This window comes from Dufourea novaeangliae, unplaced genomic scaffold (assembly GCF_001272555.1).
Source record: "Dufourea novaeangliae isolate 0120121106 unplaced genomic scaffold, ASM127255v1 scaffold146, whole genome shotgun sequence".
Lineage (NCBI taxonomy): Eukaryota > Metazoa > Arthropoda > Insecta > Hymenoptera > Halictidae > Dufourea > Dufourea novaeangliae.
Genome location: NW_015374023.1, coordinates 148,655 through 212,933, shown reverse-complemented (window position 1 = coordinate 212,933; position 64,279 = coordinate 148,655). Strand labels below are relative to the sequence as shown.

At 41.3% G+C, this 64,279-nt stretch overlaps 16 protein-coding genes and 3 non-coding genes across 25 annotated transcripts in view; 11 read left to right on the top strand and 8 right to left on the bottom strand.

The window, feature by feature from the left end:
• The first annotated feature begins 4,972 nt into the window (after window positions 1-4,972).
• On the top strand, window positions 4,973-11,771 carry LOC107189207 (synaptic vesicular amine transporter). 2 transcript variants are annotated; one of them, XM_015577690.1, is made up of 12 exons: window positions 4,973-5,197; window positions 5,336-5,493; window positions 6,941-7,192; window positions 7,282-7,441; window positions 7,759-7,901; window positions 8,058-8,240; window positions 8,668-8,769; window positions 8,890-9,064; window positions 9,355-9,406; window positions 9,527-9,710; window positions 10,063-10,196; window positions 10,285-11,771. In XM_015577690.1, exons 2-12 carry the CDS (start codon window positions 5,379-5,381, stop codon window positions 10,351-10,353), a joined length of 1,569 nt encoding a protein of 522 aa, XP_015433176.1. In that variant the 5' UTR covers window positions 4,973-5,197; window positions 5,336-5,378; the 3' UTR covers window positions 10,354-11,771. The 2 variants fall into 2 exon arrangements, with proteins under 2 accessions (XP_015433176.1, XP_015433175.1); XM_015577689.1 differs by having other exon boundaries at window positions 4,973-5,221.
• Window positions 6,701-6,772, bottom strand: Trnaa-cgc. Its single transcript has one exon. It is a non-coding gene; the product is annotated as a tRNA-Ala (tRNA).
• On the top strand, window positions 9,198-9,270 carry Trnak-uuu. Its single transcript has one exon. It is a non-coding gene; the product is annotated as a tRNA-Lys (tRNA).
• Trnag-gcc lies at window positions 9,861-9,931 on the bottom strand. The gene has a single exon. It is a non-coding gene; the product is annotated as a tRNA-Gly (tRNA).
• A 2,977-nt stretch (window positions 11,772-14,748) lies between the features above and the next one.
• Window positions 14,749-17,266, bottom strand: LOC107189188 (protein RMD5 homolog A). Its single transcript, XM_015577664.1, has 7 exons — window positions 17,058-17,266; window positions 16,383-16,666; window positions 15,879-16,016; window positions 15,507-15,805; window positions 15,338-15,440; window positions 15,104-15,258; window positions 14,749-14,993 (listed from the first exon to the last, which is right to left on the bottom strand). Exons 1-7 carry the CDS (start codon window positions 17,191-17,193, stop codon window positions 14,930-14,932), a joined length of 1,179 nt encoding a protein of 392 aa, XP_015433150.1. The 5' UTR covers window positions 17,194-17,266; the 3' UTR covers window positions 14,749-14,929.
• An 813-nt stretch (window positions 17,267-18,079) lies between these two features.
• Window positions 18,080-19,042, top strand: LOC107189194 (prefoldin subunit 6). Of its 2 annotated transcripts, none has more exons than XM_015577672.1 (4): window positions 18,080-18,173; window positions 18,464-18,533; window positions 18,637-18,832; window positions 18,913-19,042. In XM_015577672.1, exons 2-4 carry the CDS (start codon window positions 18,470-18,472, stop codon window positions 19,040-19,042), a joined length of 390 nt encoding a protein of 129 aa, XP_015433158.1. In that variant the 5' UTR covers window positions 18,080-18,173; window positions 18,464-18,469. The 2 variants fall into 2 exon arrangements, with proteins under 2 accessions (XP_015433158.1, XP_015433157.1); XM_015577671.1 differs by having other exon boundaries at window positions 18,080-18,266.
• Window positions 19,043-19,594: 552 nt separating this feature from the next.
• Window positions 19,595-20,703, top strand: LOC107189193 (COMM domain-containing protein 2). The gene is made up of 5 exons (XM_015577670.1): window positions 19,595-19,791; window positions 19,871-19,948; window positions 20,023-20,105; window positions 20,202-20,375; window positions 20,455-20,703. The coding sequence occupies exons 1-5, from the start codon at window positions 19,725-19,727 to the stop codon at window positions 20,659-20,661; spliced, it is 609 nt and encodes a 202-aa protein (XP_015433156.1). The 5' UTR covers window positions 19,595-19,724; the 3' UTR covers window positions 20,662-20,703.
• A 532-nt stretch (window positions 20,704-21,235) lies between these two features.
• Window positions 21,236-23,055, top strand: LOC107189191 (rhodopsin-like). The gene is made up of 8 exons (XM_015577667.1): window positions 21,236-21,408; window positions 21,500-21,738; window positions 21,812-21,918; window positions 21,996-22,102; window positions 22,188-22,335; window positions 22,404-22,514; window positions 22,701-22,867; window positions 22,938-23,055. Exons 1-8 carry the CDS (start codon window positions 21,236-21,238, stop codon window positions 23,053-23,055), a joined length of 1,170 nt encoding a protein of 389 aa, XP_015433153.1.
• Window positions 23,056-23,086: 31 nt separating this feature from the next.
• Window positions 23,087-25,814, bottom strand: LOC107189190 (rhodopsin, long-wavelength). 2 transcript variants are annotated; one of them, XM_015577666.1, is made up of 6 exons: window positions 25,667-25,814; window positions 25,100-25,434; window positions 24,739-24,986; window positions 24,182-24,440; window positions 23,857-24,023; window positions 23,087-23,784 (listed from the first exon to the last, which is right to left on the bottom strand). In XM_015577666.1, exons 2-6 carry the CDS (start codon window positions 25,424-25,426, stop codon window positions 23,649-23,651), a joined length of 1,137 nt encoding a protein of 378 aa, XP_015433152.1. In that variant the 5' UTR covers window positions 25,427-25,434; window positions 25,667-25,814; the 3' UTR covers window positions 23,087-23,648. The 2 variants fall into 2 exon arrangements, with proteins under 2 accessions (XP_015433152.1, XP_015433151.1); XM_015577665.1 differs by lacking the exon at window positions 25,667-25,814 and having other exon boundaries at window positions 25,100-25,471.
• A 942-nt stretch (window positions 25,815-26,756) lies between these two features.
• On the top strand, window positions 26,757-27,676 carry LOC107189192 (DNA replication complex GINS protein SLD5). Its single transcript, XM_015577669.1, has one exon. It carries the CDS (start codon window positions 26,917-26,919, stop codon window positions 27,571-27,573), a length of 657 nt encoding a protein of 218 aa, XP_015433155.1. The 5' UTR covers window positions 26,757-26,916; the 3' UTR covers window positions 27,574-27,676.
• Window positions 27,677-28,238: 562 nt separating this feature from the next.
• LOC107189240 (multidrug resistance-associated protein 4) lies at window positions 28,239-33,731 on the bottom strand. Its single transcript, XM_015577724.1, has 18 exons — window positions 33,658-33,731; window positions 33,475-33,585; window positions 33,238-33,372; window positions 32,951-33,155; window positions 32,661-32,886; window positions 32,434-32,590; window positions 32,099-32,348; window positions 31,849-32,040; window positions 31,484-31,770; window positions 31,219-31,402; window positions 30,806-31,149; window positions 30,516-30,717; window positions 30,214-30,433; window positions 29,890-30,120; window positions 29,580-29,810; window positions 29,205-29,506; window positions 28,484-29,131; window positions 28,239-28,396 (listed from the first exon to the last, which is right to left on the bottom strand). Exons 1-18 carry the CDS (start codon window positions 33,729-33,731, stop codon window positions 28,313-28,315), a joined length of 4,083 nt encoding a protein of 1,360 aa, XP_015433210.1. The 3' UTR covers window positions 28,239-28,312.
• Window positions 33,732-34,958: 1,227 nt separating this feature from the next.
• LOC107189243 (tubulin alpha chain-like) lies at window positions 34,959-38,169 on the top strand. The gene is made up of 4 exons (XM_015577729.1): window positions 34,959-35,181; window positions 35,920-36,221; window positions 37,219-37,800; window positions 37,930-38,169. Exons 1-4 carry the CDS (start codon window positions 34,977-34,979, stop codon window positions 38,167-38,169), a joined length of 1,329 nt encoding a protein of 442 aa, XP_015433215.1. The 5' UTR covers window positions 34,959-34,976.
• Window positions 38,170-39,162: 993 nt separating this feature from the next.
• On the bottom strand, window positions 39,163-40,738 carry LOC107189241 (nuclear inhibitor of protein phosphatase 1). Its single transcript, XM_015577725.1, has 6 exons — window positions 40,666-40,738; window positions 40,480-40,540; window positions 40,238-40,391; window positions 39,893-40,113; window positions 39,614-39,817; window positions 39,163-39,525 (listed from the first exon to the last, which is right to left on the bottom strand). The coding sequence occupies exons 1-6, from the start codon at window positions 40,692-40,694 to the stop codon at window positions 39,163-39,165; spliced, it is 1,032 nt and encodes a 343-aa protein (XP_015433211.1). The 5' UTR covers window positions 40,695-40,738.
• An 85-nt stretch (window positions 40,739-40,823) lies between these two features.
• LOC107189242 (PRELI domain-containing protein 1, mitochondrial) lies at window positions 40,824-44,926 on the top strand. Of its 3 annotated transcripts, none has more exons than XM_015577728.1 (5): window positions 40,824-40,888; window positions 42,706-42,924; window positions 43,031-43,244; window positions 43,331-43,579; window positions 43,675-44,926. In XM_015577728.1, exons 2-5 carry the CDS (start codon window positions 42,833-42,835, stop codon window positions 43,834-43,836), a joined length of 717 nt encoding a protein of 238 aa, XP_015433214.1. In that variant the 5' UTR covers window positions 40,824-40,888; window positions 42,706-42,832; the 3' UTR covers window positions 43,837-44,926. The 3 variants fall into 3 exon arrangements, with proteins under 3 accessions (XP_015433214.1, XP_015433213.1, XP_015433212.1); XM_015577727.1 differs by lacking the exon at window positions 40,824-40,888 and adding an exon at window positions 41,947-42,024; XM_015577726.1 differs by lacking the exon at window positions 40,824-40,888 and adding an exon at window positions 41,947-42,028.
• A 458-nt stretch (window positions 44,927-45,384) lies between these two features.
• On the top strand, window positions 45,385-47,354 carry LOC107189205. 2 transcript variants are annotated; one of them, XM_015577688.1, is made up of 5 exons: window positions 45,385-45,487; window positions 45,592-45,629; window positions 45,712-45,894; window positions 46,493-46,583; window positions 47,001-47,354. In XM_015577688.1, exons 1-5 carry the CDS (start codon window positions 45,463-45,465, stop codon window positions 47,051-47,053), a joined length of 390 nt encoding a protein of 129 aa, XP_015433174.1. In that variant the 5' UTR covers window positions 45,385-45,462; the 3' UTR covers window positions 47,054-47,354. The 2 variants fall into 2 exon arrangements, with proteins under 2 accessions (XP_015433174.1, XP_015433173.1); XM_015577687.1 differs by lacking the exon at window positions 47,001-47,354 and having other exon boundaries at window positions 46,493-46,780.
• Window positions 47,355-47,531: 177 nt separating this feature from the next.
• Window positions 47,532-52,164, bottom strand: LOC107189204. The gene is made up of 12 exons (XM_015577686.1): window positions 51,871-52,164; window positions 51,524-51,654; window positions 51,249-51,383; window positions 50,751-50,915; window positions 50,584-50,672; window positions 50,312-50,489; window positions 49,704-49,926; window positions 49,306-49,467; window positions 48,990-49,144; window positions 48,668-48,903; window positions 47,974-48,202; window positions 47,532-47,896 (listed from the first exon to the last, which is right to left on the bottom strand). Exons 1-12 carry the CDS (start codon window positions 51,999-52,001, stop codon window positions 47,640-47,642), a joined length of 2,091 nt encoding a protein of 696 aa, XP_015433172.1. The 5' UTR covers window positions 52,002-52,164; the 3' UTR covers window positions 47,532-47,639.
• Window positions 52,165-55,096: 2,932 nt separating this feature from the next.
• On the bottom strand, window positions 55,097-56,459 carry LOC107189229. Its single transcript, XM_015577713.1, has 2 exons — window positions 56,321-56,459; window positions 55,097-56,195 (listed from the first exon to the last, which is right to left on the bottom strand). The coding sequence occupies exons 1-2, from the start codon at window positions 56,421-56,423 to the stop codon at window positions 55,456-55,458; spliced, it is 843 nt and encodes a 280-aa protein (XP_015433199.1). The 5' UTR covers window positions 56,424-56,459; the 3' UTR covers window positions 55,097-55,455.
• A 1,450-nt stretch (window positions 56,460-57,909) lies between these two features.
• Window positions 57,910-63,148, top strand: LOC107189150 (probable glutamate receptor). The gene is made up of 11 exons (XM_015577625.1): window positions 57,910-58,114; window positions 58,698-58,798; window positions 58,874-58,957; window positions 59,234-59,542; window positions 59,688-59,797; window positions 60,909-61,079; window positions 61,430-61,674; window positions 61,755-61,969; window positions 62,421-62,677; window positions 62,742-62,814; window positions 62,876-63,148. Exons 1-11 carry the CDS (start codon window positions 57,910-57,912, stop codon window positions 63,146-63,148), a joined length of 2,043 nt encoding a protein of 680 aa, XP_015433111.1.
• LOC107189249 overlaps window positions 63,131-64,279 on the top strand; it is a 3,654-nt gene continuing 2,505 nt past the window's right edge. Inside the window, exons 1-2 of the mRNA XM_015577737.1 lie at window positions 63,131-63,717; window positions 64,264-64,279. The exon at window positions 64,264-64,279 is cut by the window's right edge and continues 94 nt beyond it. Coding sequence (XP_015433223.1) covers window positions 63,298-63,717; window positions 64,264-64,279 — 436 coding nt within the window. The 5' untranslated portion in view covers window positions 63,131-63,297. The remainder of the gene's footprint in view (window positions 63,718-64,263) is intronic.

The following is a 64,279-nucleotide window of genomic DNA, read 5'->3' as shown; positions in this document are numbered from 1 at the left end:
CCCCATCGATTACTCTTGCTACAGTACCGGACAAATGAAATCAGACAAAGACATTTTCCGTTGTATTTATTGTCATACTGATGTTACTGAAGTTCCGATCTCCGGAGTGTTTACTATTATTCCGACGCAAGCTTTCATAAGAGTTACACGGAGCTACCTACAAAATAGAAAATAAGTTGTATCTGTATTTAGCTAGTACAAAAGTATTCGAACGTTTCATTCAGAATCATAAATTGTAATCTAAAACAAAAACTTTCCGAGAACATTATATTATATCTTTTATTTTATTCATTCCTGGATGGTAAGAGGCACAGGAAACGATTTTTCGCCGAAAACATTTGTCCGTTACTATATGTTTCCCTCGCGCGTTCGTAGCGTTAATGATTAAGGATTTCTTTTCACTCACCGAACGACGCACGCAGGGAGACGATTGCTCGAATTTCTCGTGAATTACATATCGCAGCTCAACATACGAAACTCGACGACGACCAACCCCGTGAATTCGTTTAAACGATATCGAAGACGTAACTTTATTTCGCGTTCATGTTTCTATTCAATCCTTCTTCTTTCACGGCTAGTTTCACTTCTGCTTGCATCCTCTTCCATTTTCCTTATTTCCTCCCCTTCGACGAATCTCGGATACGTAGCGTCGAAATTAAGGGGAAGGGCGTCGGTGGCCCTGACTCAATATCGCTGCAATCCCCATGGATTTCCTCCAGACGGTACAGTTCCACGGACGCCCAACGTCTCTCCCTCGGTGGACCATTTGTCTCGGTACGATTTTCATACCGTTCCCGTTATCGTAGTCACGACGTTGGACTCGTCCCCTGCATGTTTAGTGTCTTGGTTTAATAGCGAGCAATCTATTCTGGCTTAGCGATTCAACGACTTCCATTCCCCCGCTCACATTTTCTTACGCGTAAACATCGCCTGTGTTAAAGATACAGAGCGAGATGATACGCGACGCGACGTTACTTACGTGCTTACGGGTTCATAACACACTTGCGTGACTGTGTGAAACGAGTCACGTAAATCTCAGTTCTGTGAAGAAAAAAAAACCACTTATTTGTTCGGTTGAGGGAACGCGAGAATCGTCGGCGGAATTGATTCCTCGCTTAATCTTACCTTTTGTCGGCCAACTTGTTGAGGCGCGAAGCAACAGTTTGTCTTTTAAACGCGGTTCTTCTCTCCTCGTCGATCCCAACTACGGCACACTGTCTCTCTATCTATCTATCTATATATTTATATATCTATCCACTTCCCTTTTCCTGCTTCTGCTCTCCCCTCCAAATGCGCATTGTGTAAATTGTGTCTCGTGTTTCCCCGTCGGATTTGTCGGTTGCTAGAGAGAAAGAAAAATGTTAATACAGTTTACGGTAGTTCTACACATCGATATACGTAGGGGAGATCGGGGTTAATTGACTAACTCCCTTTAAAACTATTGTATTACAATATTGGCAAATATGAATGGCTATCTCGTCATCTAATGTGTCACCGCGACAGAAACTCGAGTGTTATATCAGTGAGAATAAAAAATCGTAAGGGTACACTCGCGAGCAAACTCGGCTTCCGCTAGGGGAAAAAGTGATGTAAAAATAATGAGTTACTGACATTTATGCCAAATTAATATTCGATTTAACATTTATTTCAGTATTTGAAATAAATTTATCAAGCGATAGGAGGTCCTTTTTTCCCTTGCGCAACCCGAGTCTGCTCGCAAGGGTACATATATATCAAGCAAAGTCAGCTACGTTCGTAAGAGATCTGTACCGTTTAATCGCGTCGTCAATCCACGAGGCAAGTCTCGATCGTGCGCCGCGTTAAAGTTGTCTCAAAGATACGATCAAGCTATTCACTCGACGGAACCGTACCATCCCAGCAGCACGGACTGTTCGGTCTGTGAACGGTACTAATTGCTTCCCAAGTTGAAACTAACTTTAGTAGAATCGCGGGGCCCGCTTGTTGGGAATTTCATCTGAAACATGGGGTTGGGGGGATGTTCGCGCGTCCCCCGTAATCCTATTACAATCTGTTCCGATACTCAGGCAGGTTACTTGTCGCGTATGGTGCCGTTACTTGTAGAGATCGAGCGGCAACGAGGCGTTTCGAGGTTAGGGCGGGTAGCGCGAGTCCAAGATAAATCGAGCGAGCTGACGGTGGACACGATTTCTCTATTAGCTCTCGCCACTTCCCTTCGTGACAATACTCGTCTCTGGAATATAATCGCGTACAGTGGAACTGCGTACAGTAAATGGGCGTGGGTACAAAGGTGGAGAGTTCATAAGGGGATCGACAATTACAACAAAAAAAAAAAGAAAAAGAAGAAAGAAAAAGAGGGGAAACGGAGGAGAGCGAAAACGCGTACACGTCCATCGAGTTCGGGATAACGAGGTCGTACGAGTTCCAGGATCCGCAATGTCACTTCATCAACGGCGAAGCCAACTAAGCTGTCAATCGCAAAACCACTACCGTGTCAAACCCTTTCGACACCGGCCAGATCACTCGATAACGCACTCGAAGCATCGATTCCAGGCTTCCATAACCGGCCTCGCACGATTTCCCGAATATTTCAATCTGGTCTGGTTCGATGATCAACGAATTGAACGTTTCTCTCTCCATCCCTGGCTGTTTCGGTGGAATCTTTCGACCAGACACGTGACTCGAAACGACGAATCGCGTGAATTGAATTGTTCGCCGGAGGTAGAGTCGACGAAAGCGTGGGTACCGAACGAAGTTCGTTCGACGAGGGAGGAAAGGAACCAGCCGACAAAGAGTATTCCCGGTACCTAGCAACGGAATTGCTCGCGGTCATTCTTCGTTGTAATTACCGAACAGATAAAAGAATGAAACACGACGAACGGAAGAGAAAGCAAAGATATCGGACTGTCGACGAGTGGAAAGAGAAAAATCTTCTCCGGCTTTACCCCGAGAATAATGCACACGCACCCAAGGGACTCGGCTTTCAGGGAAATGCTGATTGCTTCTAACTCCCCTCCTTGCCCGCGGTTTTTCCTCGTCGACCGATTCTCTTGTTCTTATATCGTTCGATTCCCCCGTCCGTCACCTTTATCAATCTTTGACTCGTCCTCCTTCCCCATCCGCATACCTCTACCTAACCTATCATGTATTATGTATTATGTATTATGCATTATTCATTATCCAGAATAGGGAAGAGGCGGTAAGTACACGGATGACAGAAGGGCGAATGGGGCGAATAAACGGACGAACAAACGAACGATCGGATAGACGGATGGAGTGATGGAGAGCCTACGTAAAGGTATATACAGTCGGTTAGGTAGAGTGAGATCAAAGCTGACTTATCTCACGGGACCAACCTTCCTCCGGAACGTTATCCGAGCAAACACTTTTCTCTCGCGTATATGTCAAAAATACCTGTTTCTCGCCTCGGTCGGTCGCAATTTCACATCCACGACTAACGTGGCTTCGTTCGTGACTTTTGTGAAAAATCGTGAAACCACTTCTGAATATAACGGCCAGAAGGGGGTGGGGGGTGGCGCGGTCGGTACGAATCGCGTTGTCGGGCGTCGCTTTCAACGGTCTTAATGGTTTGCTATTCACGGGGAGCGTGTGAAAATTAGCTGGGCTAAAAGCATCGGGTAATCGAGTTATTACGAATAAAAGAGAAGCGGTGAGAGCATGGGCGGTGGAATGGTCGCGGGCGGGCGACAGGGAGAGACCATCGGAGATACCATTAAAAGCGTCTAATTAATACCGTTAAGGCTCTCTATTCTCTATAGAGGGCGATTCATAAATGTATGTCGATACTTCTGGGGGTAAATCTACATAATATAAGTAAAAACGTCATATGAACTCCCACGAAGCATTTCTTCCTACAAGATTATTGTCCTGGCGGGGACCCGAATTCGGGACGATAATCGAGAGGAGTCTGAATCCATCTAATAAATGAATATATTTACTAGAAATAGTGTACATTCTTATATTCAGTTCATACTTCTTCTAAAATCGTACGTAAATGCGTACATTGACTAATAAGTGTATCCATTTACTAAACTTCACGCTTTTACTGGACATACACTGATGAGCAAACTCGACTTCCACTAGGGGAAAAACTACCAGTTGGTTTTAGAAGTTTCTAAAATTTATGCTAAATTAACATTCATTTTAACATTTATTTCAGTACTTGAATTAATGCCACTTTTTACCCTACAAGTATCGACATGTATTTATGAATCACCCTGTATACTATACGGCTGTGCCCCCAGCGATCAAAACGTCGACGATTGTTCATCGAGTGGCTACGCTCGTTTCTCAAGACAGATCCTATCGAAACCGAATCGATTCGATTTTTACGTGCGAAGGCGTTTCGTAATTTTCCAGGCACTTTGGTAATTTTACCGACGAAAGCATGGAACGGCGATCGATCGAAAGACACGCCTCGCGCGTAATCGACATCGGCCCTCGAGCCTCCTCTTCTTCCAGTTCGCGGAATGGAAAAATCGTTCCATCTCGAAGAATAAGGAGCCGCGGCATTCACTCAGCGAACTTCGCTGTCGACCGCGACCTGCCCAAATGCTGGAATTTCTGTAACGTTGTTGGATTTCGAGTCGCAGAATCGAATGCAATATTTTTTGAAATATCTCGAAGAAGTTTATTCAAATACACGTATATCCCTATCCAACAGGAAAAAATTATTTACCATACAGAACTTCGTAGTTTCCATGCTTATAAACATCGACTTGTTTGTTCATTATTAAAAATAGAAGATATAAAAAGCTTACCCTTATTACTTTAATTAATTTTAATTATTCCTTGCTAGAATTGCCATTTGGCCCATGTGCGCCGCTATCCTCTCGTGACCGTCAACGCGTGCTTATTTACTGTACGACTATAATGTATTTATATGTAATATACCAACACCTGTCAGATGGCAATAACGTTCGTGTAACTACCAACGTAATCCCCTCTAAGCAACCAGTGTTTCTGTCAATCGCCTCGAACGTAATCGAGACGACACGGATAAGAGAGTCGGCAAATCGTAGTCGCTTTAATTAAAACTGCTCCTTCGGAATTGTCGAACCTGAACGACTGGAGCCCAAGTACCGTAGTTTGTGAGGTTCTGGTGCGCGAACAATACATCCAATTTGTTATCCATTTTAGACACCGAGAAAAGTTCCTTACTGCCGAGCAGAATTTTTCTTCGACAAGCTGAATTGTTGTACGCTTCCTTCAACGAAGAACCGTATCTATCTGAAAGGATCGGAGAACGAATCAAAACAAATGCGAAATCATTGTATCAGGCGTGTGATCTCGATTCGATCGTTCATGACTTTTTTCGTTCACATTTCTGTTTTAGGGGATACAACGGAAGACAAACGGAGGGATAATATAGGGTGAGAATGGGCGGTGCAGAATGGGGTGGCTGGTTGCAAAGGTGCCGAGAATCGCGCAGGTTGATCCTCGTGATCGTCGCGATCGCGCTGCTTTTGGACAATATGCTACTAACTGCGGTCGGTAAGTATAGACACTATATCTATATAATTCTACTAATAATAATTTGGTGATTTTGCAGACCATGTTGACCATGGTCGTGATTTAACGTCATTTACGTCTATGATCGTGATTTTGTTATCTTCAGTGAATTTTTTCACTGTGACCTTAATTCTTGATTTTGAAAAATCAGTAGAAAAAATTAAATTACAAAATAATGATTTGCTATAATAATACAACATATATTGTTGATTAGAATTTGTAATTATTAATTTATTGTATGACCGGTGCATTGCGCTGTTTAATTTTTGTCGCCGTGCAGAAGAAACGTGCGTGGAAAGGGGGCATTGTGCAAAGTCTTGTTTCGGTTATTTTCCACCATTTTGATTTTTCCCTCGCGCTGTTGCTGTTGATGCCGTTTGTTGCTGCTGCTTCTGAGTACCCCGGCGTGCCTTGATTTCTTTTATCACAACGGTAAGATGTTTAATTCACGAGGCACACGTTCGTAGGTCCTTCCTCAGAGTCGTCGAAAATGCAATGTACGCGAGGGGACGCCCGACGCGTTCCACCAATCCAGATAAGTGGTCATACATTTATGGAGCGTATACGAAAGAACTTTTCCACGGGCCCGCTAACAAATCATGAGATGCGCTTTCGTTGGCTGAACCGTGACCCCAGTGTATCAGCCTTCAGTTACTTCGTGTATTTTAAACGAGTCCATAAACCGTTCATCTTTCGAACCATGATTCTTCCGACCATTCTCGTTTTTCCCCTTTATGCGAATCTTTCGAATGGTAATCTTTCACGGTTTATAAACCCACGTTCTAGCCTTCTGCCGGTCTATGCTTTCACTGACTAGGATGTGTGTCCCAATTACTGCCAGTGTCCCTAATTCACTGTATTTATTTCACTTAAAGAATTGCATGAATTGTTACAGTTCATAAGAATTAGTTTAATTTTGAAGGTAACAGTTATAGGGACACTGGGATTGCTCGGAGAATTTAATTATAAATTAATTTTTCATATTTAATCCGTAAAATTACTTTTTTTAATGGAAGAGATGTTAAATGATACTATGTTTCAAACTGAGACGATTTTTAGGTTGAACAACACGTAAAATGATTATATGAAGTTACGGTACAATCTTAAGGTGGCAGTAATTGTGACATCCACCCTACGTCCTAAATATCGTGTCTCAATGGAGAAAAAAAAAAGTATTACGGTCTTAAATTGGAGGTGCTGGGATTTGAACCCAGGACTTTCAGCATGCGAAGCAGACACTCTACCACTGAGTTACACCCCCGGGTTGAAGTTAGAATTCGCAAAACGTATTTCTCATTGAACATCCAAGTTGAGCGTCGATGATCAGCGCAAACGCAAGTTTCGAATCGTTCTCCGTTTGTATTTTTCGAAAAATCGTGCAATGGTGAAACGACTCATCGACACGTGGTGTCAATCATTCTCGTTGCAGTTCCCATTATACCAGAATTCCTGTACGATATCAAGCATCCTAACGCGACTTTGAGTCAACAATTCGAAGGGAGTGGCCATGCTCGGGCTGCGATCGCCTCCAATTATCGTATACCGAATGGAATCAAAGCTACGTCGCCGAGTGCGATCACGAGTTCAACTACGCCGAAATGTCCTTGCGCCGTCAATCGATCGAACGACTCCCAATTGGAATTTCTTTACGCGACGAATCTTCCCACCACCGATTTCCCTGGTAAGAAGAACATGGTGCCAGCACTTTCCAGCCGGTAACAGCTGTTCCTCGACAATTGATATTCTCTCGATCGTGATTTGCATACATAGACAACACAGCCGTCAACAGCGAGGGCTTATCGGAGGCGCAAGAAAAGGAGCAACGACACCGCGAACTGCTGGAAGAGACGGTCGCCGTCGGCATAATGTTCGCGTCGAAAGCTTTCGTACAGTTGCTCGCCAATCCGATCGTTGGCCCGCTTACCCACAAGTGAGTAAATATGTACAAATGTTGCTGCGCACAGATGGCGCTTAATAAAGATTTCGATTACATGTGTATCTAAATACGTTAAGTACACTGTATTTAAATATACGTGTTTCAGTCCGTGTAGCTTTTAATACACGGGTATAGGGGTAATAAAATGCACGGGAACAATTAGAAATTCCGAGTGGAAAGGGTTAATACACGTTCAAAACTATGATTTCCTATGTAGTACTTACGATGATCTTGGTGTACGACATACGTCGATACGTTGCCGATATATCTCGTCACACGACCGTCCGAACCGATCCTGGTGTTTCTTTCAGAATCGGCTACAGTATACCTATGTTCACTGGATTTATCATCATGTTCCTATCCACGTTGATATTTGCGTTCGGGCGAAGTTACGGTATTCTTTTCTTGGCGAGGGCGTTGCAAGGTATCGGATCCTCGTGCTCGAGCGTCTCAGGTAACTTGAACAAACGTTCTTAAACTTGGACAAACGTTCCTAAATGTACATAGGTACATGTATACACACCGATTTCCTTTATACACGTGACCACTGGTTGTTTCGAATCCGTCGGCTGAAATGTGTGCATTTCCATTTCGATCGATGTATCCGCAGGCATGGGGATGTTGGCTGAAAGATATCAAGACGACAAAGAACGTGGAAACGCGATGGGTATCGCACTCGGTGGCTTAGCACTTGGCGTCCTCATTGGTCCACCGTTTGGCGGTGTCATGTACGAATTCGTTGGAAAATCCGCACCGTTTCTGGTACTTTCGGCATTGGCCCTTGGCGATGGAAGTAAGTATGAAACGAAGTAAACGATTTATGCAAGACGTACCTATACCTAGATAGCACATGACGCCTTAAAGACCCTTATTGTACAACTATTTTAGGTCTAAGGCGTCTTTAAGCACTCTTCAAGGTGTCATGTGCTATTTGGGATACAAGATGTTCCATTTGAAACAAGGCCACCTAAATGTCTTCTCTATCTTGAATTAAAAATGTTAAAATTACATTACGTAAATTTACATTATATTTAAATTACGTAAAAAATATTTTTGTATAATCACAGATAGAGATGATATTTAGGTCGCCTGTTTTAAGCAGAGGACCCTGTATACATACATCTTTAATACATGTAATGATATACACATGTATCTACGATATTCATACGTACAAGACTTCCCCTTTTCGACGGAAAAACGTTTTTACCGTAACGTTTCAGTTCTTCAGCTTCTGGTGCTTCAACCGTCCGTCGTTTACACCGAAGCGGATCCACCCTCATTGAAGGCGTTGGTCACCGATCCGTACATCGTATTGGCCGCAGGTGCGTAATCACTGATCCTTTGCCTATCGACGCAAATATCATATGTATAAAACACTTCGGTAGCAGGATTCACATTCAAAATATTACCATTTCAACGAATAATTAAACTACATCCCTCAGGTGCTATTACTTTTGCCAATATGGGTATCGCTATGCTCGAACCTAGTCTACCGATTTGGATGATGGATACGATGGGTGCCAGTAGATGGGAACAAGGTGCCGCGTTTTTACCAGCGAGTATCAGTTATTTGATCGGTACGAATCTTTTCGGACCGCTCGGACACAAAATGGGCAGGTCGGTAAATGTCCGAACATAATTTTTCACATTCCTAAATCATGAATAAAAACTTTTATAATGTATTCTACACTATTCTTAGTGTTTCTCGATCAGTAACTACTGATGAGCCAGTGCAACACATAATTTTATCGCCTGGATAGCTCAGTCGGTAGAGCATCAGACTTTTAATCTGAGGGTCCAGGGTTCGAGTCCCTGTTCGGGCGGAATTTTTTTTTCTTTTTCTTTATTATTTATTTAAAGTAGTGCCGTTATTGGGCTATACGAATTACTTACTATTTATGTTGTAGGTGGTTAGCATCCTTGATCGGCCTTGTAGTCATTGGGATTTGCTTGATGTGCGTGAGTATTCGCAGTTCACTTATTTACATGTTTATCTCGGCGCTTTTAAACGCTACCTGCCACGGTTTCTTCGTCCCTTCTCGTCCCTTACGACCCACACGATTACTTTTGTGTTCCCAGATTCCGTTGGCTACGAGTATCGATCACCTGATCGTGCCCAATGCCGGTTTGGGATTCGCTATCGGAATGGTAGACAGTTCGATAATGCCTGAACTAGGATACTTGGTGGATATACGGCACAGCGCCGTTTATGGAAGTGTTTATGCAATCGGTGACGTTGCGTTCTGTTTGGGTTTCGCAATCGGTAGGTATTCAAAAAAATCCTATTTAAAGAAAGGGATTCCTAACGACACCCAATAAGAATTATCGCCAATAGAAAACTTATGAAACGAGACGGAGATACCTATAGACAGAAAATGGGATAAAAATATGTATAGAATAATCAAAAAATATTTGCATCGGCCGGGAATCGAACCCGGGCCGCCCGCGTGGCAGGCGAGCATTCTACCACTGAACCACCGATGCTCTTGAGAATGACGGTTCACGAATATCCAGAAATTCCTATCACAGATAAATCAAAACCGAACAACTTGTACATTTATAATATTATTTACAGTTTTTTCAACCGTATTATCGATCGCTAAAATATTTTACAGGTCCTGCATTGAGTGGTACATTGGTCAACAGTATCGGATTCGAATGGATGTTATTCGGAATCGCTATTCTAAACTTTCTTTACGCTCCGTTGATGTACTTCTTGAGGGCACCACCGACGAAAGAAGAGAAAAAGGTAAAAACAAAAAGATCTTTCAAACTATCGATCTAAGCCCGAAATGAACGTTGTTTAACGCAGTAGATTGTTATTCGTTACGTTTTAGTCTCTGATAATTGGCGAGAAATCGTCTGTGCGCTACGTAACGTACCAGAACGAGGAAGAGGAGCAATAAATCCACGGATGCTTCTTTACGTACCGTTTTTCGTTTTCCGTATTCTTCGTACGAAGAAACTAATAAATGGATATAGTACGCCATTTTAGCGTTGATCATCAATTGTCTGCATACATATAAACGCTTCGTCCACCGGGATGAATTGGCATGACCTATAATTACGCTTTGTCCTCGCTGTAAAAGTTCAATGTTCGTTTATACATACGTTTTCCAAACGAACAGGTAAAATCGAGTCGATTTCGTTGCAAATGCGAATACAATTTTTGTTTTCTGTTCAACCTCGATGATAAAAATATTTAGTAGTTTGAAAAAAAGCGTAACGATCCAAGCATGTATATCTTTGTTCGATGCAAACTGTATATATAATAGATACGTGTGCCAGTAGATCGTAATAAGTGTGTGCGTTCGAAAAAAAAGAAAAAAAGAAAAATCTACGCGTCGACGAGATATTAAGAAATATTGTATATGTATTTATGTGTGCGTTGATAGATGCATTTAACTAATGCAACCGCGATACAAATGTCGCATACATGGACGTGTATAGAGATCAGACCGTGTTCGATCGATATTCGTTCGTTGGATCGTGTTCGATGGTGTGGTAAACCGTAAAACGTCGCGACATCTTCGGCCGCTCGTGATGGGAAACTTTTGCTAAAATTATTAAAATATGTATTTACTGCGAGGAGAACCGCCTAATTTGGATTCTTTGAATGGCTGCAAGGAAACCAGCCGCGAAAACAGCGATTAGGAGTTATGAAGTGTTCTCCGAAGAAATGTGAAAATTCACAATCAGGAAAAAAGTTACAAAATTGAAAATAGCGAACTTTCGCGTATCTAATATGTATCGGGTTTCCCCGGCGGAACGTTTCGCGGTCCTAGTGTTTTACAAATAATGGGAACGTCGACTTGGATAGTTTTTCGGTGATTCAAATTACCGACGACGAACCACCGCTCGTTATTGATCCCCTTGACAACGATCCACACGACTGTAGCAATGAATGCGATGTTATTGTTCATGAATATGGTAGCGTCAGATGTTCGTCGAATTTGCAAATTATATATAGAAACACGATTTGAATTCGAGTCGGATACTCGAACGAAGAAACAACAAACGTTGTGTTCCCGATTGCGTTGGATCTCTGATAGGTTAAATTATTCGTAGAGATATCCTAAATAGCACATGACGCCCGATGACGCCTTAGACGTAAAATAGCCGTAAAACGGGCGTCTTCAAGTCGTCACGTGCTGTCTGGAATACACACACATATATATCTATTAATGCATAAAATGCGAACATAAGCGTTTAGGTGTCCATTTTCTTGTTCCGATAATAGTGCCACGAGCACCCCAGCTAGAACGATATACAGATATGTACACGTGTTTAATCTAGAAGATGTAGAGTAGAATCGTTCACATAGCCGGAAACTATTATAACCATAAATCTATTTATGATGGGTCGTTATCATCAGGAGAAAGATCGTGTCGTCTGATTATACTGGACCTAAGCTACTGTGAATACAACGTGTCATAAAGTACATAGAAATAGTCTTTTAATAAGGCACAATCGCTTTCAATGCTTCTTCGAAGAAATTGTTAGACGCGCGTACTGTAGCGAAGTGAAATTATATTTGTGGTAACGTCGTGAAAGTTAGAGAATTCCGGCACCGGCGTACCGGTGTATGTATATGAAAAAAGTACAGTGAAGTGCAAACTCGGCTTCCGCTAGGAGAGAAAGTGGCGTAAGAGAAGGACCTCCTATCACTTCGTAAATATATTTCCGGTACTGAAATAAATGTTAAATCGAATATTAATTTGGCATAAATTTCAGTAATTCCCAATATCAAGTGGTAAGACGTCCTTCCTTTACGCCACTTTTCCCCCTAGTGGAAGCCCAGTTTGCTCGTGAAGGTACATTAGGAGAATTCAGGGATCCATCGCAACAGACTTTCCTCCGAAACACAAAAATTCGAATGGAAACTGGAGTGGAAGAAGGGAACAGGCAGGCAACGAGGCAATTGCAGAGAATTTGCTGGATTGGAAATCGATCTGGTAAAGGTATACATACTTACGTGTGTGTGTATGTATGTATACGTACAGTGTTCCACCGCGAATTCGAAAAATCCACGGGGTGGCGTTCATGGACGCGCACCTACTCCCGGTAAAATGAGCGAGTCAATTCGATTTGCAAATTCGTTACGAACCACTAATCTGTGCGAGTGTAATTAAGAGAACGCAGGGCATCGTATACGCAAAAAGTGGCACGAAATTTAATGCGATTTTCAGAAACCGTGCAAACGTTTGAAAACCAATGCCGCCGTATCATATAGGGGGTAAAGAATCGTAGCAAAAAAAAAACAAGTCGCCATCGTTGTATCGTCAAAATATTATACTGTCCCATTATGTATAATATATGTCTATCGTGCGTTGTATTCGCGATAAAAATCGTTCAGATTTGTGTAAATATTCAGGACATAGTAACATGTATACATACATATGTGTATCCGAGTACGTAATTATAGTGAAAAGTAATCTCATTAGCGTTTTCTCTTTCTTTACGTCCACGTTCGAATCGAAACTGCCTTTGTTTCGTCCCCATTTTGCTATTCTCGTTCCATCGATTCGACTTCAATGAAAAAATCAAACTAAATAGATAATCGATCGTGCGACCATAACGGTCGTTTAACCTTAACCAATTTACCCGTATGCCATATCGTAATGTACCATTTTTCAAAGTGGTGGATGCAATCTATGTACTTGTCGATGACAGAATTTATGAAAAGAAAAATTCACGCAGCTGACACCTAAACGGTGGCTCGTGTCGTGTCGGTTCATTGTCGTTCAACAACAACCAATAACACACAACCACTACGATCACAGAAGCGATTCTATCATTCTAATATTGTTCGACGGACATACGAGTTCACGAACGAATACGATCGAACGATAAGGAAGAATTTATCATACGATACTCGCTCGACATCGAATCTCGATCGCGATGCCGTACACTCGATCCGATTCTACGCTTCTCATTGTACATACTTATAATACTTGTCTCTTCGTGTCGTGCGAAACAAAGGAAACAGAATATTAGCGAATAATTCGTCGACAGCTGCTATTGTGAACAGACAATAAGCAATGACGGACGATGACGGAGACAAACGATCGTTTTCTCATTACCAATAAGTTACCATTCGCATCGATGAATGAGTACACAACTATGTACATACATATATGTAGCTTCGCGAAACACGGGGCAAACAAACATCATCTCTATTAATCGTATTTATCCATTCGCGTGATATTGATTTGCAGCTACTTGACGAATACATTTTCTTCGATTCTGTGGTTCTAACGTAAATATTTAATCAGCTGGTGTATGGGTCCGATACTTAATGCCTGTGTAATTGTTGAAAAAAACAAGATTCCGGAATAAAATAACGGTATTCCTTATACTAGGTAAGCCAAGCGATTGAATAGTAATGAACGGGTGGGATGTATGAGTGCGTTTATTTGTCCAACACCATGGAGATTAAACGCTTCCGAAGAAAACGGAAACGCGCATGTCGGGTCTGAAAACCGCGAACTTCTACTGGTAGGTTTCAACCAGTGTTTGAATGATACTCCAAATATATATTGAAATTTTTGACCCGATAGTTGGGCCCCAACGAGCATCTTTATTCCGACGAATCAAGCGACGTTACCAGTTATTTCAAAGCATAATGCATTGATGTGTGTATTGTTCGATATATCGTGTACCAAATAAACAGATGTATTTAATTCGAAGGGAGATCATATACGACCAATATACGACATAGGACAATATTCGTATCCACTTTATGCATGTCACCCAGCATTTTCCTTTTTTTTTATCATGCTCGTCGGGTCATTCTTTCTCTATCAATGTACAATACTACATATATTATTTTAATTACAGTCCCAAATAGTATTACAATAGACGTACATTTTATAGATATACAATTTCTTTTATTTATACTCTAAATAGTCAAGTTAGAAAAATATTTCGTTAAGGGTCGACTTGTCGGTAACTACAGCACGACACTCCCAGCTGGATAAGAAAATTAAACGCTACAATACAAACGGTGAAACGAAGAGTCACGCCTTATCGTCGATGCTTACCTTTGCGTTTAACTTTAATGCTGATTCACGACATGTAATATCAATTAATTCCAATTACATTATCACACACGCCATACGTGAATATAAATATATATATATTTCGTTCTGAATCACAACTCAACTAACATATTTCAATTCATACGTGATTGGTCTCGAAACGCTTACAGATCGATCAACACCGAAAATGAAACTAATTAACTGAAATGACAGTTGTCCTTCCTATTCTCGGGAAAAATTTGCAAACAGTCAAATAGTTCGCGTACCAATCGCATGGCCCGAAATCAGTCTAACGAGCAAATTAAACGGTTACGTATATATACCACGAAATTTCACGGAATACGATGTATCGTCAAAAATCTGTATACATGTAATGAATCGGTTTAGGTGTGACATCGCAAAGAAATCGAACGTATCCTTTTCATAACTGTATCACAGTATTCTAGAAATATATCAGCCTAGCATCTTCCGGATTCTGTTCCACTGGACAGTACGGGCATTTCAATCTGAAACGAAGCACCATTTTCATGTTCCACGGTCATTTCTTTTCAGCAAAATCAACCCCCGATTAAGTGTTAAATAGTATCATAGTGTTTTTTTAATATACATTACGTACTTGTTCGCGTTGGTGAGTTTATTCAACGCGTCTCTCGAAATTACGTGACCGCAAACCAGTTTCATCGGTGGATTATTTTCTGTACTTTGCTGCCTTAGGATCGGACACGCGAACACAGAGTGATAACGACTTTGTTTACCCAAGTCTATTTCAATCTGCACCAAGAAAAACAGATTCGTCCAGGTGACAACGGGTAATCGATCTCTGATCATCTAGATACCAACGATTGCTTACCGGTAGTTCGTCTTTTCCGTTCCAAACACCAGTTACTTGCCTCTGTTGCATCACTTGTTTAATATTCAAAAGGGTAGGCAACGCAGTACACCCCGCGTTAATGCTATAATAGAACATGCTGTTTCTAACGATCCACGCATCTCCGACTTATTAAAACACAAACACGTACCACACTGAAAGAGGACTGTCGACGCTTAAGCCCAATAACGTACACGCCTCTCGCGTGAATACGTCGTGAATATCGAGCCATAAAGTCGGATCTAATAAATGACTGTAAGGAGAAGACTGTATTCCGTTTGGCAAGTAAAGTAGCGTACCCATTAAAGCTTGCACCTCTTTCCCATGGCGTCCGACGTATTGCGTAAGATTCTGCCGGGCGTACATTATCGCTTCTGTTTGCTTACTAGGTCCTTGTTGGACTAGCCTTATGAAATGTAATCTATGCAGTTTAAATTCAAGGGAGGAATTCTACAAGATTAAAACCAATTTATGGCGGGTTAATTACACGTATCTCAATGCGGTTATACCAAGCTGTATGTACCTGTGCTAAAAGAGCTTCCCTATGGTTTTTAGCCCATGCGAGCGCTGGTTCAAGATTTCTTTGTTTCAAACAATCAAGTATGTAATTCAGTTCTGTGAACGGTTCTTTTGTTCCCTCCTCTGTTTTCATCCCAGCCTCCTGGAATAGAAATTTAATGCGTTTCTGTGCTTCATGACTCGGCATGTGGGTCACACACAGATGGTACTTACACATTCCCAGCTGTTGGGAATACTATTGTAAAAGCCTGTCCACAATTCTGGACATTGTTGACAGACATCTATGCGCATACACAGCCTCTGGATGTCGAGAGATAATATGCTGACATCCTCAAACATTGCATGTGGACAGATGTCTGCCAACAATGTCCATAAGTATGGAAAGACTTTAACAATACATCAGTCTCTAATGGTAAATAACACATATACATAACATAACATAACAGATAGTCATCAGAACCGTAATATTTCCAGGATGTGCAGTTTGTCCAAAAAGTTGTGTACTTACTGCCGCTAATTCGGCCGCGATGTCTAGCATCCCGTGACGATAGAAATGCTGACATATTACTTGATTCAATATATGCGATTTTTCTGCACCAGAAAATACATCCTCTCTACTGGTACTTCCAAAATCAGCGTTAAAATTACGATCGATCGCTTTTCCCACTTTCGACACTGTACTATGCAATTCGCGATGTTCGGTAGCCAAATGATGCGCGGTTTCTCGAACCTTTTTCATGGTATCCTTCAACACTTGAGCTTGACCTGGCGTTAACTCATGATCGGGTGGCGCTAACAAAAGAGAAATCCCAGTTCTATTAAATTAGAATTCGACAACTCAAAGAAAACCATTAATTGGATTCCTCTGTAATTCAGAAATCCCTATAGCGATGGGTTTGTTTTAATTAAATACTGAACGAAGAACTTTGCTCCAGGGCTTCGTTACAAGAGGTTAGAAAAGAACGAAACAGTAAACCATGAAAGCAGAACATTCACGTGTATTACCGATTAAAGTGGATCAATTTTGTATATTAAAATATCTTTATATATCCGTACAAACGTCACGATATATATTTTCCCGTGATCGTAATAATTCCGATCGACACGAACATCTCAACGTGATTTTATTTTTCTATCATAGAAATGTCATCGCGACGTTGTACTTTGACGACTAGTATTTTACCTTCTTCAAATTCTTTCTTCAGAGACTCAATATGATTTATTAAATCTCGCAACACTGTCTCTGCATGTTCGTTTATCGCACCAAATTTTAATAAAACTTTGTCAACTTCACGTTCAACCGCATTACACGCCTCCATTATTGTTTTTCTTAGCTGATACGCGTCACTACTTGTCACTTTTGCTTTATGCACGAATCACATGCCATATAGCCTTCACTAGTTACACGCCCGTAGAAACATCGATGCGCACGCCCGCGCCCGTGTTCGCGTACTAATTCAAGCCGTTACAAACAAACGTAAATACCGACGATCAAAATAGTTGTCCGCCCCCCACCACAATTCGAGAAACAGCCGAAGTGGTACGGTTTTTCTTGTACCATGATACTTCGTTGTGTGAAAATGACTTTGAAAAATACTCCCCCCATAGACCACTGACATTCCTGGGAACGCGTCGCACCGACAGAGAGCATCAATACCGCGGCTCGCTCTACCGGTCTCGCTCGCACGCCGTGACGTCACCCGATTCCCGTAATCTGCGACTACGAGATGGCTCATATAGATACATTTGTGCGAATAATACTCAGAATTCATGCTTTATCAGTAACGTCGGGTATTGACACTAAAATAGTAACAGGGTTACGTAGCCCGATAAACGTAGAACAGAAAAAGGCATTGGATGATAGTTCTATTCTATACCTAGTCGGTGGTAGCAGCTACACCAGCTATTGCTCTAAAAAAAATAGTTTTTTTTGCAACAAAGATTTATGTAATCTTCAGAGGCTCCTTTTAGAGACCTGAAAACTAGCTCCTCAAAAATGCGTATAGAAACAGTTAAAACAAGTAACATTGTCAGGTTGTATATGGATGATGGGGAGTACTTTAGTGGCATACTTGACCACTAGATGGACATTGCAACATTTGTACACGCTTACTTCTCACTCCTAATTTGTACATCTTCATTCTGACTCATATACATATATATATTTAAATTTACATGGTCCCTTTGTAGCGGTATAATATTTAAAGTTAGTCAAAGTGAGTCAAAGTTCGAAAGAGTTCGTAGCAAAGCTGATTGAAGAAGAGAAATAGTAAAATTTAATTAGACCGAGTATCCGTGTGTAAGATTTCTCAACACTTCGTAGCTCAGTAAAAGATATTTGAATGCAGTTGGTTTAAGAGCTTGTTATAAGGGACATTGATCTTTTAACATGGTACGATAGTGTTAAAATGAAATGATCAGGTTTCCAGAAGTTATTATATCTGTGTGTTTTCCTTCAGAAAATTCCGTATATTCGTCCAATGATTTTAATACGTATCGCAAATATTTATATTTAAAATGCGGTCACAATTTTAATCGTATAACCTTTATTCGAATACCATTATTTAATTTATAATTTCCTTTTTATAGACTAATATGACGGAAGAAATTCAAATGAATTTAAAGACTGAAATGGACAAATACAAACAAGTTGAAAGAGGTAGCTTACAGTTTCTTTTACGTATAACATATATTCTTTGTAATATATTATACAATTATAATTAATTGACTGTCCTGTTACATGTAGATTCTGTTTTTATCAGATTACCACAAAGCTCTGAGTCAAAGGCAGCAGTTAGATGGGCAGTTAAATGAAAATATTGCAGTTAAGAAGGAATTGGATCTTCTGAAATCACAAGACGATGTTTTTAAGTTGATAGGACCAGTTCTTATAAAACAGGATTTAGAAGAGGCAAAGCAAAATGTTTCCAAGCGTATGGAATATATTTCCTCTGAATTGTATGTTAATCTACTTTTAAGAAACATATATGTATATATATGAGGTTCAACCACTAATAATAGGTTTTTTAAAAATGTAGAAAACGAGTGGAGGAATTAATCGCTTCATTAGACAAAAAACAAGACATGCATCAAGAAACCTTAGAGAAATATCAACAGATGTTTCAACAGGCACAGATAAAAGCATCACTTAATCAACCAAAAGCTTAATTTTGTACATGAACTCCTAAGCAATAACAGTGTCATCACCTGTTGTAACAATATCATATAAGAATGAAGTCATTGGAAAGTGACTGTCATTCTTGTTTCTGGATAGGTTCAATCAAGAAAAATCACTTGATTGCAAAATAAATTATTATTATTACTGGAAAATTGCACTGTATGTATTTTATGTCTTTTTGCATTTAAAATGTAAGGAATAAATTGATAGTTATAATATTGAAACCTACCCTCTTCATTAATAAATGTTATTGCTATGTATTTTTATCCTACACTGTACACCGAAACTCGCAGAGAACTCTAACAATTAAAGTATAGGGAAATAAAGTCGCAAAAAAGATTTAATAATCATCTATATAACCTATCAATATTGGGAAATAAATCAATGAATACAAAGTCTGTATAATTAGATAAATGAAAGATGTCATGTATAATAAAATACAGGCTTTGCAATATTTTTTGCATGATGTGCTCAAAGACATGGTCTATTTATCAATGAACAAATCTTTCATATTTCGTAACGTGATAATGCGTGATAATAAATATGGCGGCAGATCTGCCGCTTTCTACTGATAGAAACGAGAAATATCTTGTTTTGAACTGGTTTTCAACAAAAAAATGCGAAACAATTAACTATTGTCCGTATATATATTTTTAATAAAACGAAATAAAAATGCTTTTAACATTAAAACCAGATCACAAGAAACATGTCTTGCTTCTTACAGAACACACGCCCCAAGGTATGTGCAATTACTATAGTCTTTCGTTACTTTTATCTATATGCAAGGGTAATATTAATTAATTTATTTATTTTTCTAGTTTTGCAGGATTTTTGCAAATTGGCCCTAGATTACTTACAAAAAGGACCAAACATTAAATTATATAATGCAGCCGCCCGTTAGTAAACAGAAAAATAGATTTTGACGTTCAAACGAATATTTCTTTCAACTTATCTTTTACTTTCGTTCTAGAAAAATTGGAGGTGGAAGCAAACATAATTAAGAATTCAGTGGAAGGACTTGTTAATTTGTTATTGGAGAGTTGCAGATACAAAGTAATACTATGATTAAAAGATTAAATGTATCTTATAAGCGTAAAGTAGCATTTAATCTGATGTTAAAATTTTTAATAATGTTCTAATACTTTACAGTTGAGTTCTGAAGACTTTAGAGATTCTGTAATAGCTTTGGGGTTTTCAGAAGATCAAGAAACAATCTTAAGTAAATTATATGATGTTAAAAAAGATGAAATATTAGATACACTTACAAATATTGGATTTAAATTACCAGAATATCATGATATGGAATGGAGATTTGAAATACAGGTGCAGTGTTATTACATTTTTTACTGTTATAATTACAGAATCAGGTTTAAATATTTAATGGAATCTATATTTTTTACAGCTTGCATCAAGATCATTATTAAGACAAGTTGCTCCCCTAATTACTTTGGATTTGTCCATAAAAAATACAGACAAAGACGACAGTATTGAACATGTGTTGCTTCAAACAGACCCTAACAATTTGCTACACATTACACAGGAATTAGAAGAGGCACTCCAAGAGGGTCATAGTCAACATATTCGTAGACTTACAAGAATGATCAAATGATGTTTATAGTGGTTGCATTGTATAATTACATTTCACACAATAAATTATATAAAATGCTATCAGACAAGCTTAGTTTAGTTCTAGTTTTACATTAGTGCACTATTTTTATTTAAATTGATCATGTAAGTTCGATTCATATGGGCATAGGCAATGATTCACATTGATTAGATTACTGTAGATTCTAGCTGACAGTACTTTTTATACGTTATGCCATATTAACACTTACAAAAGTGATATAAGTGCATTTAATAGAACAGTCGGTGGATTCATTTGAATATTTTATTGGATGACTTTATTGGATCTCACCTCATAGAATAGATATAAAAGAAGGATGGTGCTTGCACACCTGCAGTTGCTGCGCTCAGATGTACATAAGGAATGTTCTTTATAAAATTGTGTCAATGTGTAAATTTAAGTATTATTCTTTGTGAACTTTCCTTTTACAAAATTTTGTTATATTAATTTAAGAGTATGTATTATTATGTGGACAGCATTAATCTTCTTATTATATTTTTCAAATATACTGTTTAAAATTATATATGTGTATCCTCAAGAACTGGTGGTAGTTGCCTTAATGGATACTTACAATATGACTACCTCTTTATCAGTTGAAGCTTTAACTTCACCAAATTTTACCTTAACAACTGCTATGGGACCACAGTTTGCGAGACAGTGGATGCATTTTGGCAATCAAACAGTTGTCAGTAAAGTACCTGAAGAAATGTTACACTTAGTTGATCCGTATTGGTAAATACTTCAATTGTTATTTAAAGTGCTTCCGTGTCTCAATTTATCTTATGTTCATTCAGGATATTTTAATATTTTCTTTTAAAAATAGGTACCAATTTCCTCCGTTACATCCACTGTGGCATAAAATTTTGGGCTTCGTTATGATTATATTGGGCATTATAGGTTGGTGTGGTAATGGTGTAGTAGTTTATGTGTTTATAATGACGCCTTCGCTAAGGACACCAAGCAATCTGCTTGTAGTAAATTTGGCATTTTCTGATTTCGTGATGATGGGTTTCATGTGTCCCCCTATGGTAATTTGTTGTTTCTATGAAACATGGGTGCTGGGTAAGAACCAAAATCTTATCAACAAACGTAATAGACAACGTTCTTAATTTAAAAAAAATACTTTTTCATTCAGGAACTTTAATGTGCGATATTTACGCGATGGTCGGTTCATTGTGTGGCTGTGCCTCTATTTGGACAATGACAGCCATTGCTCTAGATAGATACAACGTTATAGTGAAGGTATAAATATAAAATATCTGTAGATAATTCACAGTTACAAATGGAAATAATGCTATTATAGATAGAATTATTCTTAGGGTATGTCTGGAACGCCTCTTACTATAAAAAGAGCTATACTTCAAATACTGGGTATATGGATGTTTGGTCTATTATGGACGATTGCACCCATGGTAGGATGGAATAGGTAATACACGAATTAGGAAATTTACCTTTTCCACATGAAATTAATGGTAAACACGTAATTATAACACATGACACGTGCTGGTTAGGTATGTTCCAGAAGGTAACATGACTGCATGCGGGACAGATTATCTCACGTTAGATTGGTCCTCCAAGTCGTACATTTTAATCTACTCTGTCTTTGTGTATTACACACCATTGTTCACGATTATATACAGCTATTACTTTATTGTCTCGGTAAATACACGTTAATTGTGCACTTTTAGTCATTCTTGTGTCTATACAATATACCTTTGTTCGAACAGACTGTTGCGGCACATGAGAAAGCAATGAGAGAGCAAGCAAAGAAAATGAACGTTGCATCTTTAAGATCCGGAGAGAATCAGGGTGCCAGTGCTGAAGCAAAATTAGCAAAGGTGTTACTTTTACTCCGTATTCAGATAGCACATGACGCCTAATGACGCTTTAAAGACGGCTTAAAGGCGCCTTAGACCTAAAGTAGCCGTAAACTGGACGTCTTCGAGGCGTCATGTGCTATTTGGGACTCGATTGTAAGTAATCGATATAAAAATCAATTCTAACTCGATGCTAACTTCTCATAGGTAGCATTAACAACAATTTCGTTATGGTTTATGGCCTGGACGCCTTACCTTGTGATCAATTATATCGGAATATTCAATCGTACTCTGATCACTCCTCTGTTCACTATTTGGGGATCGTTGTTCGCGAAAGCGAACGCAATATACAATCCGATCGTTTACGGGATCAGGTAAGCACCGTCTAAATAGGATAACCTTGTATCAATATTACCAGTGTTAATAACAAAATTTACTGTGCAGCCATCCAAAGTACAGAGCCGCGTTGAAGGAGAAACTACCGTTTCTTGTGTGTGGTTCGACAGAGGAACCGGGTGCTGGTGGAGGGGAGAAAGCATCGGAGGCTACCGGAAACTCTTAGGACATTGAGAACTGGGAGTTCTCGACGCTCTCATCATATTTCGCGATAGTATGATACATGCTTACTAAACTGGTAAACATATAGAGCTCTAGTACCTGCTATACCAAAGTGACCATGTATATTGCCGCGGCGTGAAATGTACAAAATTTCAATCGTTACCCATGTCTCGATGCTAAATGATTCGCCATTGTGGTGCTAATGGGAATCACACGTTCATCGATCATGGAGAATTAAAAGATTGCTCATTTGTTGCCGCATGTTGGAACAATTCCATATACCGCGTATATACTCGGAGTGTTAACATCGAGATGGATGCGCGCCTGTTTGATGACGGTTTCTCTCTTCCGAACCCATTCGATTCTATTCATTTTCTTTCCAACCCGAACATCCGGTGTTTCCGTAACTCGTACAAAAAGATTTCTTAACACGACAACCGGCGTTAATATTTACAATTCGTGTCTGTAATTAAACTCAGCATCATCATTAATCCTAGTGTTGATTAATCTGGGATCGATTATGACCTTTTCTGTCACGGCTCGGTAAGTGAAAACATGCGTGTTGCATAAGATATTTCACGCAGAAACGTGGCTGTTTTACGCATTCGCTTTCTCAGAATCGGCAACAGTGGTGGTACCGGAAACAGTAGATGTCGCATCCGTTGCTGCTGGCGCGGCGGCGCACGCCAGCGATGGGAACTTTTGAAACAGGGCCGCTCGATATTTCGGATGGCTGGAAAGATATAGAAGACGTAATAATTCGATTTCAGGTATACATTCCTGTCCAAGATCAGTACGCACGTACCTAATTCCATAGACAATCGGATTGTAAACAGCGTTGGCTTTAGCGAAGAGAGAGCCCCAGATGGTGAAGAGCGGACTAATTTTAAGGAGATTGAATATACCGGCGAAATTGATGACTAGATACGGAGTCCAAGCCATGAACCACAAGGAGATCGTCATGAGAGCAACCTGGAATCATCAAGATATCGATATAGATGATTTAATTTCCGATGGTTCGGACGTATACCCAGAAAGCACATGACGCCTTAAAGACGCCTATTTTACGTCTAAGGCATCTTTAAGTCGTCTTCAAGGCGTCACGTGCTATCTGGGATAGTATATGCTACCTTTGCGAGTTTGCATTCGGCGCTGGTGTTTTGACCGTCGGTCGTTCGTAGAGAAGCTACGTTCATTTTCTTGGCTTGCTCGCGCATATTCTTCTCGTGAGCAGCGACCGCTTGGATGATGAACCAGTAACTGTAAATTATGAGGAACAACGGGACGAAATATACCCAAAGGCTGTAGAGAACCAGATAAGAGACGGATACTATGTCTCTGCTGAAGTAATCGGTGCCACATGCGGTCATGTTACCCTCTGGTACGTATCTGACGAGAAATGTATACGCGTGATTCAAGGGGATGAAAAGTACACATATACGGCAATAGGTACCCTCGCGAGCAAACTCGGCTTCCGCTAGGGGAAAAAGTGGCGTAGAAGAAAAATGTCCTACCACTTGTTAAAGTTATTTCGAGTACTGAAATAAATGTTAAATCGAATGTTAATTTCACATAAATTTTAGTAATTCCCGATACCGAGTGATAGGAGGCCCTTCCCCTACGTCACTTTTTCCCGAGTTTGCTCGTGGGTGTACGCGATCGTTGGACGAAATTAATGCACAATTACCGATTCCAGCCTAACACAGGCGCGACCGTCCATATCAAAGAGAAGAGCCATGCACCCAGTATACGGAGAAGAGCTCCGTTAATGGTCAGCGGCTTACCAGCTAAACCTTTGACGATCACGTTGTATCTGTCGAATGCGATCAATGTCATTGTCCATATGGAGGTACATCCGTACAAGGAGCCCAACATCGCGTAGATTTCACAAAAGAGAGGTCCGAGCACCCATGTCTCGTAATAGCAATTGATTATCTATCGGACAAAGGAACGTTGCACATTTCGTAACTGTCAGATGGAACTGATATATTTAATCCCCCCTTTAGCGAGCATCCGATAATAAACCGGATATATTGTTGTTCACGCACCATGGGCGGAGACATGCAAAACATCATGAGGAAGTCACTGATGGCGAGGTTGATGACAAACATATTGCTCGGCGTGCGAAGACTTTTCGTCGAAAGAAATATGTATACGACCATGCCGTTCCCGCTTACGGAGATCAAACCAAGTATTCCGATGACCATGCCAAGAATCCCGTGCCATAAAGGATTTAACGGCGGGAACTGATACCAGTGAGCGTCGATTAGATGCATCATATCCGTTGGAACCTTGTCCGCCACTGTCTGATTTCCATACTTTGAAGCCTGGCCTGACCAATAGGCTTCGTATTTGGGCCCCGAGACGATCGACATTCCGAAATCTGTGAACATACAAGCGGTACCACTTTGATATCACATTTCCCCCCTTTTCACTTCTCTACGGTATTCGGCTACTATGAAATCGAACGGTGAACTTCATCGATAGAGAACCGTACGTAGTTACACTCTTGCGCGAACAACTCGAGTCCAATTAGTCGTTAAAATATGTAGTACATTGCCGGGGAGCACTGGAAACGAACGAAACACCGATCACCGGTCCTCTCGGTTCCTCACCTTTTGGCTACTTGGAGAAAATCGTGCTAACACAAACTAATCCAAGTACACGTTTCGGGCTTTGTTTTCGTTTAGGCACGCGATTCTTGAAATTTTACGGAAGGTTTGCTGTTGTTAGGACCACTGTTGGATGCGACTCGTCTCTACGTCGTTCGACCTCCGTTTATATATGCATCGAGGTCTTAGCTCGACCCTGCCATATGTACCCTTGCCACTCGTTTTCTATATGTTGTCACGATCTAAGTCGACAAACAGTCTTAAGATGGTCTTTATTAAGTTAACGAGGATTTAAGAATACCTTGGTGTATCTTCAGTCCCGCACACAGAAGCCTTATTAGGCTAAAATAGGAATAGAACACGCCGGATCACCCTATCCTTTGAATCTCTTACATCTTTCTTCGTTGTATTCTGCTCGATCGTCCGTAACCACCTCCCAACCACCTTCAACCACCTTCAACCACCTTCATCTTTACTTATCCGCTTTCACGCACTCTGACAAACATGGCCGCATCCATTGTGACTTTCTTGTCTTGTCTATCGTGGTCGAAAGAAAAACAAGTACTTACTGATTCGAGGATTTAACTTGTTTTTGTAATTTCAGCGTATCTGTAAATTTTATTCAGGTTTAAACTTTTATATGGTTTTAGGGAGCTATTATTATAATAACGTGTGCGTATACTTTTGCAATTTAGCTCTCCAAGACACTTCAATAGAATTTCATGATTCTCTGGAAACAACTAAAAAATTCTCTATAGGTCTATTTACGTCACGACTATGATATACCATTAACTATTATCACAGTAGCACCATTAATAAGATGCATTAAAAATTATAGTACATTACGGGACAATATAGTTCTTTCAAGAACAACGCACGCTTCCGGCTCTGATAGAACTGTCCTTGAATTTATAGAAAATACATTTTAATCGTTTCAACTTTGTCGTTTAAAACACACAGAGTATTAGGAAGTTTGCAACAAAAACTGTACAGGCCATGTGAAAGGAAAATGTGTTTAAAATACGTTTCATTCGCGGGTGAAATTTAAATGGCAAGAAATACCGACTCCAGTCACGTGACAAGCTGACAAGCCGTCACAACGATTTTCCGTGAACTGCTGTTGAATGATTCTATCGATGCGAAAATTTGTTGCGTTCACCTACGGATTTACGTGACGATACGCAACAGTTTGAAATTATTTTATAAAGTGCGTCACAAATAGATCAGTATTTTGTCGAAGAAAACCGTTAAACATGGAAGACGATCCGGAAGCGCGATTAGGGGCTACGGACGGGGAGCAAGAAGTAGAAGAATTAACGGCTCAGAGTGCTTTGTTGGCGATAGAAGAAGCTTGGCTAAACGAGAAATTCGCTCCTGAAATTTTACCCCATCAGGCCGATCTTGTCGATTGTATGCTGCAACAGATTACACATATGGAGGAGAACATGAAGAGGTTAGACAAGGGGGACCTAAGACTGATGATTCATAGAATGGAACTGGACAGGATCAAGTTCGTGATATCCAGTTATCTTAGGGCTCGATTAGAAAAGATTGAAAAGCACGCTATTCATATTCTTTCCCAGGAGGCTAACAGATCACCGGAAGAATGTTATCTAACAACTGCAGAATTGCATTTCGCTAAGGAGTTTCTTGCCAGTATTGAGACTCTCTTCAGAACGCTTGCTTTGCAACATATGCCTGGCAATTTCCAAACATTTGAAGTTAACAGACTGACCGTCAAGCCTAACATGCAGGCATATGTATTTTTAAGGGCCAACCAGAGAATCGATGGGATTGTGTTGCCTGGATTAATGGACGAAGAAATAGATTTTGTGTCAGGTTCACAACACATTATACAATACAGTGCTGTCGCGGATTTAGTTAAAAGCGGTGCAGTACAATTAATTTAACATTTGGGACACAAAGTTCTATAATTAATCGAATGATATACATAAAAGGGTAAAAGAGTTTTTTATAGACATTTTATAATAAAGTTTTGCGAATGATCATGCACAGGAGAAAATACTTTTGTTAGAATTTTTCCAAATATAATTGTAATTTTATTATTCAATTGTATATGGCATCTATATGGTATGCAAAGGATGCTGGTAAACAATTTAGGTACTTGTGTATATAATTTATTAAAATGTTTGAGGCACTCACACTATAGTGTACATAATATTTAAAAATTTCTTTGTAACATTATATAATGTTCATAAAAATACATGCATAGAATTATTTTTCCAAAGCAGAATATGTGGAATATATTTTGTAATGAAAATCGCTCAAAAAATATTAAGTATAAATGTACAAAGTACTGTAATAATGTGCTTTGTGCTGTGTACAGCATATATAGAATAATATACTTTTTACCTGTGCCTTCTTTCTCAAAATGTTACTGTATCACAATGTAGTATGAACCCGTATTGTTTCATGAGTAGGAACAACTTTGGCAATTGTCAAAATAATACAAAAGATAAGATCATCTGTTGCATTAAGTACTGTACGCCGCGTATGTTTGTATAACCTACGCGGAAATAATATGCTTGTCGTTGCAATAACTACAAATCTCTGGACAAATAGATTAATCGTAAAAGTAGTTGCAACGGATAGTAAGTACTTTCCTATAATAAGTACATCAATGTTCACTTATTTGCCGTTTACAATAGTATTTCCATTGAGCCCCAATGGATGCAATTGGTATTCTGTTTGTGTAAAAGTATCGTTGTACGCCTGAAAATAGAATTAGAACCTTTCGAAATTCCAATTCAAAAGTTTTAAGAAATAAATCACTAAATGGTAGAAATATGTTCGTCGTACCTCTTCTGCGACTTTCCTCAGTTGCTCAAACATCACTTTTCCAGTTTCTTTCAACATGCTGGTGAAATGTCCCTGTTCATTTTGAAGCAGAATGTACGGATGATCAAACTCAACCACTTGCCCACGATCCATTACTAGGACTTTATCGCTATCCATTATTGTGTTTAATCTGTGTGCTATAGTTAATACTGTGCAGTCCTTGAAGTTTTGTCTGATAGTTTTTTGTATCAAGGCATCAGTCGTAGGGTCTACGTTAGCGGTAGCCTCGTCAAGAAGAAGAATCTTGTTGTTCCTTATGATTGCTCTTGCTAGACAAAGTAACTGTCGTTGGCCCACGCTGAAATTACTTCCTCCTTGTTCAACGAAATAATCGAGGGTCGATACGCTCGATTTCAATTCCACATCTTCAAGGGCGGCCCAAAGTGTAGCGTCGTCGTAATTATGAAACGGATCCAAATTATCACGAAGCGTCGCCGAGAACAATATTGGTTCTTGCGGGATAATAGAGATTTTTTTTCTCAAGTCATGTAGACCTATTTGTTTCGTATCCAAATCATCTATACAAATTTTGCCTTCCAATTTAGCTAATCTGAATAGAGCTGATATCAGCGAAGTTTTGCCTGCGCCAGTACGACCAACTATTCCTACCTGAGAGATGAGAATTTTATAGATAATTTCAGTTACACGATGTCTCGAATACTTGCAAGCATTGAGAAATCACCTTTTCACCGGCTTTGATAAGGAAAGTTAAGTTTTTAAGGACAGAAGGCGCTAAATCGTCGTAGCACAAAGACAACTGATCGAAACGAATTTCTCCTTTCGAAGGCCACTGCACCGATGGCTTTTTGTTAGGCTCGCTTTCAAATGGTCCCTCTTTATCGAGTTGTGTAAATTGTAAAATTCGTTCTACGCTGGTCATCTGTGCTATTGTCTCCGCAGTTTGTCGCATTCCATGTTGAAGCATTCCGCATAAAATCAACACTTGCGATATGGCCAAACCAACGTTTCCCGCGAATATATTTCCTGGATAAAAGAAACGTAAGTTTCATCGCATACCGACCGAAAATACCAAGAAAATTATCCAATAATAAATTACCATCGTCAATTACAATGAAGCTGTATATAATGAAGGCAATGAAACAAAGGGAAACAATATCCAGTGCGACTCCGAAAGCGGTACTTGTAGCGATAGTCAAGTAATAGGCGCTGGTATGAAGATCTTGATGAATATCAAATTCCTTACGGACCATATCTTGGGCCGAGGATGAACGAATTGTACTTAAACCTAATAACGAAGAGCTAACGTGCGAGAACACAGGACTTTTCGCTGAAAATTTAAATTATTATTAATGATGCTGCGTGAAAGAATAAAATTAAACATTATTGAAACAATGTGACGTTCTTACTCGTTCCTTCGAAACGTTTCATATCTTGTGCAGTGTTAAGATAAATATTTCGTATTTGCCAATATAAGAAACCCATGATAAGCATCGGGAATACAGTCCACCAATTAATGATAAGTACTTGAGCTAGAATCCCAACCATTACAGCGAATATCTGAATGGACTCGATCATTGTTCTCGGTAAAATTTCATCAACTGCTCCAACGTCTTTTGAAAAACGATTTAGAATACGACCTGAAATTCAGCATTATATTATCGTATACTACTAACATTGTTTAGCTGTTAAGCAAATTATCAGTGTACTACACAGTATTATTTGACATCTACCAGAGGGATGCGTATCAAAAAACAGCATCGGTGCTTTCAGTAAAGATGAGAACATAAGATTATGAAGATTTCTACTGGAATTCATACATATTTTGTAAAATATGATATTTCTAACCGAGGTCATGATTATACTCGCAAGAATTAAACCTCCGTAAATCCATAAGGCAGTGGCATAATCGAGGAAATACTGGTTACGCGGTCCCGTGTTAATAATCCATGACTGAAAATTTAAACACACGACGATAACAATGACAGTAATTGCTGATTAGTAAACTGTGGAATAAGTGACTGAAGTTACCCACACTGTTATCAAAACTACTGTTGTCTGAGCTTATTAATAATTCCGAGACCGTTTCGTTGAAGTTATCTATGCCTGAATTAAGCGTTCCGTTAATCAGTGCATTTGCATCTTCCATAAGCGTACGAGGTGAGGTAGTATTTTGTGTAAATATTTGTAACGTGTGATTAATATTATTTTTGACGTGCATTTCTTCTTGCTTTGTCCTAAGAAAACGAAACATAAAGAAGATAAGATTAAAATGTACAAACATAATTCCGGTTGTAAGTAGAAAATGTATATTCAAACGCTAACCAATATGCAACGAAATAATCGCTACCACTACTTCCTAACTGTCCTAAAATTAAAGCGACAAGAAAACCTAAGATCATTAGAATCGATCCACCGGCTCGGAAATATTGCCAATAAAGCGATTTTGAAATGTTCCCTTTGCCCATTAATTCTTCCGTTTCTTGTGGCTCTGCTTCATCATCGTCTTTAGAATTGCCGGAATTAAGAGATATATCGGGCGACGTATGATTTTCACCGGTTTGTACGGTTACTGTGTCTGGTTTCTCCTCTTCCGTCGAAAGCATACTTAAGAAGTCTAGTTTCATATTTTTAAGTTCTGCAAACGTACCGTCAAATTCAATTTTACCCTAAAATCAAAATCATAATGGTACAACCTTAATGGTTGACTAAGAATTACCAACCATTTTAGTACTTACGTTATTTAATACAATAATATAGTCACAATTTTTCAGATATTGTACTTGATGCGTGACAAGAATCCTTGTTTTATCGTGAAGGTAGTTCTTAATACATTCATTGAATAAGTGTTTTCCAACGTGGGTGTCTACTGCGGATAATGGATCGTCTAGCAAATAAATGTCACTGTCCCTGTATACAGCCCTGTTACAACAATTGTTTATGTATCTTTTAGAGTACTCATACTGACGTGAAATACATTCTCTTAATTAGCTTCAGTCTTACCTCGCCAAATTAATTCTTGCGCGTTGTCCACCGCTGAGTGACGCGCCTCTATCTCCAACCAAAGTTTTGTCGCCGTAATTGAATTGTTGAAAATCTTTGTTGAGAGCACACACTCTAACAACTTCATTGTATTTCTTTTGATCATAAGGCTGTCCAAAAAGTACATTGTTGCGTACAGTGCCAGAGAATAACCAGGACTCCTGGCTGGCATATGATACACTACCGTTTACTCGAATATCTCCGTCCGATTGTTGCAGTTCTCTTAAAATCAACTGCAAAAAAGAACTCTGAAACGAAACGCGTGAGAAGCATGAACTGGGTACTACATACTAACTTCTGTGTGATATTAATTATTTTCGCAATACCTTTCCAGCACCAACCAGACCGACAACAGCATAAAGTTTTCCTGATTCTATTTGAATATTAATATCGTGTAACGTATTTACAATTGCATTCTCCGTCCAAGATGCTGTAATACTTTTAAGTAAAATACTGCCATCTCCAGTGACTTCTTTGGAGTTGTTCACCTTACGGTTCTCTTTTAACAACAAGAAATTCTGAAAGTAATATGTTTCAGGTTCTAAAATTAATTGATCGTGCTGATAAAATGTTTACCTCGAGTCTCTTAATGGACACACTAGCCTCTGCGGCGGATGATACAGCCATTGGATATAATATGGCCATTGTAAGTTGAAGAACATTAAAGTACTGGGCAATTGAAAACACTTTATCCGCGGATATATTGTTTCCAAGAAGTACATACGCCATAACAGTAAAATACAATGTTGATCGCTCGGTGAACACAAAAGTAGCTAATGTGAAACCTCTTAGGTATGATGAAATGGTAAGAACATCCACTTCATGACTAGCAAAGTATAACAAATACATATATATGTATACTTAATAACAGGAAAATTCTGTCGTTGGTGCTATAAAGTATTGGAACAAACCTTCTGACAATGCTAACAAGTTTTTCAAATGGTTTTTCCCAAGTATACATTTTAATTACTTGAATACCACTGATAATTTCTGTCATTAAGCGCACTCTTTCATCTGTTCTAATTGCGATTTTTAATCGCAACTTTGATATCCATTTTCCCATGTATCCTAAAGGGCAAGTGAAGTATCTGTATCGTTGTACTGTACCAAACGTCACAATATTAAACAGTTAACATACCTTGCAACGGTATAGTTTGCACACTTATGAGGAAGACACCAGCTAGACAAGCAATTCCCACACTTTCCCAAATCATGAAAGTTATTAGAGCACCTTGAATCGGTAGAATCCAAATATAATGTAACATAACAAACAACTGTTCAAATCTAGACACATCGTTTGACATTAAATTTATAATCTGTCCAGGGGTTGTGACATTAGTAGAAGACTTTGATAAGCGTAGTATCTATAAATGAAAACAATGTATATAAAGTGATAAACAGTGCTTAAGTAAAATTATAATTTGGTACCTTTCTGTACATCAAAGAGGAGCAAGCTATTCTCATTCTCATACCAACTTGCATTAAACCAAAATTTGAATGATGAACAATTAAAGCACCGATTAAAGCTAAAATCATAACGACTGAAGCATAACTGTATGCTTCTGAGGCAGTGGATGTTGCTCTCGGATCAAAATGCCAGATAAGTAGACCTAACACGTACGGTTGTAAAACCCTACAATACGAAAGTAATATTGTTTATCGTTGAAACTAGTATGTTGTACTACTGTTGTAATGCAACAGCATGAAATGTTTACTTCACAACAACTGCCAAGAAGAACTGCCATCCTCCATAATAACAGAATGACCATGCAAATGTTTTTTGCAAAGCATTAAAAAGTTTAGGCTTTCTGCCAGTTTCTTCAGCCGTTCCAATTTCATTAAGCCAATTCCTAAATGCACGGATAATATCAATAAAGCTCAAGATGTGACTTTTGTTTGTACAACTTTTCTGATATCATGTATGTATGTACATACTATTGTTTAATATTTACCCTTCAAGTTTATCTCCCAGATGGTGACTAACATCCTCTGGCATGGCATTATATATATCTTTGACTTGAAGATCATGTTTTCTTCCGTGCCAAAACAACGGTTTCAACCACCTTGAATGAATAAAAATATTAGATAATCACGATCGGATTCAGTGACAATTCCGAATGCTGTTCGCAACTTACCAAAATATTAGTTTACTCAAAAAATTCGCCGACAGTTTGGGATTAGGATTCTCATACTTCTTACTAGCATCCATTATTGATTCTATTAGGCATACTAAGCGTAACTAAACGTACTAGAACAAAAAGTGCCGTTCGAAAGGAATTCGTAACAGTCGGCGAGTCCGACTGAAGCGTCTAGCTCGCCTTAATAAGTTGAAATTCTTCGAGTCATCATCGAAGAGTCACGAGTAGATCGGACTCGTTCGACTGACCGTGAAGATATTACTTCTTACAGTAACAGATTACAAAGAACTTATCAAATTACTTTACGAAAAGCGACACGTGCACGACAACGCGCATGATCGATTCGATATAATTACATAAGGCTTCCGAGATCCAAAATACGTCACGATATGTCCTCAATGGAATAGGATGTACCGAAAATGTCAAGGTCGTTGACCTTCGGAGATCAATCATTTTTTTATTTATGTAAAGAAAACGCACACGAATGTATGCTTACGTTGGAATCGATGAAAATAACAATTTGTTCGTTGTGTTTCGTTTTATTGTATTTCGATCGAAACACGAATACAATATTTTTAAATTTAATTGTCCACCTTGTTCATCTACCTATCCTATTCAATGAATATTTTTGCAGATTTCTGCACAGTATGCCTACAGTCTGTAATTGTTATTACAGAACATGTTGTAACGTAAGATTACAGCTTGCCAATATTGTATACGATATAACTGATAACACTATGTAGATTAGAAAACCAGGAACAGAAATAGAAGAAATTGCGTGTACTATTATAGGCATATTTATATCTATGCATCTACACAAATTAATATTATAACGATAAGTTTTAACGTGTGCGCAGGCTATATGTAAAAGTGTTCCCAAAATGATTACAAGTATTTTCAATTTTTTGTTTTCAAGTCTTTCGATTAACTTCATTACACGATTCGTGTTGTCCAGGCAACAGTTTATAAATTGAGACAATAAATTTTTCTCTGGGTAGCGGACGGCCGGTCAAAATTTCTTGTACTTAAAAAAATATATTTTTAATTCTTCCTTTCGGCTTAACGAGTCAAGAAAATTTCGGAATAATCTTTGTATTACAAGACCCCGTTTCTAAATATTATCAAAATGGTAAGATACCTTTAAGTTGACCATGGAAACACCGTTAGAATGGCATTCGTCTAATAACGACGATTATTAACTATCTTGGAATTATCCTTGAGTATCGAACAATACGAAGAATTCAAACACAATTATTGAAAAATACAAGTCTCCGATAAGAGTTTCTTGTATTACATTGCAGCGTGAATGTATTTCAATGCACGTGGGCCAGGCTGGCGTGCAGATGGGCAACGCGTGTTGGGAACTGTACTGCCTGGAGCATGGAATACAACCGGATGGGACGATGCCATCGGACAAGGTGTCCGGAACCAACGATTGTTTCAACACGTTCTTCAATGAAACGAGCTCCGGCAAAATGGTGCCGCGCGCGGTAATGGTCGACCTCGAGCCCACGGTCGTCGGTTAGTTTAATTGCCGTCGTGAATGATTTTAAACCGGAAGAAGATCGAAGATTATTTAACCTTTTCGGTACGGCGACATCAAAGCGCGACGTTGTTCCTGACGGCCAGAGAGAAGTCATACGAATAGCATTTCGAAGACCACTTGTATAGCTGCTTCAAAGATATAGCCATAAACCTGACCAACCCTAAAGTTTACATGTTTCGGGTAGCCTAATCCAGTCATTCGATACCCTTGAGTTGTAGAAACAGTGCTTGACCGTCGTTCAGGGGCGTACGATGTCAATTTCTGATCGGGTTTTCCGTTTTAATGTAATTAAACAAGTTCTTATAGCGTACTAATTTCAGATTTGAAACACTTCTGGCCCTTTTATTCTTGACGAATGGTTATTCTTTGGTACCCCATAGTAACGTTGACTTTTTAACGAGGTTTAGCACACTGATAGAGCTTGGAATTCTGAAACCAATGATATTTGTTTCAGTCGTATACGACCATTAGTTTATAAAATATTTAATGTTCAGTGCCGAGGAGCTTTCGAACACTCGTCCAGGAATCAGTGTAATGGTTTAAAGGTCGGCCACGTTTATGGCCATCGCTATATTTTTGAAGAAGCTATACATACACTCGGTTCTTCGGCCATAGCGAGCATTCTATGGACCACTTGTATACTCGTCGTCCGAACCGAAAAGGTTAAGGGGACAAAAATATTAAAGAAAGTGTGAACCATGTCTTCCCCTTAGACGAGGTACGGATAGGTCCCTACAAGCAATTGTATCACCCGGAACAATTGATCACCGGAAAAGAAGACGCCGCCAATAATTACGCCCGCGGCCATTATTCCATCGGCAGGGAAGTGATCGATTCTGTGATGGACAGAGTACGAAGGCTAACAGACCAGTGTACCGGTCTTCAGGGATTCTTCGTCTTTCATTCGTTCGGTGGCGGTACCGGGTCAGGATTCACTTCGTTGCTGATGCAAAAATTATCTGACGACTACGGGAAGAAAAGCAAATTAGAGTTCGCGGTATATCCGGCGCCACAAGTACGAAAACTAACACGTTGTTCGGTACCGTTTCGAATTGCTAAACGGTGGTGGGGAACATAAAAATGGATATTAACACTAGAACTACCAGCGATAAACGCATATCTTTTTCGATCGATCGATAAATATGGCAAACTTTTGAAAATTTAGAAATTTATAAATTAACTAATTTTTTTAATGTCGTATCGTAATAAAAGTTACAAAAGATCTGAGGAAATGTATTGTTGTAACATTCTAATTATCGTTGTAAGAGTGTATCAGCAAGTCATTTTGACTTGCTTGGTAGTTCTAGTGTTAAAGGGGTTAATGTGCTTGCGGTGATGTACGAAACATGTCTATATGTATACGGTTAGTGACACAATTACGGCCTAGATAGCACATGACGCTTTAAAGACGCCCATTGTAGGTCTAAGGTGTCTTTAAGCCGTCTTTAAGCGTCATGTGGTATCTGGGGGACATCAGTGGTTCCGTGGTCTTGTTTTTGTTAAGAAATAATAGGAAACTATTTACCCTGATAACCAGTTGTGTACACGTTTCGAGCAAATTGGCGAAAAGTCTTGCAAAAAGGACCTATATTTCTTTGCATCTACCATGGAGTGTCTTATTAAAAGTATAATATTTAGTTCATATATATGTTTCTTCTTATTTTATTTAATAAAGTCATATTACTTATCTACTTTTGTACATGTGGGACTTTCTGTTTGAAGAATCACTATCAACTGGTCAGATTCAACATTAAAATACGTAACTTAATAAAGAAACGAGTTTAAATCAAAAATGTTTTAATTCCTCCGAAGTAAAGAGGAACTGACCATCATTAAAAAAGAATTATTTGACATCTTGTGAAAATACAACGTTTCTAATTCATAAAAATATAGCTAATCCTCTATAATACGGAAACCATCCGTAATTGGGTCACTTACCCTCTATAGACGTATCTTACATCACCCAAAATTGCCGCGTGACCATTCGTTAAACGGAGCATAAACGTGTTTAGGTGTCCACCGCGGTTGTGGAACCATACAACGCAATATTGACGACGCACACCACAATCGGGCATTCGGATTGCGCGTTTATGGTCGACAATGAGGCAATCTACGATATTTGCCGACGTAAACTCGGCATCGAGAGGCCTTCGTACGCGAACCTCAATCGTCTTATCAGTCAAGTGGTGTCGTCGATAACAGCCTCGTTGAGATTCGACGGGGCCTTGAACGTGGACCTGACCGAATTTCAAACGAATCTGGTGCCGTACCCGCGAATCCATTTCCCGCTGGCTACGTACGCCCCTGTGGTGTCGGCCGACAAGGCTTTCCACGAGGGTATGTCGGTCGCTGAAATCACATCCGAATGCTTCGAAGCGTCGAATCAAATGGTGAAATGCGATCCACGGGAAGGAAAGTATATGGCCTGTTGTCTTTTGTATCGTGGCGACGTCGTGCCGAAAGACGTGAATGCTGCGATCGCCGCGATGAAGGGCAAAAGTTGCATACGTTTCGTCGACTGGTGCCCGACCGGCTTCAAAGTCGGCATAAATTATCGCCCGCCTACCGTCGTTCCCGGCGGTGACCTCGCAAAGGTATCAATTATTGCGTGAATACATTTAATGACGGATATAATGATCGAAGAACGGAGCCAAGTGTCTCGTGTTCTTCCTTCGAATCCGCGCGGAAATAACGCGTCACGATATCCTTTGACACGCGTTTAGGTGCAACGAGCGGTCTCGATGCTGTCGAACACCACTGCCATTGAAGAGGCATGGGCCAAGTTGAATTACAAGTTCGATCTCATGTACCACAAACGGGCGTTTGTTCATTGGTACGTCGGCGAAGGTATGGAAGAGGGCGAGTTTGCGGAAGCTCGCGATGATCTTGCCGCACTCGAACGGGATTACGAGGAAGTGGCTCTCGAATCATCAACCACCCCGGATGCTTCATTAGAGTATTAAATGAAACTCTGCATATCAGCAATTTCCCGCTACCCGTCACGATAAATTGTACTGTAAAAAATCTGTTTTTTTTTTGTTTTTCTATGCCTCGCTTATGTTTTGTGATTCGTTTATTATTTTTTTTAAATAAAATTATTTATTTTTAATACAACTGTTTTGTATCGTGGAAATAAAAAATATACAGCCTGGTTTCAGTGTTTTTCCAACTATGCGATTTGAATGTATACACGTTTTCAACGTTTCTGAGTAATTGAGCACTTCTGCGTTATAATTGGCAGAGAATGAAACGCGTGAAACTGTATGTAACACTGTTTTTCGCAGGCGGCGTTTATTCAGAATTCCGGAAATCTCTTAAAACTTAAATTAATAGTAAACTTGTAACGATTGCACTAAATACTTTGATTACAATTATTATTGACCACTTTCTTCGAGCGCCTAACGTAACCGAACGGTAATTATTACCGTTAATTGTAAGAAATACACGTTTCGAGGACACTGTTTACAGACTTAGACGGTGTTTCGTGATCAGTAAAATTAAATAAAATAATATGTATGGAGCAACAACGTAAGTATTGTATCACAAAAGAAAGTCCTTCTTTGCATTACCTTCCTAATATTTATTCGTATTTTCTTAATACTAAAGTTAGATAAAATTCTTTGTTTATTCGTGTGTGTTTATCTTACAGGAATTTTTACTTACAATTTTGATCTTTACAAATCGATTTTATACGAATCGTAATCAGACTTTCATGACTGATCGAGAATAAACCAAAAGGATGAGTTGAATGACTTCCACGAAATCAATGGTGATGCAATTATGTTTAAAACGGAATTTAGTTCATGGTTCCAAGACACACATGTAGTTATGTAACATTAACTAAACGTATTTCTTGAAACTTCATCCGACGCGTTTATACACAAGCTCTTATAAATATGTAATTTCTATAATCCGTGTCATAGAGAAATGTAGTAAAAATATGTTTCTTGAGACTGTTACACCAGAAGCGTTGGTATGGGCTTTTTCCCTGGCCATGCCTCTTTGGCATACTTTTTCTTTTTTGGTTCCATAGTTCGTGTTTCGGTAGGTCCCGATATTTCCGGTACGTGCGGTGTTTCTGTTTGTATTTGATTTGGCGTCATCTCTACCTCGGGCGCCGGATTTGGTAAGGTAATACCAAGTCGAGACGTTAACGATGACAAAGCACTTGAAAATGGATTAAGGCATAACGACGAAGGAGTGAACTGTTCCGGTGGCAAGTCGTGATAAAGCTGGGGCGCAGTCGACGTAGGTTGAAGATGCTTTAATGGATTGTGATCTTCCGATAAAGAGATTAATCCTCCTTCCATACGCATTCTCTGTAATAATCACCGACCGAGTGTTTTTAAACAACATCGTATAAATCGCAAGAAATTAAAAAGTTTCACGAAAAATTGTAATTCCTACTTTACTGGGCACGACGGTTGTTTGGACAAGATTTCGAAATCTTCCGACGGACGGGTCAACGTCTTCGGGATTTATTACTTCTTCGTCGTCGTTAAAAGTAATTCCCTTTTTTTTCCGTTTTCTTGTCGGTTTATGAATGTCGTCGTCTGTTATACCCAACATTGATATGCGTCTATTATGTGCAGTGTTAAATTCTGTCAAATTCTATAAAAAAAAAATATACAACTAGTACTGCACATTCAAGTATTCAAATTTAAATGCAGACTGCACGATACGCACATCGAGTTCTGTTTCTGTTTCAGGTAAACCCAGTAAGCCACCGGCGTCTATGTCGTCCGACAACTTTTCTAATTCCTCTATGATAGGTCTTGTGCCTGTTTGAGGCCTTTCTCTGATAATATAATATCGGGTGGAAGCTCCAAAATGAAATGTACTGTCAATTGGTAATTGTGTGGGTTTGTGTGCTTCTAATCTTAGATTACCAATAAAAGTTCCATGTGCTGAAGCATATATAAAGTTTCCAACATTAAAATGTATATACATACTTTATACAAAGTTACTGTCAATAGAAACCTTATATAATACTAATGGACTGTGTGTTTGGAAAAGAAATACAACACTTACTGCTACCCAAATCGACAAGAAACACACGATTCAGATGTTTATGATACACAAGAGCTGCATGGACACGAGAACAGGATGCATGATCTATACAAAAATCATTTAACTGTTGGTTACGGCCAAACAAATAGCACTTTTTCTCATCAACCATTAATTTCTGGAACAAAACAGTCGATGCACTTATATCTCATTCTTCATAGTTTGCTTCTTTAATCATCGAATGCAATACAATGATATCATCGTACCTGGATCAATTTGTCATTTTTCAATACATCTAAATGTAATCCAACTGGTGGTTTGCCTGCCCTGAAAAACATAACCTACGTAGACTATTTCATTCGACATACATCTACTTTGACGTATATTATTGCGCGTCACCGAAGTGTTTAAATTTTTGTTCAGATGTAACAATGGAAACGTTACAGACGTACCAATTAGGCACCTCGTAATGATTAGCCATCACCACTTTGTAGTAATTTACTGTATTATTTGATTGAGTGGAGAGGAAGAAATCGCATCCGATGTCAGCGGTGCCAGAACGTCATCTTCGCTAAACTGTGACAATGTTTCGTGGCGATTCTTTATAAAAGTATTTATTTGCAGTCCATGTGTTAATCAGTCTTCATACGATTCAACGGTACATATAATGAATGCGTAAGTATACACATCCAGAAATGAAATTATTTTGTGAAACCTCTATCGTAAAATGTTATTTTGATGCCATTACATATACACTCTTCGAAACTGCAGATGAATGAGAATAGCTTTCTACTCTATTCATAATAATGAAACATACCAAAGTCGGATTTTTCGAAGAAAATTAATAACTATTAATTATTAGATGTAATGCATTCAATAGAAAAAAAATTAATCATACTGCTTTAAACATTGGCTATACCATTTCCACATTGAGTTAGATAGAAAACACGAAAAACCATATTTTAGTATAGACGGCCCTGGTATCCTTTTATGGGAAATTTACGTTCTTATTTTGCACTCTGTTACAAATATCGCTTACACCATTCTGGAAACATTATTTAACGAATCCCACAATTAAGACAGAAATGATCCAGTGAAATACATTATTTATTATGATTTCACCGAAACCGCACTTAGCGACAAAATTTTATGTGAAAAGTACACATACCTATGTATTTCTTTAAACATTCGATAGGTATGATAGCACTATCTAGCGGGATGAGTTTAATACTAATTTGCTAGTAGCTTAGTCATTTTCTTATAGATGACGCTATACATGTTTTCTTTCACAATTCCCATTCTTTATGGTGATTAATTAAAAAAGTTCTTCTTATTTGTAACATTACCATTTAAAATAAGCTTTACTGTATATATTTGATTACTCCTGTAATACATACATCCATGGGCTTGATAAAGCCAAGGGTCCTCAATAAATACACACAGATTTACAGTGATTTACGGATATTTCTGTGGGGGAATCTAGGTTTCGATCGTCCTCCTTCCCTTTATCATTCCATGAAGAAGCCTAGGGTCTTCCTTTTCTTCAAGAAATACAGTCCGTTTGTGGTAGTGGCAGGTGTGGTTAAAAAGTATTTCCACAAAAGGGAAAAGAAGCAGAAAGAAGACTTGATAACATCGACGATATCGACAGTCGAACGAGCAGTTCGCCTTTGATTTATTTTACCATATTTTCCCCCCAACTCCCAACGTGTGTGACAATCCAATACAGTACATTTCGTACTCGTTTCGAGAAAGAAGATGGTTTATATATATTTCTGTGTGTCTCGAGTCATCGTTGGATTGACATTTTTGTAGGTACGATTTCTGTAGTGAAGGATGCATTAAATTGTGATTGTAATTTCATGCCGTGTGTATCAATGATTCCGAAAACAAATCCTGTTCTCGCGTATTTCAGATCGAAGTCAAAGTGGAAATAATTCATTTGATAGGGTCGTTGCTTTTTAACTTCTGTAACTCTTACGTGATCATGTGGTGTGTTCTCTGATAAGTTTGTCTGATAAATTTTCGCCGGTTATCATTTCTGCGCAATTTGAGTATATCTTGAAATCTATACGAATTCGAGTTGGCGTAATTTATGCGTCCTACTTTGGTAATTTTATGTAGAATGTGATTTGTATCCATCGAACGTGAAAGAGGGTTATATAATTTATGGAATGGGTCAAATTGTAACCCGTGATTATGCAGAATTTCTCGATTTGATGAATTAATACGATTCAATAGGCGTATTGGTACCAATGAAGAATTCTTTTTCTTTCATGGAATTGTTATAGATCGCTACGTTATTACACGTCACTCTTGTATCGATCCGTATAGAAGCACATATCATACTGTGCCACTTTTTATAGATGCAGTCATTCCCGTACATATCCTTTATTCTTTTGACATTGTTTCCCGAGTAACATTCTTTCGGTTGATTTCTAGGGTCAAACAAGAAACCAGGAATACAAATGTACCTTTCCTTTTGCTTTCAGGCTGAACAAAACAGATTAAATTGAACAAACATCCTGGACATTTGGCTAATTCTACCATTTGCCGAATAGGACCATATACCTCTGTATCCTTGCACTTTTGATAAATCGAATAGCACAGGCAGCAAGGATGGTTAAACATTATGAGAACAGTTCAATCTTCCAGTTTAATTGGAATCAAGTTGCACAAGGATTTTGGCAAAGATATCCAAACCCTAATAGGCATGTTGCAAGTATAAAGCATTTTGTCAGCTGTTTATGCATGATAACATATTGCTACAGACTTTTTGGTAAATCTGTGAATATAAAGTTCAAACTGTGTTTTCAGTTCTCATGTTTTGTCAGAGGATACTGTGTCGAGGGAAGTTAAAAATGGAATTCTGTACACCAAAAGGCTGCTAACAAAAACTAACAGAGTACCTAGGTGGGGAGAGAGATTTGTTAGTAAAAACATTGTGAAAATTGTGGAAGAGAGCATGGTGGATCCAAAGACTAGGACTTTAACAACGTATACACGAAATTTGGGTTATGCAAAAGTAATGGTAATTATCCATCTATTGTTGGTTTTCATACACATGAAACTCGATGAACTTTGTCAAAACTCAAGGTTCCTGTATTTATTTCTCAGAGCGTTGTAGAAAAAGTTGTCTATAAAGTAAGCGAAGAGAATCCTAATTGGACCGTAGCAAAAAGATCGGCATGGATTGATAGTCAAGTGTACGGATTTAGTAGACCTATTCAGGCATTTGGATTGGATAGATTTAAAAAGAACTGCACTTTGATGTATACTGGTTTCAATTACGTACTGGCACATATGTTCCCGCATACGGCGCAGTATATGAATCCAACGCTGTCGCAAATGGGTTTCGTTCATCGAGTAAGTCTGACTTATTACTGCATTCACGTAAGAGGGTTAAACTACTTGGCAGGTTGAAAAAATTCGAGACATTTCAATGAATTGATTTGCTTTAGCTCGAGGAAGGACTCACCGGTAGATCTAGTCTTGCGGAGGACTTCCAGCAATCGTTACAGGGAAGGGCAGAGAAGGTGAAAGACGCTGCGAAGAAAGCAACGGATTTAGCAAAGGAGAAGGCTGGACCGCTTTACGCTGCATATCAACCGCAGCAGTCGTAAAGGAAGTCGTGTCGGGGCGTGGGAAACGATAAAAAGTATTTTGTTATCGAATAAGAAACTGGAAACTCGTGGAAACTGGTGATAGAACGTAGAACCTTTGTGAAAAAACAAAAACGATTGTTTCGTTGCCGTAGGAATCGCTTTGAATCGATACAGCGGCGTACGTAAAGTAATTGGTAAGGATAGTCCGCGTTTAAAAGCTATTTCTTCAAGTTCGAGCACCTATCCTATTATTTTTCGTAGAGCAGTAGTTGCGGAAAATTATCGCGCAAGCAGCTCTGTTATACGATAACACTACACATTGTGCTATAGCTACACTATCATTCCTGTTAACTGCCAATCAATTTTTAATTATTAAGAGTCGTGTAATGTAACTTTGTAGTAAGTGTTTTAAAGCGTAAGATCATGTTTTTTACGGTGTCAATGAAAGTTCGAACGTGGTGCCACGATGGTATGTCAACGACGCGACAGGATACGGCGCATTTTTGGAGGGAAACGTTTTATCGTAGTGTTCGGAAGCGGTTTGAATTCCAGTCTCCGTTTCATTGCTTGCATTTGCTCGATTGCATGGAAAAATGGTGTTTGGCCTGTGAAACATTGAAAAGTTGTACAAACAGTTCTCCCGGGGATTTCGAAGGAATTCAATTCGCTTGAGTAAACGATGATTCTCGTCAAACGAGTAATTGGCATCGGTTGGCATAAGTGTGTGATTTGCAGGACACAAGACCCGCGTTAACAGAACCGTTTGATTTCTATTATTCAAATTTTTCATCTCGGTGTTCCACGACACGTTATTTAGCGACAATTGTGAAATTTTGATTTTACATGCATTCGCAGAAAATTGGCGGGAATTTTGTTTCACGCGTGCAAGCATAACGGAATATTGTAGTATATGTTGTTGCTGCGCAAGTACCATGGGAACTTGCGGAACGTAGGCCAGAATATACGTAAAAAAAAATTACGTTGCACGAATTTGTAATATATAATTATATATATGTCTATTTTTAGTCGGTATTGTCCATACCCAGTGCGGGGATTGCCCGTACAGAAAGATGTACTACCGAAATATAGAAATACAGGTGCGTTTGAGAAGTCGACTCCCATTTGATCATTAACTCCTTTTTTGTGGTACTTCTTTTTCGAGATTCAAGGACAAGCCTTTTTTTTTCTCGGCGTGACTCATCGAGGATCTTTGATATCTGCAGTTAATTAAGAGTTCTGGTCTCGGACGTGATGCTTTTACCAGTACTGACCTTGATCTTGCGATTTCAAGGAAAGTGGGATTTCCACGTGAACGGGACGCGAGCGAGCGTCTTTCCATGTGTACACGCGTATGCATGCAAGCCCGTTCTCTCGTCATGCTTGTTGCACGCGATTCCTCGTATGTACTCGTTCTCGTCGTCAATGTAAGAAGAGGATGAAGATAGTCCCGAGATGTGGTAGAAACGCAAATTCACTTTGCTCGTATCCCAGTGAATTCCCCTGACTGGTTCGGTCTTAACTATAAAAGCAAACACGAATGATTCTTTCCGACCAGTGAATCTCCAATCCCGGCGGACTAAAGTGAATAAAACAGAAAGAGTGAACAGAGAAAGAAAGAGAGGTAAAGATAGGTCGACAGACAGAATGTGGATATTTTACGTAGCATTGGGTGAGTAGCATTCAAAATATTTTCCACGAATAATCGATGCACGATCTATAAATTTACGATAAAATATTTCATCACCGAATCAACGTATAATCGTTTGATCGTAGTTGTTGCATCGAGTGGATGTCTGTTCGCGTTTCCACAGGTGAGCAATTTGGGAAATATTCGATAAACGATCGTCGATTTTGAGTGATTCTTACGATTCATAGCGGTCTATTTTCGCGCAGAACGATTCGCCTAGGAGCGATTCAGATGTTTTCCAAGTGGATGGCTTTGTTTTCGATGGACCAGCGACCAGACCGATTTCAGGGAACGAACGATTTACGACTGTGACTGAGAGCACGAGCACAAGTACAACCACAACTCCGGCGCCGTCACGTGAACGCGACGCGTGCATGAGTAGATGTCAGGTGAGATGAAATCTTGTCCAATTCATCATGAAACTTAAGTTGCAAATGTACGCGAGGCGGTCGAATAGATTGGGACTCGAGTTTTCGCTCGAGGCGGCGAGGTCGAGTCCACTGTTCAATCGTGATTACCGGGTTCAAAGTTCGCACGGCTCGAGATTCTGAGCGACAGCACGACAACTTCGAACTATTGAATGGATTTAAAAAAATTGGATTTAAATATAATTTTTAGACTATTATCACATACGAGGTATAGGAGTGGACATTTCATTCGATGTATTTTTGCGGCTCACTTTTCTGGGGTTACGTTACTCCATTTCCATTTTGGATTTACTCACCGTAGATTTACCGTTCTTATAACGTAGAAGTCACTAAAATCACAGGCTTTTTCAAGGTGTCAGTACTACAGTTTAGAATAGGCCAACAACTCCCATAAGATGAAAGATCTATTGTTATACCTCGTCGGTGTTATAAATAATTGAAATATGTGAAATGTCATTTTTAAAAAAAATGGACTTAATACACTCTGACTCTGGGGTCCAGATGTGGTATGGGTGAATTTGGTATGATATTTGTTAACGAGGAACGTTCAATTTTTTAGGTAACTCCTGAATATAATCCGGTTTGTGGGTCGAACAACGTCGCTTATAATAATCCAGGACTGTTGAGTTGCGCGGCGATTTGCGGTGAAGGTAAGACGTCGATAGGTAGTAGGAGCTCGTTTATTGTAGGCTATTTTCTTGCAGCATAGGCATGCCCTTTGCTCCTGAAAATTTAACCCTCTACAAGTCTGGAACGCTGCAATAAACGAGCATCTACTGTTCTGTGTTTCATCACAGAAAAGGTGGAGTAGACATTTCATTTTATGGGAGTTGGTGGCCCACCTAAACTGTAGTACGGACACCTTAAAAAGCCTGTGATTTCACCAACATCTACGTTATGAGAACGGTGAATTAGTTAGTGACACTAAAACGGAAATGGGGCAACGTTACCCCAGAAAAGTGGGCCGAAAAAATACATTGGATGAAATGTCTACTCCTATAGCTCGTCTGTGGTTCCATTTTAAAAAAAACAAGACGGTAACCGACACGACGTTTATGCGATTGCAGTCGTCACGTTGAACTACTACGGGCCGTGTGTGACAGCAAACACGAGTGGATAATTGGTGATCGATCGGTTGGTTGCAGAAAGGATACACAATACTTGTACATATGTACATATATGTATGATGTCGCGTCACACAGGACGCTTGTCGATTCGACAATAGATATTTGAAATAAATCGAGCTAGAATTTTATTTCTTGTCCTGGCCTTCGTGCACGTTCGTTGGCTCTCGCGCAGAGCTCCCGTTCGACGGTTGCTTACCGACGGTACGTGTACGGATGGGATCACAGACAAGATATAAGAATATACCTAACATATTATGGGACTTCGTGTTCCACGAAAATCACGCTGGTTGGAGCGCAGCTCTACATAAAAGTTTCCGATATCAGCATTTAGCACTCGTGAGTGCATATAGCGATACATATATACATTATTGCCACGGTTTCGCTAGCAAGGAATGCAATTCTGAAATGATACGGGGGCTTTTGACGCCCCCGAAGCATGGGACAAAAAATTACATTGCATGTTAGGTCTATCCTTGTATCTCGTCTGTGATGGAATTCGATCGGGTTTGGCGCGTCGCAGCGGTGCGACAAAAGGCAGAAGTGAATGCCACGTTCGCGGATCCGGGCGAGAATCGAGCGTCAGCCGAGGGACGAGGTCGACGCGTTATGGTCTGCCCATCGAACTCTTCGCGCGATTTCGAAGTTTCCACCGTGGATACCGTACAGATGCCTGGTGAGGACGTTGATCCTTTCCTCTTCCGCCCGTAGGGCCGCCCGCCTGTATTGGCTGATCGTTAATAGGCAACCGACGATCAATAGAATTTGAATGATCAGCCAAAAGATCAGTAGGCTTAGCGCGAGGCTGGCATTGACGCAGAAGAGCCCGTCCACGGAGTCTGGGAACAGAGCAGGGGAAATGGCGATAAAAGGAGGATTCGTGGGGGTTCGTCACGAGGAACGGAGGGGCGCTTACTTGCACCCGTGATCAGCACCGTGTCGGGAGACGGGTGTTTCTCCCGCGACGACAATCGATCCGCCGATGATGCGACAGGATTATGTACTATTATAGAGATTTGAAGCGGTAATTGGTCCGGAGTGATCTCGTCTCCTACCGGAATGGCATCCTCGAAAGCTCGAACGTTCGGTGGTCCGGTCTCGCGTTTCCTTTTTCCGTAAGAGAGTACATCGCCGTTGCACTTGGCCTGGAAGAGACGAGCCTTGTTACGTGTATGTATGTACCCTCGCGAGCAAACTCGGTTTTCGATAGGGGAAAAAGTGAAGTAGGCGAAGAGCCTTCTATCAATTAGTTTAGGAAGTTACTGAAGTTTATGCCAAATAAACATTCGGTTTAACATTTATTTCTGTATTCGAAATAAATTTATCAAGTGGTAGAAAGCCCTTTTCTTGCGCCACTTTTTTCCCTAGCGTAAGTCGAGTTTGCTCATGGGAGTACATACCCAGATACAGACTCTTTTCGACTATCCGCGGACAATAATCTTATAGGGAGAAATGTTACAAAAGCAGAGAGGGTATTCGCTTGAAAGTGTGCACGCCCCCCCTCCAAGTGGTGGGGATAAGGCCTGGACAATAATCTTGTAGAAGCCAGACAATAATCGAGAGGAGTCTGTATACCGAGTTGTCGATCAAGCGAAACACGAAGAACTCACCGGGACGCATTCCATCGCGCAGAATCGAACGATCACATTGAAGCGAACTATCAGACTGTTGGGAATTTTAAATGCAGCAAAGGTCGCGATCAACGATCGACCGTCGGCGGGGTCCTTGGACAACGGGGGAAAGGTGGTTGGATCTATCGGACAACCAACTTTGTCCAGGAGCGGGGATGACGCGTCTCCGGAAGCGCTACTCGCCACGAGATCTCCGGCAGCGATATCGTACGGACCTTCGAGCAGAGAAAGAGAAGAAAAAAAAAAAGAAACGAAAGAGATTGGTCCTGTTCCGAGTCGTCGTGTCTCGCGTCGCTCTTACCGTTCGCCGGCTTCAGTTCGATCTTTAAGAGAAGTTTCTGACCCAAGTGGGTAACGACCGCGTCCTTCGAGTTTTCGTCGAGAATCCTCATCGTGACGGTCGGCGCTTCCGACGAAGCGTTCACTATGGTCGACGATATCGGCGGCACTCCTGCGCTAAACACACAAGATTCGAAACGCTAGCGGATCCGCGTAAATCGAATCGTAATGCAAAATCGAGACAAATGCGAAAGTAAAGGGAATTGTGATAGACATGGGCGTAACCAGCGGAGTTGGGCGTGTATATATGTACATACATAAATAGAACTTATTCCTACTTTGGATCGAGAAAGCTGAAACTCGATTGGATGGTGACGTTTTTCGGTTCCGGGGGTTCACGGTCGTTCAACGAACAACCAACTCGGACCGCTTGATCGCCCAGACGTTGCAAAATAGGATTGAACTGCACCACGATAGTCGTCCAAACGAGTGGTCGTGTTCTGCGGATAGATCATTTTCTAGCTTGGTTGGAATGAGGGGGGTGGGGGATCGATTGGAGTGTTGGCTCCAGGGATCGTAACCGTAACCCGAATCGGTTTCGGTTCTTAGTTATAGGCTACGCGATTTTTCCATGATTTGATGCATGCAGAAAACACTTTTAGTAACCGGTTTAGGCAGCGGTTAGGATCCCTGGGTGGCTCGATCGAGTCGTGTCGTGTCGCGTCGTATCCCTTACCGATTTCGATTGTCAACGGAAAAGGCGGGGTTCAATCCGCAACGCGGCTCGATTTCGCGAATCTGTTCCGGCCGAGGTAACGGCAACGTTAACACTGTGCGATTCATGCCTCGTCCATCGGCGCCGCAACTATCCGCGTGGCCGGTCGCGTAAATTCGACCAAAGAACGGACTGTTCGTTCTCAGCTCGATCGTCATCGTTGTCTCGTTGCATCGTACCTGCACTGGAACACGAGGGAAACGATTTCGGCGATCAACCTCGGTGAATCGATCCGGGGCATTCCATGCGAAATCGGACACTTTTTGGATTTTGTTGACACTTGGATATGTCTTTAGTGATATATAAACATATCTCTATCTAAATATTGTTGATTTTACAGCTGTTTGAAATATAGTGTCAACCTTTTTTTTTTTAATAAATCATAACTGTTGAACTAACAAACCGATCGAAATGAGCTTTGCGGGTGCTTATAGTAGAGACATAAAAGTACATAATAAAAATTATTTACTACAACATATCCAAGTGTTAACAAAATCTGAGATGTTACTCCAAAAAGTGTCCGATTTCGCATGAAATGTCCCATTCTCTAACGAGTGCGCGATACTTACGATCCAAACAGGGTTCCCGTTCTCTGTAAATTGCGTTCGCCGCGGGGATTAATGAGCTAACGCCGAGTCCGTTCGTGTCCTCCGAGTGTAACAGGCAGATCGACTCGCCAGTCGAGTTGTCCAGCGTGTATCCTCGGCAGAGGAAACCGTGGCCGCTGGAATCGCAGCTTCTCTCGCACTGAATTCAATTCCCCTTCCTCTTAAATACCGATTTCTTTCGGTTCGCTCGCTTACGAACAGCTCGCGAAAAAAAAAAATCGATTCGATCATACCTGTTTCTCGTCGTAATTGATCAGAGCGACGTCCGAGTAGGGTAACGACGCGTTTCGAAATTCCGCGTACGAGCAGTATTCTCGTTTCGCTGGAAATAGAACAAAGGACGACGTGTGTTCGCTCGAGTGATATCGATCCACGGCACCTCGGCTCCTGTTTTACTCACACACGTGCCGACACTGGTCCCGAAGATACTCATCCCTGTACATCGAAGCCCTGTAGGCTTGTGGTCTGGTACCACGTTCGTGCAACGACAACGAGCATCTGCCGATCGCGTCCCTGGACGAGAGTGGCTCGCTGGTACGAAATTGCGCCGATTCGCAGCTTCTACCTGCGATCGAGAGGAAAGGATTTAGTTTGGGGATCACATGGGAATCTCTGATAACTTATTAATTTAGATTAGGAGTTATTTAACTAGGCGTAGACAGCGTGTGAAGTACTAAGAGTGGCATTAAAAAACAAATTTACCGTGCATTTACCTAATGACACGGTGTTTGTTTCTCTATTGTTATTGTCACGTACTTTACTATGCTAAATCGATAAGAACACATCCATTGTTTATTTTAATATATTGTAAAAAGGGTTCATACCCGTAGGAATGAAATGAAATTAAATTTCAAATTCTCCTATCCATAACAGTGTCCGCTTTTTTTTTTATCCTCACCCGTGTCTATGCATATCTCGTAACATTGATTCCTGGTAATCGAACGGGGCAAGTGGAACGCGTTGGGATCGAGGAACACTGCTCCCGCGGTTCTCTCCACCTGCCAGAGTCTCTCCCGTTTGCAACTGGCTGGAACTGAACGGAACGAGGAATTAATTTACTGGTCGAAAACCAGATAGCACATGACGCCTTGGACCTAAAATAGCCGTAAAATGGACGTATTTAAGGCGTCATGTGTTATCTGGGGGTATCACGACGGTTATTCAGGCGTCTACCCTTCACGCAGACTCGATGATAGTAAGTCGAATTGGCTTCCGGCACGAGCTCGTCGTCCTCGGTTTCGACGCTGTAGCAAACGCTTCTAGCAAAATCTACGACGAACGCTGTGCAGTTGACGCGTTCGCATCTGCAACTCAAAGAGACAACGATCAATATACCAAACGGAGACTTTCTTTGGGGTTCAGCGGAGGTTTCCCGACGCGGAAGAACCACACCGCAAAATGCTACCAAACATTTAAAAATTAAAAAAATTAAAAAAAAAAAAAAAAAACATGGTGAATACAGAAATTACGGCCAGTGTAGCTAGGACTCCAATCATTGTGCGACGTCTTCGACAACCTACCTCTCGAAACAGCTGCTCGTGATTCCGTTCGAGTTTACCGCGCTGAACAGAACCGCCTGGGAGTTCACGGTTTCCGGTTTCACGCCACCGATTTTCTCCCAACCCGTGCTCGAGCACGTAGCTGTCGGCATTTCTGTAACGACAGACACGCGAACGAAACGGGGTTGTTCGATTAGAAACGAGCCTCTGTCGTCGATCGTTTTTCGGTTGGTCGGTGGTCTACCTTCGCCAACCCTACCACCGCCGTCGTTGGTCTCGCCGCTAGTCGCGGCCAAGCCGCAGAACGAGATCGCAACGACGACGAAACGCGTGACTATCGACATGTTATCTGATTAATTCGTTTCGCGTGGCTCGTCCCGCCGTCGAGACTGTGTCAAGGATAATTATTCGCGATCGCCTGCGTCGTTTATCTTCTCGCGACCGTTCATGCACGAGCACAGAGATTACGTAACAAATACTTCGCCGAACCACGCCATAAACACGATTCCCATTCGAATGTTTTTCGACGGTACCCCGCGTAGACGCTTCCGATTCACGGTTCGAATGTATTGTTTATATATAATAAAGATCGAACGACGACCCTCTACTTTCGAGAGCGCAGCAACCGGCGGGCGCTACGATCGAAGGCAGATCGGCCGATCGCGAGTACGAACAACGTGATCCCGAAACTGTACGGAACGACGCACGTGAGTTTCGGACATACGAACGGGAAACAACATTCGCACCGGTTGCGAATGCACCGTCGACTGACGCGTCGCCCGATGTGGGCAGAACTATGTATGTACATACATACACGCATACATATTTACATACGTACATTGTCGTTCAGAAGTATTAGGACACCTGGCCTGTACGAAGAAGATACGATGTTTCATAAATATTACACATTTTCAGCCACTTTGACTAGGTCATATTACCGCCCTAATAACCAGTTGTGTACAAGTTCCGAGCAAGTTGCCAGCAATAAAGTACAAATGTTGTCTAAAAAAACATGGCCATCTATTCCCGCATTTCAGTACGGTTTTGTAGGCAATGCAATTTATAAAAATAGTAAAACAAATTGGCAGAAAGTCTTGCAACAAGATCTATGTCAAATTGAGGGCCAAACCGGTACAAGGTTTGCAAATCATAGCAAATCTTGCATCAAACTTGTAGCCATAACTTCATAACAGGCATTCAACAAAATTTGGCTTGACAAGTTTGGCTGACTGGGCGTAACAGTTGTTCATAAAGTTTTAAAATTTCCTGAAGAATATTTATTTCAGACCTTCAACAATGTTGCAATGCCGTAATTCATTTACATACGTTGTGTACGATAAGTGTCCTAATACTTATGAACGGGAGTGTACCTGCATACATACGCGCGTTCGGTGGTATCCTCGAAAAATAGAAACGGATGGGAACAAAGTCGGTCGCGCGCGCGAATAATCGAGGTATGGTGTAACGCGTAAACGGATGTCGCGCGAATCAGTAATCTCGAGCCCGGTTCGCGTTGCCCGCCGAGCCATCTAACTCCCCCTCCCTTTCACTTTCCTCCTGTCTATTCCCGCGAAGATAAGTTCGAAAAGTCTCGGCTCCATTGTTCTTTGCCCATTCCCGAATCCATCGAACTTATCATCAATATTAATAATTCCCCAGAAACAAATAGAATTCGTGTACTTATCGAAATTGTACATTTACTCTAAAAGTTAAATATTAATATCAGCAAACTATTACTTCACTTTGACACAAAGAAAATGAATAATATTTCTGTTTGTTGAATCCATTTTGATATTGTCACCACTAGTCTGACTTCGATGTTATAAGGGAACTTGCAGGAAGAAGAAGGATATGAAATGTTCCGAAATTTCTGCAGAATGTTGACCTTGAATTTTGAAAAATGTCTACAACTTGTTGAACCAAAAGTAATGAAAAGTGACACAAACTATCTAGAAAAGATATTCTACGATTCTTGGTTACAGTAAGCCTCTATGAGTTTAATAATGGTTTCATTACACCATTCTATTTTTATTTCACACGGAATAGAACGTTTCCGGGCAGAGCAATCGAATGCAACAAATAACCGTCTACACCAGACGAGCGCGAGCACGTCTTTCGTTTGATGTACGGACACAAATCGGATCATTCAGCGAACGCATTTGCTCGCTCGCTCCTGTTCGCTCGTGCTGGCTCGTTTGGTGAGTACGCAGTTGTACACGCGACATATATTTGCAGGCATCGACGAAGGCTTGGCCGGTGCTCCTAAAACTGTGACGCGTGACGCGCGATACCAGTCCTGAACAGCACAGACGCGCGGAATGGTATTCGCGATGCACCGATGCTTATCTCGCCTTGTCGACTATTTCCGTCCGTTCCGCGTAACGAATTTCAGAGACGACGCGCGATCGATCGCCCCTCGATTGGCACCGATCCTTCTTCGATTCTGCCGATTCGACCCGCGAAATCGCGAATCAAGAGGATCGTTCAGTGGAGGACGAATAAAGGTCCGTTTATACACAATCGGACTGTGTTTGTTTCGTGTCCAATACGTGCCCTGGACCCGAATTTTCATATGTAACAGTTTTATACATCTACGTACGGTGTCCGTCGCCGACAAAGTCCGATCACCCGAAACGGACATTGAAGTGACACGACCCGGTTGTGTATACATGGGCCTTAAGTAGGCGAACAACTCTTCGATGACGCAAACGTCGAGCGTCCTTCGGTTTACGTAACCGCGACTCGAAGCGAGCAGTTTTTTACGCGTAATTCGGTTCTTTCTCTGTACCCTATAAGAGGAGTAATAGTCACAATGGACAGAGAGGGCTCCATGGAGAGTCTTAGTTTTGAAAGGTGCAGGGTAGATGTCGTGACAGTATTAGGGACACTGGCAGTAATTGGGACATTTACCCTAGTTTCGAAATTTGAGAACATCGGTATTAAGTGGATAGTCTCGCGAGGGTTGCGAGTGAACCGGCCCACATCTGTTTTGCAACCAAACTCCGAGGGGAATCTCGTCGGACTAGGCAGCCCGCATAGTCGTAACCGAGAACGACACGAAAATCTGGCCCGATTTCTCCGGTTTCTTACATCTTTCTGCTTTCGACTTTCCATTTCGCTTCTTCTTGTGCTCGACGACCCGAGCCTCGGCAACAAAAGCGGAGAGGCAACAAAGTACAGTCTCCTCTCGATTATTGTCCTGTAAATTGTCTGAATGTAAGTTCTATAGCCTCCCGTAATGGTGGGGATAACGCCTGGACAATAATCGTGTAGAACAATGAGACGATAATTGAGAAGAGTCTGTAATATCTATATTATTATGACTATCGCACGTTGAACGAAACTCGACGTATTTCCGTTCGCTGGATAAAAGAGGCAAACGACCGAAAGAAGAAGTTCAGACGAACCACGGATTCGTTGTTGCACGATAGTTTTTTTTTTTTTATTTGGAATTGGAAGCACACCGTCTAGGTTTCGCGATTTGTCATCGTCAGAACAGAATAGAAAAGGCTTGCACGACGTGGCCACATTACATACATCCACGGGTTCTTGACGTTAAGCTCAGATCCGAAACTCTGAAGACAATCGGAGAGAATGTGCTCGGTGTTATTGGACGTAACCGAGAAACTGTAGAAGCCCGTAAAAGGTGTTAAATTGTTCTATGAAGGTGACAGCCGTAGGCGGTAGAATGTCCATTTTTTCGAGCCTGTTGAGAAAATCGTGCAACCACGGAATACCCGTGGTCGATAAGAATCTCCATAACAATCGCAACCCTTCCGACGCGACGTTTTCCATTCCCCCGAGAATTAAATTTTGCGTATCGGTCACAGATTTCTGTAAGAATTCCACGGGATGCACGATCGCTCTCGGCACACCCAACAACGCTCCCCCTAGCCACGTCAGCGTGCTTCGTCGTTTCTTGTCGGATGGGTGTCCCTCGATTTGGTTCTTCATCGTCGAGAACCATTCTTGCAACCGATCGATCGAGATTTCGCTGGGATCCAACACGAATCTCTGAATTTCCCCTACCAGTCCCGGCGCCGATCGCCGCAGTCTTGCAGAGGTGTCGATCGTGTCCACGCTCCATGAGTAAAACGGATTCCATCGTCGGAATGTTGCCTGGATTCTCGAAATAAGTTGCCGAATCGCTTGAATCATCGCTCCGATCACTTTTCTGGGTAATTTAAGGATCCCAGACGCGATATTTAGCGGGAGGGTCGTCAGATTCGTGTTTTGGGCGTCGTTTCTCTTGATCCTTGAGACAGAGCGTGTCCTGTTTTGGATTGGCTGTTCGCTCACGTGATTGGCATTGGAGGTGTCTGACACCACGAGTGTGGTACCAGTCTCTGAAAATATCGCAGCTGATGAAGATATATGTTCGAAGAATTCGGAGTATATGCCATTAGCTATTTGGGTAAATGTGCTTCTCCACGAAGGAAGTTTCCGCTCGAGGTTGATATGGATAACGTACCTTCGGTCGGGGATGCGGTAGGAACAGCGTCGCAGCGTGTCGGCGATCCGCAGAGCCCGTAAAGGACTGCTGCGATCGCCAGGATCGTCCAACAGCGGTTCATAGAGATGTGTCGAAGGGATCAAACGCCCGTTCCAAGTCGCCGATCGTCGTTTACGCAGTTTCGTCGACGGTCGCCTAGTTTTCTTTGACCGATAGATTGGTATCGGGGCAATTTTACCGTTTCCCGTCCTCCCCGGTGAACCGATAAGAAGGAACGTCGGCCACAATGGTTTGCGTCGTGGAACCGCATAACACGACAATGGTAAAAACAACGCACCGCGGTTGTTATCGATGTTAATTCGCGACCGTATTTCAGCGCCAGATAGCCGCGTGAATCGATCGAGACCTTGCTCGTCGGTTGTTTTCCCTCGTATCTCGTGCCAAATTTTTCCCGGTACCGTGCATCCTCGTTAGCCCTTATCGTTGGGTCTCGCGATATGCTCGTTACGGTCGAACGATACTGGGAATCGTCGCGACTCGTCGGCTCGTCGATTCCGTTCAGTTTCGTTTCATTTCGTTACGTTCTGTTCCGTTCCATTTCGCTCGGTTCAGGTTTTAGGTTGCGATTTACTTCACCGTTCCGTTCCATTTCGCTCGGTTCCGGTTTTAGGTTGCGATTTACTTCACCGTTCCGTTCCATTTCGTTCGATTCAGGTTTTAGGTTGCGATTTACTTCACCGTTCTGTTCCGTTCCATTCCATTTCGTTCGATTCAGGTTTTAGGTCGCGATTTACATCACCGTTTCGTTTCGTTCTGTTCCGTTTGGTTCAGGTTTCAGGTCGTGGTTTGCATCACCGTTTCGTTTCATTTCGCTTTATTCCGTTCCATTTCGTTCGATTCAGGTTTTAGGTAGCAATTTACATTACGCGACACGTAATTTCCGGAAAATTTCCGATACGACGACACGATAACGATAGTCCTTGAACGACGTAGACATGAAGCTCGCGACGGAGAATAGAAATTCACCGGTTCGTTTGTTCGGTGAATTCGAACGACGAGCCTTCTATCGAACGGAGAAGAGTAAACGTTGTTGCGCGCCGATGTCGTGAATTATCTGCGAACAAAAAGGGATAATGATCGATCGATCGGTGATCGTGAGCAGGGATAGTCGAGCACGGTAGAAAAAAAAAAAAAAGAGGATAAACACCGTGCCAGAGGGAAACAATGTTTGTCGAGATACGACAAATATCAGGAGGCGCTCGGTCAATGGTGGATGGCAAGAGGAACCGTATCGTGGAAATCACGACGGTGGTCACGATTCGGTCGCGAACGCTCCGAAAATCGATACGTTCACGGTACAACGTTTTGTTGTGCTTCTGACGCTTCGATTCGGGCTAGGCAACTATCGGATTTGCGAAACAAATACATTATCCGCCCATTTCATCTAATCTGAATTTCGTTGTCGTGCGATTTCACGAATCGCGATTAACGGATTTATGTGCTACTTTTGTGGCCCCGAATCATCAGTCGAGCCTTGATTTCAAACTGGCGCGCGCCCGTTGAAACGACGTATGCCCCGCCGAAGGATAGATCGGACGCAAATTCATATGTGTCGACGAAGACTTCGAACGTGGTTGTTGCTGATAGTTTGCTTCTCGAAAGGCGTTACGTTATCAGAAACGGCCGACGGGGAACCCTTTCTGATAAGGCCTCTCTACGTTTACGAGAGTCTGATCAGGGGAGTGCACGACTACTTCAACAGCACCTGCATCATACTATTCCACGACTCGGCGAATCCGATTGAAACGAAAGGTGAGAGAAACAGCTACAGGGTAATGTCCCGATTACTGCCACTTTAAAACTTATATTTCGAAGGATATCCTAAAGCCTAGCATAAATCTACGGAAAATAAAAGATTTTAATTTTAACGAAGCCCTAGTGAATGTCATCTGTCACAATATTTGACGCTCAAATTGCACTTTCATTGTTCAAAATTAATTTTTAAATACTTTAAATTCTGTTTTGTTATGTAAATCGGAGTACCAATTTAGTACTAAAATTTGTTGCACCCTAAGGACTTCCTACCGCTTGATAAAATTATTTCAAATACTGAAATAAATGTTAAACCGAATGTTAATGTGGCAATAAATGTCAGTAACTCTCAGACCAAGGAGGTCTCTTCGTTACATCACATTTTCCCCTAGAGGAACCGAGTTTGCGCAATTTTTCATACGTTACATTTTTATTAAATAAAGTAAATAAAGTGGCAGTCTATTAGGGACACTGGCAGTAATTGGAACATTTACCTTAGAGTGATCGAGTTCGAGACATGATTGTGAGAACCTAAACGGAACCATGAGCGTCGATAGTGTTGCACAAACAAGAATGCTTTCAGGTTTGCAGGAAATGGACGGACTGTTGGCCCTGCAGAAGTATTTCAGCGGAACTCTTAGCATACGAACCGCAATCATGGATTTTCGAATGTTCAAGAGCCGAGTACGTTCGTAGAGCTCGTTGGTGCGTTATTTTTTCTGTTTAACCGACTGCTCGGGGATAATATTCTCGTTTCAGGTCGGGAAAAGCTACCATTCGATCAAGAGGCCATTGTTCGTTCTGTTAAACGATCTTGATGACATCAAGGATCAATTCAGTATGGTAAATTCCGTTGGCGAAGTAGAGCGTGCCGGGTCTGTGTGTGCCCAATGTGCCAAAATTGTGCCCAACTCTGTCTGACAGATTAGATAAACATAGATAATTTTACTTTCCATACTTTTCCGAAACTCTTATTTTTCCCTTTCTATAAGATACCAAGTCCTGTCTTATACAAGAACATAAAAAATAGTGAAGGGAAATTTAGAAATGTGTACCTGGTTGCCTGCACAAGGGGTAAATATCCGAGAGTACAGCCGATGATCCGTTGAAATCCAACAGGTCTCCGAGTGGATCGCGATGGCATATCCCACGTGGTTGCTGTTTTTGCGAAACACCACCAGATTCGAGGACTTTCTGTCGAAGGTTCACGTACCGTTCGATTGCGTTCTGATGGTCGCTCAGCCGGAGAACAACGAGAGCAATGGCGAAGTGATCAGGGACGTCTATCGAATAGGCAGAGAGGAGGATCTTAGGTGGATGAAATTCGGCGAGTGGGATGAGAACCAAGGGTTCAGGGGGCCACGACTGGGACTCTACCAACGCAGGCACGATCTTTACGGGCGCAACATCAGAGTTGTTTCTATTCAAGTGAGACACATATATCATAAATAAGTGCACACTTATGCATACCTACACTATGACTTTCCTGTGGGCTAGGTACACTACTAAGATTACTTGCTTAGAAATATGGTACACCTATGTCAGATTCCTTCGGAGCTCGATTTGTTTGCAGGATCCTCCGGTCTCGCGGATTCTTCGGGACAAGACGAATCGTACGGCGGTCGGTATCGCTGGCTTCTTCGGCGAAGTTATTCAGCTGCTACGAGAAGGAATGAACTGCACGTAAGTGAGCGAAAGGCGATCGCAATCAAAGATATAGCGTTAGCCAGAAACCTGACCGACCCTAAAGTTTATGTGTTTCGGTAGCCTAATCCTGTCATTTGATACCCTTAAGTTGTAAAAACTCTGCTCAACCATCGTCAGGGGCGTACGTCAACTTGGGATCGGCTTTTCCGTTTTCATGTAATTAAATTAATAATTTAGGTGCTCGACTTTAAATTAACATTCTGTACATACGTTTATCCATCCCGGCCGTTTTTCGTCCTCTTCCCGTCTTCGATTTCCGGTTCTGTTTCGGCACTCCTTTTGACGCCACGTCGCCGAATTTCTTTCAGCTGTTTCTCCGTCTCCCTTCGGAAGTACTCGTCCTCCCGGGCGGCCGATCTCTCCTCAAAAACGTCTCTTTTCCGCCCGTCGCCGCTTCGTCGTCGTCTCTCGTAATAGAAACTACGACGCGTCGCGTCGTCTCTGCACCGGATGTACGCCGAACGAGTTCTGGATCCTAACCCGCGTAGCATATTGCGTTTGGATCTCGATGACAAGATCACGGTGACGGCAGATCCGTCACCGTGAATCGTTGCGCGCGTTCTTCGTGGCCGTCGTGTCGTCTTGAAAAAAAAAAATGGACGATCGTAGTCGGATCGAGCAAAACACTAATGCCTGGTTCAGACCACGGACTTCTATCGAAACGTAAAATACCGGTATTATACCGGTATTTTCGGTTGAACCTTCGCCCTATATAAGCCCTACCCTTATTTCAGTTTTCGGTAATATATCGGTTTCGGTATAGGTTTGATGGCTAATACCGATATCAAAATCATACCGGTTTAAGTCCGGTAATTTAGTAAGTTACCGTGTGCGGACACTAAAATTTATTCGATTGGTTTAATGAAAAAATTTAGTCGAGCAAATCCATTCCGTTGGATTTTTCTGGTCGAGTAGGATTCCCCCACCACTCAATAATTACTATAGTAACTAATTATGCATATTCGGATGCATCTTTTTACTCGACTATATTAGTATAATAACCAAAATGTTGTCCCACGGCCGTGAAATTGTTTGCTGCGCGACAGGTGAAGAACCACGACGATCTGTTCGATGACGATGATTTTAGGTTTAGCTACAGCGAGGTCAGATCATGGGGCGTGCGTCTATCGAATGGCACGTGGACGGGTTCCATGAGGATGCTGGTGGAAAACGAGGCGGATCTCGCGGCCACCGAGTTGATGATGACGTCCGATAGATTGGACGCTGTAAGATTCACTACACCCGTCTACTCGACCAAGTAAGAATTCGTAAAAAGTACTACAGTACCTACCACATGATTCCGGAGTTACTGAAATTTATGCCAAATTAACATTTGGTTTAACATTTACTTCAGTATTAGAAATAATTTTATCAAGCGGTAGGAAGACCTCAGGATACAACAAATTTTAGTACTAAATTGGGACTCCCATTTACATATAAAAATATAGAAATAAATGTTAAATCGAATGTTAATTTTGTTATACATTTCAATAATTCCCGAAACCAAATCGCAGGAAGTCCTTCCTCTACGTCACTTTTTTCCTGAGTTTGCTCGCGAGGGTACGTGCTTGAAAAGTTTTGATTGACGAGCTAAAATTTTCCTCCCAGATGCCGCGTGTACATCAAGAGGCCGGACACGACGGCAGTCAAGTGGAACGCCTATTTGGCACCATTCGCCCCCAGCACATGGAACGCGATTGCGTTAACGATCGTCATCGCGAGCCTCGCGATAGCGTCGATCGACGCGTGCTTCAACGTAACCGGATGGTTAGCGTCTTCGAGAGACTCACAGACACCGTCATTCACATTTTCTGAGGTGGTGTTCGGCATTTTCGGGGCGTTCTGCAGCCAAGGTTCGTACAGTTCCCGATTCCGTCCTATTCAACGGTCGAAAGAGCAATGAGAATTCTCTGAGAGTCGAGAAATCCCTCAGGCATGGAATTGTCGTCGTTGGATCCGATACGACTGGTGCACCTGAGCGTTCATATGACAGCCGTGGTGGTGTTGGCGGCATACTCGGCCGCCCTGATCAGCTACCTCGCCGTTAAAACGTTCGCGATGCCGTTCACCACGATGGAGGGTATGCTGGCGGACGGTAGCTATCGGTTCGCCGTGGTTAAAGATTCGGCCGACTATAGCTTCTTTCAGGTAGGTGAACGATTTTCAGATCCGCTTCGTTCAGATTTAACATTAGGACCCTTGAAGAACACCGAACTATAAATGATTTGACCTTTTTGTATAAAATCGTAAATAGTAAAACTGAATAGCTTCCTGTTACTTGAAATGCCAAATTTCAATGTATATCAACGTGTAAACTCAGCTTCCACTGGGGGAAAAGGCGGTGGCCTTGTACCACTTGATAAATTTATTTCAAGTAATGAAATAAATGTTAAAACGAATGTTAATTTGGCGTAAGTTTCAGTAATTCCCGATACCAAGTTGTAGGAGGCCCTTCCCCGACGCCATTTTTAGCCTTCGAAACACTATATATATATATGTAACATTCGGCATTTTATCGCCTCGTAAACATGGGTGAATACCCGTATATAAATTAAACTAAAAATAAAACACCATTGCATTACGATTCGTTTCTCGGCAGAATACCAGTGACCGTGTGCTCACCGTTATGTTCGACGAGTTGTTGACTGGCGAGACCGAGCTTCCGTTCAATTATCTTGACGGATTGCGAAGCGTTTGTCGAAAGAGCAAGTACGCGTTCATGACGCTGGACAATATGGCGTCGGTGCTGCAAGGTAGGGTCGACTGCGCGTTGGAGCCCCTCGATCCGATGGTCCAGGCAACCATAGCAATGGCGGTACCGGCCCAGAGTCCTTACCGAGGCATCATCGACACCAAGTGAGTCGAAAGTCGTGCTCAATCATTCCCCTTACCTCATTTCGCTCTTATATCGCTGTTTCAGTATCCTGTTGCTGCGTGACAGCGGGATCCTCCAGAGGTTGCTCAAGACGGAGTGGGCGACAAACTCAAAGAAGGTAATCGTTGTTTTAATTTTGTTCAACGTATGATCGGAACCGTCGACAATTTCTATTTCAGTCGAAATCCGGCTGGTCATCAGTCGAGCTCGAGGACGCGGCGCCGTTGCTGGTGTTCCTGCTTTTCACGTTCTTCCTAGCCTGTCTGGGACTCTTCGTCGAGAGGCTAATCCATCGAAAGCGCGGCAACGAAGCCCCCCCGACGATCTCGGAAGATATCCGTCGCGCCTCTGTCGGAGCGACGGCGAACCGCAAGCGATCCGTCGCCTTTCGACGATCTTTCGGCCCGAACTTTAACGGTCGACGTTCCGTCGTTCGAACCGTTCGAACGTAAACAAACGAAACAGTGTTTCGCGTGTGTCCGGACGAGGCAATCGTCGCAACGAAGCTGCAGATTGCCTCGTCCCGAACGGGAACTAAAAACACAAGTCGATCGAACGAACGAACAGTAATTCGGATTGTTGGTGGTTACTTGCGTGCACGATGTCGATCGTGCGGCGGAAATTAGCCTCCGCGAAAGCCCCGGCATCGTCGAAGAACCTTCCGTTGCCGAGCGGGAAGGAAAACGAGCGTATTTTCGTGCGAACGACCGCGTCCGCGACCGGTGAAAAGCCGAATAAAACCGTTCCACGAAAACGCGCTGCTTTGTTCACGGGCGACGATCGAAAAAGACCGCTCGGAGAGGCGAACGCGCGAGCATGCGAGAGCATCGCGAAGAAGACGCTGTTTCACGTTCACTGCGACGAGAACAACGACCCGCCGAGACATGGTGCAGCATCACAGGAAGAATCGAGGCCACGATTGCAACGGCGACTGTGCTGCGGTTCGAGCTTGGATCCGGTGAATTCTGAGAATCTCGTCGTCCCCTCGAAAACTTCCAGAATTGAAATCGGACGTAAACAGGTACGCGCGACGACTTTTCTTCCGTACTATTGATCCTGCGGCGAGTGATCGGAACAATAGCTGCCATTTCTGGCGAAACCGGAAATGACATACCCTCGCGAGCAAACTCGACTTCCGCTAGGGGAAAAAGCCGTGTAAGGATAAGGACCTCCTACTGCTTGATGAATTTATTTAGCGAAGGGCGTCCTACCACTTGGTATCGGGAATTACTGAAATTTATGCCAAATTAACATTCGATTTAATATTTATTTCAGTACTTGAAATAAATTTACGAAGTGGTAGGAGATCTTTATCTTACGATACTTTCTTCCCCTAGTGGAAGCTGAATTTGCACGTCAGTCTACAAGCGGATAAGTGTGTCATTTGCTACTTCTTTAAAAAAGTTGGCCGTCCCTGGTCGCTGAACTTGCCACCGAAACCCTTAAAGGCGTGAAAGATCCGAACCCCTGCTATTTTTACGAAGTCCCTATAGCTCGTCGAGGCATTAGGTATACATTCGAGCGCTGAGAATGTTTCTCGACGCGTAATACGGTCGTTGGCCTTCAGCCCATCTTGGATGTTC

Bases quoted from the DNA above. Each gene is read 5' to 3' on its own strand.
- LOC107189242 (XM_015577728.1), top strand. From the start codon at position 42,833: ATGGTTAAACATTATGAGAACAGTTCAATCTTCCAGTTTAATTGGAAT. The intron at 43,245-43,330 runs GTAATTATCCAT...TTTATTTCTCAG, and splicing joins TGGGTTATGCAAAAGTAATG to AGCGTTGTAGAAAAAGTTGT. The intron at 43,580-43,674 runs GTAAGTCTGACT...GATTTGCTTTAG, and splicing joins AAATGGGTTTCGTTCATCGA to CTCGAGGAAGGACTCACCGG.
- LOC107189150 (XM_015577625.1), top strand. From the start codon at position 57,910: ATGTGTCGACGAAGACTTCGAACGTGGTTGTTGCTGATAGTTTGCTTC. The intron at 61,675-61,754 runs GTTCGTACAGTT...GAAATCCCTCAG, and splicing joins CGGGGCGTTCTGCAGCCAAG to GCATGGAATTGTCGTCGTTG. The intron at 62,678-62,741 runs GTGAGTCGAAAG...TCGCTGTTTCAG, and splicing joins CGAGGCATCATCGACACCAA to TATCCTGTTGCTGCGTGACA.
- LOC107189241 (XM_015577725.1), bottom strand. From the start codon at position 40,694: ATGGCTAATCATTACGAGGTGCCTAATTG. The intron at 40,392-40,479 runs GTACGATGATAT...GTTTTGTTCCAG, and splicing joins AAAATGACAAATTGATCCAG to AAATTAATGGTTGATGAGAA. The intron at 39,526-39,613 runs GTAGGAATTACA...TGATTATTACAG, and splicing joins CAACCGTCGTGCCCAGTAAA to AGAATGCGTATGGAAGGAGG.
- LOC107189194 (XM_015577671.1), top strand. The intron at 18,534-18,636 runs GTAGCTTACAGT...TGTTTTTATCAG, and splicing joins ATACAAACAAGTTGAAAGAG to ATTACCACAAAGCTCTGAGT. The intron at 18,833-18,912 runs GTATGTTAATCT...TTAAAAATGTAG, and splicing joins GAATATATTTCCTCTGAATT to AAAACGAGTGGAGGAATTAA.
- LOC107189188 (XM_015577664.1), bottom strand. From the start codon at position 17,193: ATGGAGGCGTGTAATGCGGTTGAACGTGAAGTTGACAAAGTTTTATTA. The intron at 16,017-16,382 runs GTAAGTACACAA...TTTCTATTCCAG, and splicing joins TCGCGGCCGAATTAGCGGCA to GAGGCTGGGATGAAAACAGA. The intron at 15,259-15,337 runs GTAAGCAATCGT...TTCTTGGTGCAG, and splicing joins ACGGAAAAGACGAACTACCG to ATTGAAATAGACTTGGGTAA.
- LOC107189243 (XM_015577729.1), top strand. From the start codon at position 34,977: ATGCACGTGGGCCAGGCTGGCGTGCAGATGGGCAACGCGTGTTGGGAA. The intron at 35,182-35,919 runs GTTAGTTTAATT...TCTTCCCCTTAG, and splicing joins CCTCGAGCCCACGGTCGTCG to ACGAGGTACGGATAGGTCCC. The intron at 37,801-37,929 runs GTATCAATTATT...ACACGCGTTTAG, and splicing joins CCGGCGGTGACCTCGCAAAG to GTGCAACGAGCGGTCTCGAT.
- LOC107189205 (XM_015577687.1), top strand. From the start codon at position 45,463: ATGTGGATATTTTACGTAGCATTGG. The intron at 45,488-45,591 runs GTGAGTAGCATT...GTTTGATCGTAG, and splicing joins GATATTTTACGTAGCATTGG to TTGTTGCATCGAGTGGATGT. The intron at 45,895-46,492 runs GTGAGATGAAAT...TCAATTTTTTAG, and splicing joins CGTGCATGAGTAGATGTCAG to GTAACTCCTGAATATAATCC.
- LOC107189190 (XM_015577665.1), bottom strand. From the start codon at position 25,444: ATGTTCACAGATTTCGGAATGTCGATCGTCTCGGGGCCCAAATACGAA. The intron at 24,441-24,738 runs GTAATTGTGCAT...ATTTCTCGTCAG, and splicing joins CCTGTGTTAGGCTGGAATCG to ATACGTACCAGAGGGTAACA. The intron at 24,024-24,181 runs GTAGCATATACT...TGATGATTCCAG, and splicing joins CCGAATGCAAACTCGCAAAG to GTTGCTCTCATGACGATCTC.
- LOC107189207 (XM_015577690.1), top strand. From the start codon at position 5,379: ATGGGCGGTGCAGAATGGGGTGGCTGGTTGCAAAGGTGCCGAGAATCG. The intron at 7,193-7,281 runs GTAAGAAGAACA...TTGCATACATAG, and splicing joins TCCCACCACCGATTTCCCTG to ACAACACAGCCGTCAACAGC. The intron at 9,407-9,526 runs GTGAGTATTCGC...TTGTGTTCCCAG, and splicing joins TTGGGATTTGCTTGATGTGC to ATTCCGTTGGCTACGAGTAT.
- LOC107189193 (XM_015577670.1), top strand. From the start codon at position 19,725: ATGCTTTTAACATTAAAACCAGATCACAAGAAACATGTCTTGCTTCTT. The intron at 19,792-19,870 runs GTATGTGCAATT...TTATTTTTCTAG, and splicing joins TACAGAACACACGCCCCAAG to TTTTGCAGGATTTTTGCAAA. The intron at 19,949-20,022 runs GTTAGTAAACAG...CTTTCGTTCTAG, and splicing joins ATTATATAATGCAGCCGCCC to AAAAATTGGAGGTGGAAGCA.
- LOC107189204 (XM_015577686.1), bottom strand. From the start codon at position 52,001: ATGCCGACAGCTACGTGCTCGAGCACGGGTTGGGAGAAAATCGGTGGC. The intron at 51,655-51,870 runs GTAGGTTGTCGA...TTTGAGTTGCAG, and splicing joins ACGAGCAGCTGTTTCGAGAG to ATGCGAACGCGTCAACTGCA. The intron at 49,145-49,305 runs GTAGGAATAAGT...TTGTGTGTTTAG, and splicing joins TTCAGCTTTCTCGATCCAAA to CGCAGGAGTGCCGCCGATAT.
- LOC107189192 (XM_015577669.1), top strand. From the start codon at position 26,917: ATGGAAGACGATCCGGAAGCGCGATTAGGGGCTACGGACGGGGAGCAA.
- LOC107189191 (XM_015577667.1), top strand. From the start codon at position 21,236: ATGGATACTTACAATATGACTACCTCTTTATCAGTTGAAGCTTTAACT. The intron at 21,409-21,499 runs GTAAATACTTCA...TTTTAAAAATAG, and splicing joins CACTTAGTTGATCCGTATTG to GTACCAATTTCCTCCGTTAC. The intron at 22,515-22,700 runs GTGTTACTTTTA...AACTTCTCATAG, and splicing joins CTGAAGCAAAATTAGCAAAG to GTAGCATTAACAACAATTTC.
- LOC107189229 (XM_015577713.1), bottom strand. From the start codon at position 56,423: ATGAACCGCTGTTGGACGATCCTGGCGATCGCAGCAGTCCTTTACGGG. The intron at 56,196-56,320 runs GTACGTTATCCA...CGATATTTTCAG, and splicing joins TACCGCATCCCCGACCGAAG to AGACTGGTACCACACTCGTG.
- LOC107189240 (XM_015577724.1), bottom strand. From the start codon at position 33,731: ATGGATGCTAGTAAGAAGTATGAGAATCCTAATCCCAAACTGTCGGCG. The intron at 33,373-33,474 runs GTAAATATTAAA...CCGTGCATTTAG, and splicing joins CTGGGAGATAAACTTGAAGG to GAATTGGCTTAATGAAATTG. The intron at 29,811-29,889 runs GTAAGAACGTCA...TTAAATTTTCAG, and splicing joins GAAACGTTTCGAAGGAACGA to CGAAAAGTCCTGTGTTCTCG.